This window comes from Herpailurus yagouaroundi, unplaced genomic scaffold (assembly GCF_014898765.1).
Source record: "Herpailurus yagouaroundi ecotype Mexico unplaced genomic scaffold, PumYag 186, whole genome shotgun sequence".
Classification (NCBI taxonomy): domain Eukaryota; kingdom Metazoa; phylum Chordata; class Mammalia; order Carnivora; family Felidae; genus Herpailurus; species Herpailurus yagouaroundi.
The window spans coordinates 44,997,042-45,069,130 of NW_024412417.1; the positions used below are offsets into that span (position 1 = coordinate 44,997,042).

The 72,089-nt window shown below is 47.6% G+C and overlaps 1 long non-coding RNA gene across 1 annotated transcript; it reads left to right on the forward strand.

The window, feature by feature from the left end:
- The first annotated feature begins 21,698 nt into the window (after positions 1-21,698).
- On the forward strand, positions 21,699-25,997 carry LOC121043238 (uncharacterized). Its single transcript, XR_005796755.1, has 4 exons — positions 21,699-21,984; positions 22,507-22,645; positions 23,533-23,627; positions 25,502-25,997. It is a non-coding gene; the product is annotated as an uncharacterized LOC121043238 (long non-coding RNA).
- Positions 25,998-72,089: the final 46,092 nt, after the last annotated feature.

The following is a 72,089-nucleotide window of genomic DNA, read 5'->3' on the forward strand; positions in this document are numbered from 1 at the left end:
TGGAGGTGGGTAAAAGCCCAGAGGACAGAGAAAGAGGTCTCCAAGTCTTAAAGCCTGTCAGCTCGGACAGATGAGAAAAATGCAGATTTGTGTTTTTTTTTCCACTAAGTGAAAGTGGGCAGTCCATGTCGGGCCAGAGAAGACAGGGAAGTTTCCCCAAACAGAAGGAATTTCGGCAGCTGCTTGGGAATATTCCTCAAAGTCTCCACCAGGAGGTAGACTAACCAGAGACAATTGGCTCCAATTATCATAGTAATTAACCCAGGAAATGAATGAGGGAGAAGCCCCCCATACAGCTAGAGTAACCTGAGTCTATTAGGAAGGAGGAACAGTGAGAGAAAGTGTCAGAGTCCCCTTCATTAGCGATGACCTGTGTTTCCTGCAGCAGCCTGGGTTTTTTTTTTTGAGGACACCTGTTTAAACACTCATCCAATATATCAGGAAGGGGTTTATTAGTGGCCAAACACATTCTTCAAGAGGCCTTCATGTCTGGATCCTGATTTAGGGCCATGAAAGCCTGGACATAGGATACCTCAGTCCATTTGCCCTATTTCTTGCAGAAGAGATCTGATAGATTGTATTAAAATTTAATGTTCCATTGTTCCTCATCTCCTAAGGAATATTGAGACCAGGCACTATTACAAAAGAAGAGGAATTATTTTTTCCCTTAGATCTTGCTATCTGAATGGATTCCAGTGGGTTAAAAAGCATCCCAAGGGAGAGTCCTTGGAAGCTGAAGAAGGTCCCACATTGACAGAAAAGTAGAGAAGGTCCATTACCAAAAAATCCACCCCCCGACTCCCAGATGGCATCCCACACAGGATATGTCAGAGGTTCCTGGTATCAAAAGCCACTGGAGGCGTCCCTCAAACAAAATCGCTCTGATCACCACCAACTAGCTGCTAAGGGCCCTGGAGAAGGGATGCTGGCATTCCTTCACCTCCCCATTACATCCTGGGCTACAAATGGGTGCCTGGCATATGGACCGAAATACTGGGTCGGGCCCTGCCTTGAAAGCCGTGCCGTATAAGGCTGTGCTGTAAAAGGCCATGCCTCAGTTTACCTTGTCTTGAGGAGCATGTCATGAAGGTCATGCCTTAGTTGAAGGCTGTGCTGTTTTCAACCCATGGAAAGCACTAGAAAAGTTTTACAAGAGGGAATTACCTAATTTTGTAATTTAAGTAGTTAGTGGAGGACATTGACAGAAAACGTTAAAGGTAGAAATTCATCATGATCCAAGCAACATTACAACACATTTAGTCTTTACGGCCAACTTCCTAGGAAATGGTCCTTGGTTGGGTTTTAATTCAATTGGATACTGGTTTCCGCTGGCTCCCAGTGGAGTTCTCATGGCCAGAAGTGACTAGACCAGGGGTGTGGAGGGGATCATATCGGACCAACGAGGAGGAAACTTCACACAGGAGTCTTTAAGATTGGCAGCCTTACTAGTCACTTAGGTGGCTGTCCTTAGCCCAAGACAGACAACTTATGTATAAGGACAGGAATAAAGAGAGGGCATCAAGTTTCTGGGTCTTATGACCATTCAGGCAAGGGTACTAACTTCCAACCAAATGGCAGGCTTTCTCCTCCCTGTGGAGTAGCCATGGGCGAGAGGATTGCAGCCTGAGCAATCACATGAAAGTGTTCCAGTAAGACTGCAGTCCTCAAAAAGCCCCTGAAATGACAGTAAAGGAAGAAAAGAGAAAGGACTCACCAAGTTGGCACCGAGGCTCAGAGTCCAGATGAAAAGACTCAAAGCTCTGCGTTCAGGCACCAGATAATGGAATTTGAAGTGGGGTTTGGGAGCAAATGGCAAAGAAAGAATTCTTGAGCCATATTTGGTGCAAAAAGGTGATTTTAAATTTTTTTTTTCAATGTTTATTTATTTTTGGGACAGAGAGAGACAGAGCATGAACGAGGGAGGGGCAGAGAGAGAGGGAGACACAGAATCGGAAACAGGCTCCAGGCTCCGAGCCATCAGCCCAGAGCCTGACGCGGGGCTCGAACTCACGGACCGCGAGATCATGACCTGGCTGAAGTCGGACGCTCAACCGACTGCGCCACCCAGGCGCCCCGCAAAAAGGTGATTTTATCGAAGCATGGGGACAGGGTGTGGGGGCAGAAAGAGCTGCACTGGGGTTGTGAGGAGTGACTGATTATGTACTTTTAGGTTTGGGAAGGTAGTGTAGAGATAAAGTTCGTTTTTAAGGAATTTCTGGATGCTGAAAGCAGGATCTCACAGGACCCTGAAGATTTAGCTATTGTCAAGCTAAGGTTGCCTTTCATTTTTAGGGAAGTGTAAACATTAAGGCATTAAGGCAGCCATAAAGGTTTTGGGGAGTGTTACAGGCTGCAGGCCTTTGACATCTATCATTGGGCTGCATGCAGGGTGTAAGGGAATTTAACTTAAACTACATTTTTCTTGCTCTTGCCTTGTTTTCCCTCATCACAAGGTCACACAGTCCCCAAGAATTAGAGTGTAGCAGTAAATCCTGGCAGACTCTTACTATTGCAGCTAAAATTAAACTAGAATGTTGAATAACGTACCACCAGCGACCTGGAGGGAGGTGTCCAGAGGTGGTGATCAGGCTCTATCCTCGGCTCTCTACCTTTCAAGATTTTTCATTCACTGATTCATTCACTCACTCGTTCACTTATTAACTCATTCAATCGTCCTCTACTATCGCTGTGCAATTCTAAGGATCTCCTGCATAACCTACATGAGAGAAATTAAACCTCAAAACCTCTATGTAGATCCTATTAGCTTCATTTATCAGTGAGGACATTGAGGCATGAAAGTCCAAGCAGCTCTGTGACAGTCTGAGAGCCAGTATGTCGCAAGCTGTGACTACAGTCCAGGACTCCTTCCGGACCATGACCTGTGGAGTCTGGATTCAAGCCCAGCCTCAGTGACCCCAAGCTCACAGAGCCAGGCTCTCCCACTGCAGCACCTTTGTCCCCCTGCCCTGTGGTCTTCCTCGCCCCTGGCTCCACCCCAGGGTCGTCGCATCCCGTGTCTTACCCACTGGCTTATGGCCCATTCCCGTTGCACGTTGGGTCCACAAAATTACCAACCGAACTCAGCCTCTCACACAACTACCTCCCAGTCTCCCTAGATTTTCATCTTCCTTTCCAGCCTCAGGAAGTACTTCCCCAAATATGTCCCCTGCTCTCAACTGGAGTCAGAGACTCAGCGGCAGATTCTGCACTGAAATAACATGAGTTGGTCTCTTTGGGCTGTTTTTAACGTCCCTGACCGCCGTTTCCACCTCTATGAGGAGGAGGTAAGGAGGGTACCAGTCTCCTAGGGGGCTTTTGAGAATTAAACTAGTGAAAGGAAGGAACCCAGTGTGTTGAGGGGCTCCACATAAGCATCTGTTTCACATTCGGCTTGACGGCTGTTGTCTTTATTGGGGCCACAGGCTGCCTCCTCGGCTTGGTGCACCTGCCCAGCCACCTCCACACTATCCTACATCGCTGCCAACCCCTGTTCATCTAAAACACTCAGGTGCTTATAGCGCCTAAAGCTTCCTTTAGCTAAGCACTGATCACCCTGCACTGTATGTCACTTAGCTCCACTGAGTTAAGTCTCTCCACCTACATGCATCCTTGCAGGGGCTAACTATGTGTTTGTTAAGTGAACCCGCATGATAGCCACATCTCTCACACTTCCAAGAGATGGCCAAGCTGTGTAGTAATTTATGTGGACCTAACTGGGTCATTCTTCCACAAGTACATTAAAAACTTGATTATCTTGGGGATTGGAAAGAGATTACATCTCCATTTTGAATGAACAGGAAGGCAAGTTGATCATTAGCATGATGCCTACGAAAATACAATCTATGACATTTAAAGGGCACTGGCAGGGTCCAGTCCTGACGTCAATGACTCCTGCAGGTGACATTATCAAGTTTGGAGGGTCACAGTGTCACGGAACTAAATGAAGCCTTGGAGGTGATTTCATTGTTCTATCCTGGATCACTTGAGGCCAAGGGGAGAGGAGACTTGGCCAAAAGAGCTTCAAAAGACTGTGCCTGGAGACTTGTTTCCTATAGCTGCCACCTAAAGGACAGGATTCAGCACTGTCCACAGCAACCTGAGCTCCAACTCAAAGCTCCTGCCCATACATAGCCCACAGCTGACGTCTTCTGTGCTGCGAGGCTTCTAGGCTGAGTTATGCTCCTGCCAGCGATGGGCTTTCACCCATAACCAAGACACGTGTTGCCATGCGTGGTCGTGAAAGAACCAGTCGCTGTCCAAGCAGCTTCACTGGGTGTGGACACCTGGGAGTGTGTGCCTGGTTTCGCCTGGACTCCTCTCCCTGTGCCTTTTTCATTTGCTGATTTTAGTCTGTCTCCTTTTCCTGTGATAAACTGTATCCATGACTCTAACAGCTTTTCTGAGTGCTGTGAGCCCTTCTAGTGAACCATTGAACATGACAGTGGTCTTGGGGACCCAGACACAGCCCTCACTCCATTTGCCAACATGTCACATGCCTGTTGAGGGGGCCCTATCAGGACAGAAGATGTGTGGTCTGGACCAGGTGTACTGACTGTGTCAGTTAGCCTTAAGCATATAATAACCCCAAAATTTGTGGCCTAAAACCACTATTTATATAGTCATGATTCCATAGGTTTCATTGTGGGTGGGGCTCAGCCAGGCCATTCTTCTGTTCTCGACGGGGCTCACTCATGTGGTCAATGACCAATCAGCTAACAGCTCTACTGCAAGATTTAGCTGAGTGCCAGACAGGGCAATGAGGGAGCCTGGACCATGTGTCTCCCTTCATCCAGGAGGCTAATGCTGGCTGGTCACACGATGGTGGGATCTCCAGAGCCACAAGAGAGCACGCCCCAGCATGCAAGCACTTTTCAAACCTTCGCTTAGCTTACATCGTGGTCCCTAATATCGACTGACCAAAACAAGTCACACAATCAACCAACCCAGATCCAAGGGGCAGAGAGACAGAGTCTGGAATGTCACATTTCCAGGGCGTACATACAGGGAGGGGAAGACTTGGCAGCCATTTTCATAATCTGCCACACTAGGACACCAGTGAACTTCCAGAAGCCTGGCATCACAAAACAGTACAGTGACAGAGGGCAGGCTTTGGGCTGGTAACCTGCAGATTTCATCACTCCAGTCCCTGCCTGGTGCAAACTGGCTCCAGCATCTGGGTCAATAAAAAAGATAAATACCCCAATACTCACCACAGATCAGCAAACCACAGCTTATTGTTTGGTCTAAAAAAAAAAAATCAATAGGGATGTTAAAATAAAAAACAAATGAAGACCAGCCTTGAAAATTCCTTGAGCAGACAAAACCACTTTAGTCATATAAGCAAAGCTTAATTTAGCTTATTTTGCAAAGCTAAGTTGACCTGGGTCATTTCTTAGTTATGTCTCCAGAAATCATAACCAAACCTACACTGTTTCCCAAGGTCGGGATGAGGTAACCACTGGCCAATTCCCTCTCATTTAGGAAAGTTCCAAAATCATAACCAATCACCATGAAGAATAGAGTGCGTGCTTTCTCACTAAGCTGCTTTATAAATTACACCCCGAGCCTCATTCTGTGTTTTGGTTTGCGTATTCCTGGTTTGCAAACTCTTTTGGTGGGTGCACAATAAACTTTTACTAGTGACTTCTTAGTTTTCCTTCCGTTACTTCTGAACTTTTGACAGGCACAATTATTCTAATACCATTAAACCCTATCAGAAGTGCCTAACAGTTAATGCTTTACAGAATCCCTTCCAGGGGTGCCTGGGTGGCCCAGCTGGTTAAGCCTCCAACTTCACCTCAGGTCATGATCTCCCGGTTCATGAGTTCAGTTCGAGCCCCACGTCGGGCTCTGTGCTGACAACTCCGAGCCTGGAGCCTGCTTCAGATTCTGTGTCTCCTTCACTCTTTGCCCCTCCCCTTCTCACACTCTGTCTGTCTCTCTCTCTCTCAAAGAATAAATAAACATTAAAAAAAATTAAAAAGAATACCTTTCAAATCTGTCATGCCCTGTGTCCTCAGGATAACTTTATGAATTAGGCCCTCTTATGCCCATTTTTCAGATGAGGAGGTCAAGGCATAGAGAAGTGGTCTAAGTGTCCCCCACCCACCCAGGATCATACTCTGTGTCTGATTCCAACACCACTTCTTCAGTGCTCTGCTGGCCGCCTTCCTTTTGGTAAAACAGACGCTGCTCCCTTGTTACTGATGGGGAGGTAGAGGCTCACAGCACCTGGTAAATCCATGACGCCTCTGAGAGTCGCCGCCTCTGTACATGGTCGCATTCATCAAACCTTCGTTACTTGAGCTGGTCAGAAGTGCAGGGTTTCTTTCAAGGGGTGCCGAGACGTTACAAGTAAACCTTTGCATGTTTTTGCTCTTTTGTTTGGGTTTAAGTAGCATCCAAGGATGCATGGATCTGGGCACAGAAAATCTTATTTCTAGTAGGTGATTCAGAATACGTGCAAACAAGAGGAACAATCTCACAGTTTGGAGGAAAGAAAGAAAGAAACAAATACAACCAGCTGGTCTGAGGGTGTGATTGCCATACTCACAACACTGGCCTCTTCCGTGGCGGTGCTGGGCTCTGGGACCAGGGGGATGAACATTCCCACCCCAGTTTCTGCCTCGAAGGGCAGCCAGGTGGCCAGCAGGCCAGACATTTGTTCTGGGGTGAGAGGTGTGGTACAGGGGAGCCAACAGTGGGCTTGGGGTCTTTCAGAAGCGGTTGCACTGTGTTTGCATGTTAGCACATCAGGAACTTGGCCATCGCTACTGGTTTTCCACTCCTTCCCTGTATCAGACTGACCACCCACTCTGCCATGCCACATGCCACCATGGCCCACGAGCCTGGGAGGAGCCTTGCCCAGATGTGGACTTTGACCAGGGGACTGTGGGGCTGTGAAGATCCATCCATTTCAACACGAAGTGTTAGGAGGTGTCCTGTCTCCTTGTCTGCTTTGTTCCTTTCATGCCCTCATCTCATGAAGCAGATGCAGCCTTGGGATGCTTCCAGCCTGGGGGCAGAGACATTGGAGCAAAGCCAAACCCACCCTCAGCCCTGCGCTTAAGAAACAGAAATCTTGGCTGCTGGAAACCATGGAGGTTTCGAGGTCGTTTATTAGGTAGACAGAAATGAACAAACAAAAGCTAATACCCCGATGTTTACAGCAGCACCATCAACAATAACCAAATTACACAAAGAGCCCAAATGTCTATCAACTGATGAATGGATAAAGAAGGTGTGGTTTATATATACAACGGAATGTTACTGGGCGATGAGAAAGAATGAAATCGTGCCATTTGCAACAACGTGGATAGAACTAGAGTGTATTCTACTAAGAGAAATAAGTCAGAGAAAGATAAATATCAAATGATTTCATTCATATGTAGAGTTTAAGAAATGTGACAGATGAGCATAGGGGAAGGGAAGGAAAAATCAGATAAAAATGGAGAGGGAGGCAAACCATAAGAGACTCTTAAGTACAAAGAACAAACTGAGGGTTGCTGCAGAAGAGGTGGGTGGAGAGGTGGGTTAAATGGGTGACGGGCATTCAGGAGGGCACTTGTTGGGATGAGCACTGGGGGTTACAGGTCAATGATGAATCACTGGTTCCTACTCCTGAAGCCAAGACTACTCTGTATGGTAACTAACTTGAATTTAAATAAATTTTTAAAAAGCTAATAAAGGCATGTGGTCTGCTAGCCAGAAGACCCCTGTTCTGTGCTCCATGTCAAGATTTGTGTCTCCCTCAACCTGGTCCATCCAGAGGACTGGTCTGTTTCTAGGGCTGGGCTCCAGTTTGCCTGGCACTAGTGTCGATAGGGGATCCATTCCAGGCATAGGAGAGGCTGGGAGAGGCTCATGCAGCCCCACTAGTATGTTCTAGTCGGTGCCGGGGTGAGGGTGCTCTGAGGGTGCCTGATGGCACCCACTGTGAAGTGGACATCATACTCGGGGTCCTCAGCTCTCCTGGCCTCCAGAACACGGGGTTCCCACCCCCTGCTCTGAACCAAATGCCAAATGAAATGATGGGGACTGAAGGCAGGAGCCAGAAGCTGGAACAGGCTGCCAGCGTCCGTGATGGACGTCCCCCTGGTGCCTGTCCCTCAGCTCACAGGACCAGCTACAGGCGGTTCCTTCTGACCAGCTGGTGGAGAAGGAAAGTGCCCAAGCTTGGTTTGTGGCTCAAACGGCTTAATATGTGGCTCCAAACCAACAACGGATCACCCTGTAAATGTAAAATGATTAGACCATTTAGTTCTTGGGGTGGTTACAAAGATTTGTTATGGTAACGTGTCAAGTCCTGCCACACAGAGGCGTCCAGCAGATGCAAGATGTTGATCTTCTTCCCTCTGGGGTCAGTAGCATCATGGGCACAGCAAGGGAAAGCTGAAGGCAAGGAGCTCAGGCCACCTGCAGTCGCCTTCTGTCATCTACCCCGGTCCCTGCTCTGTTACTAGCCCACTCCCTTCCCACGCCAGTCTTCTAATTGTGCAGCCCAGGGAACCCCAAGGGTGCCACGTGATCGCATATGTCCACTCTCGGTGCACATCACCCTCTCAAAGCCCCTCCCAGTGGTTCCTCCGCCAGGCACCCTCTGGGGCTGACCAAAAGGATAATTCAGCAGCCATTTGGGCACCAATAGTGAAGCTTTGGCAAATGTCGGGAAGAGCTAAAATCTCTTTGACTTGAGTCTGTGTCCCGACCTCCCAGGAGGCCACACACACGTGCACACACCTGCTCATAGCATTCTGGAAGGGCAAAAGCAGAAAACAGATGAGCCGCTGCCCACAGGCAGAGTGGACAAGTGGGAGTCATGGAGAGATCTGCTGGTCCCAAAGCTGACTCTTCTGCCTTAGGAGGGGCTGTTATAAAAGAATACCCTTCGGTGGCTTCAGCAACAAACACTTCTTTCCTTTTTTTTTAATGTTTATTTACTTGAGAGAGAGAGAGAGAGAGAGCATGAGTGGGGAAAGGGCAGAGAGAGAGGGAGACACAGAATCCGAAGCAGGCTCCAGGCTCTGAGCTGTCAGCACGGAGCCCAATGTGGGGCTCAAACTCATGAACCGTGAGACTGTGACCTGAGGTGAAGTCGGATGCTTAACCCACTGAGCCACCCAGATGCCCCAACAAAAACTTATTTCTCATGGGTCTGGAGGTTTTGCAGATCAGGGTACCAGTAAGGTTGGGTTCTTGGTGAGGACACCTTCCCAGTTGATAGATGGCCACTGTCTTGCTATGTCCTCACATGGCAGAGGAGAGAGAGAGCTAGTTTCCTTCCTCTTTATGCCCTAGTCCCTCCCAAGGGCCCTCCACTCCAAATACCATTGCATTGAGGGTTAAGGTTTCAATATATGAATGTGGGGGTAGGGGGACAGAGCATGCCATCCATAACACCATCTTAACAGAACTCATTTTTATCCTCTAGCACAGAAGTCGAAACCCGGCAGCCTGAAGGGCAAACTGGCCTCCCAGATCATGTCCCATTTGTTCTGGGTGTCTAAGGATAAATTGATTTAGTGGCCAATACTTAATAGTGAAAATATCTCTCATACGAATCCAGATTTCAAGTTCATCTTTAGAAGCGAGACTGTCTGGGAACACTTTGTACTTTCCCACTTGGCCACCATGGGCTGGGGCTGCTGTCTGCTGGAGAAGGGGCATATGAGCCCCAATGGCCACAGCCCTTTGCCCTCCCAGACCCGAGTGTTTGTCATTTGATACCTATAGCACCAGTAGTTAGGGTGGCTTCTCTCATATTTGGAACACAACCAACCTCTTTATCATTTGAATTTGTAGCCTGCACTTGAAGACAACCCTCTCTTTTAATAGATGAGAAAACCAAGACCCGGAAATCAGAAGGGAGCTGGGACTCGTGCATGGCACACAGCATGGAAAACACAATTTCTACAAGTTCTTCTTTTCCTTCAAGCCCAGCTCCACGTCCGTGCGATGTCTCCAGCAACATTCCAGCATGCAAAATTCTCCCCGTCCTCTGAACTTTGAACCACTGTGGTGATGAGGAAAGGCACAAAGATACAGAATGCCTTTGTCCTTTCTGTTCCTGTGCCCTTCTCTGTGTGGAATGGGTTTTGAAATGCTGTCCTGGTCAGGGGTCCAGGATGAACGTGCCCCCTGAGACAGTTCTGAGGCTGCTGATCTGATTCGGGCATTAGTGATTTGACAGCCATTCCCTGCCTAAGCTGGTGCCCTTGTCCCTCCTCTTTCCAGGACACTGAGTTCCTCTAGACTGAACCTGGCTCCCCAGAGGAATCCTGGGCAACAAATGTGGCAGTTAGACAGGAGTGTTTGCTAAGCCAACATTCATAGGAGGCCTGGGACTCCTTTTCATTGCAGAAGGTTAGAAAAATGGTTCTTTTTTACTCCTCTGCCAGGCCACTGGGGGAGAATTGGGAGAATTTATGCACAGACAATAAGCTCCCTATCAAAGGCGACTGATGCTCCCAGCTGTGAAGGCCTATTGTTGAATTCACCACTCTGGGCTCTGTTTATCCTTTCATTGTGATGTATAATCACTGTTCCTTAAGGAAGTCTGTGTATCTTAATCAGATTTGACTTTGCAAATCTTGCATTTTCCCCAAGGGAACATGCAAATGGTTGCCTTTGCTCGGTAGCAGATTAACCCCCATCTTGCTTCTTGCAAAAAGCCCAGGAAGTTGGCATGAAGACACTGAAACATTACCACAGAACTGCAGACAGAGTTAAGAAGCACAGAGACTCTGTCTCCCCCCTATGCAGCCCGTTCCCAGCACCCTAACCTCAGTTGACCTACCTTCGGCATGCGTGTCTCCCCCAGGGATGGGGTGCCCACTCCTCTCCCTGGAAGACCATCCTCTTGCTGAACAAGTGCAGCTGCAGAGATGGTTGTTGTTTGTCAAGGACTAGGTGTTTGTGCCTGTTCTACCCTCGTCCTTCTCCTCTCCTCTGAAGGGCATGTCTGCCACGCACTCTTCAGGATGGCCCTTCCTCTGTGAATAGAGACCTGCCCACTCCCAGTCCCCTCTCTGAGCAGCAACATAGCTTGTGACCTTGGGCAAGGCAATAAACCTCTCTGAGCTTCAATTTCTCCATCAGGAAAATTGGGATAATAATAATGCTCATCTGTGGAGTTTTGTGATGATTCACTTATATGACACATGTACAGGACCACCTGACTGGCTCAGTTAAGCCTTCAACTCTTGACTTCAGCCTAGGTCATGATCTCAGGGTTTGTGAGTTCAAGCCCCACGTTGGGCTCTATGCTGACAGTGCAGAGCCTGCTTGGGATTCTCTCTCTCTCTCTCTCTCTCTCTCTCTCTCTCTCTCTCTCTCTTTCTCTTTCTCTGCTCCCCCCACCCCGCTTTCTCTCTCTCTCAAAAAAAACATTTTTACAAAAGATAACACATGTACAGTAGAGTATGTATAAGAGCTCCTGGCATATAATGACTTCTCTGTAAGTGGTAGCTAATGATGTCAACATCGTCCTCGTCATTACCATTATCACCACCATGACTATCATCACCATCATTACCACCACCATCACCATGGTAACCATCATCATCACTACCACCACCATCATCATCACCATCATCATCACCATTTTCTTATAAATGGTAATAAACAACCCTGGATCCCTCTACATTTTCTCATATGATTTGGCACATGAAACCTTTATTGTCCTGGTTGCCTCATAGTGACAATGTTCCTAAGATCAGTCATCAACTGACCCTTAGTTCCCCTGTCTTTAAGTGGGAAACTAATGTGTCATACCCCCTTGCACAGGGGCTGACCCACAGTAGAGGCCATAATAGCATCAGTCTCCCTGTGGATACGTGTTCTTGTGTAGGATGTTGCTTGTTTGGTTTTCTCTTCCTTTGGGGAGCTCAGGGCACTGTCATGAACACTGAGAAGGACCAACAGTTGCTCTTGGAACTTGCTGTATTTTCATTCTGTCTCTGTATAGTAACAGTGATGACATCAGGGCAGGTATGATTGCTCCCACTGAGGGTGCCAGGAATTGGGAGGCCAAGGCATGCACTGGTTATCTCAAGGTTTACTTTTGCAAAGCTCCACCTCCCATTCTCAGCCACTAGACAGCAGATTCTAGGGTGGCATCCTTTGCCACCCCTGTGGTTCCAGTCAGTTGCTTAGACTCAGGAGACTTGGTTTCAGACACTACATAAATTACAGACATTTCCTGTCTGTCGGCCTCGGTTTTCTCGTCTTGTTAAAAGGGGGTCATAGCAGCACCTACATCATTGAGCTGTGAGTACTGAGTGAGACAATCCGTCACAAGTGCAAGCACAGTGAGTCTCAGTAGCAAACAATAAACTGGACATTTTTCATCTTAAAATGGTTATTTTCCATCTTAACAACTCTCACATCACAGCTGTCATGAAGAGAGCTTTACAATTATGGTCCAGAGCCTGGCATGGACCAAGTGCTCAGGGACTGTTCCTGCTTATATCATCTTTATTAGGATTTTGCTCCAAGGCTCCAGCCCTTCTGCCACTGCATCTGAGCTACCCACAGGTCATTGTACGTGTCCAGTCTAATGGGCAGAGTTGGCAGCTATATGGGCCATCCCTCACTCTGACATGCATCCAAAAAGTTTTCAAGCTGAGTTCCAGACACCAGCTCTGGACTGGCCACTCAGGGATCCATCCAGAGCCACATGCAGGCTGTCAGGCCTGGAAACCTTCTCACCTCCACCTGGTACTTCCAAGCTCCAAGGCCTGGGGGCTGAAGAGTGCTCAGGTGGTAGATAATTATCCCCTGTGCTGTTGCCCGCATTTAGATGAGACATTATTCAAATCCATCACCTCTTCAAAGAGCTTTGTCATCTTCCTGGGCCCCGGGACATGCAGCCACAGAGCCACCTACCTCCCTGGACAGCCTGGGAGTGGGCTGTCAGGAACACGTACAGTCAGTGTGGTTTGTTTTCTGCGATGTTTCCACCACATAGTGATCTCTGCTCCTACCTAGCCTTCTTCCTGGGATCTCTAACCTTTGTGTTGGTTCCTTTCAAGGAAGGGACAATGGGAGGGAGGGAGGAAAGAGCAAGAGTGGAAGGAAGGAGAAGGTAGACAGGAAGGGGGCAAAAGGGAGGAAGAGAGGAAGAAAGAAGGAAGGAATTACCTGCATGTGTCCAGATTTTCTGCTTGCACCCCTTCCCTATGTACGTCCACAGTGCATGGACAAGTGTGTAGTAGGGCCATGAATCCAGAGCAGTTGTGATAGGTCTTCCCTTCCTTTCCACAAAACATGTATCCTAGTCTCCAGGGACTGGGATGATCTGTGTCCTGTGGTTGCATGGGACTGTACCAGCTGAGCCTTCAGGGAGAAACTGCTGCCCAGCACCCAGCGCCAGGCAAGGCTCCAGCTCTCAGCCCCTCTGTTTGGTTTTCTGATGCATAAACACACCACCATTGATTTTTCCATTCTATTATGGATGGACGTCTCCCTTGCTTCCAATTTTGTGCTGCTATGAATAAAGCTGCATGAACATTCTTACACATTTCTTCTTACACGAACATACTCATTTATTTTTCTTATGTGTACACCTAGGAGTAATATTTTTAAATCATAGGGCTGGTACATAGTTAAATTTAATAGGTAATGCCATGGCGTTGTCCAAAATGATTTTACGAACTCACACTGCATCAGCAATGTATGAATGTTCCAGGTGTTTCAAATCCTCACCGACAACTGGCACTATCAGAATTTTTTCGAGTACATTTTAGATGATCTAGTTGGCCTTGTAGTTTTAACTTACATTTACCTGAAAAATAATGGTGTTATTTTGTGATCTTATCGGTCATTTGGAGACCCTGTTCTGTGAAATACTAATTCAAGTCTCTGCCTATTTTTCATTGCTGTCTTTCTTATTTATTTGTACCCATTATTTATTTGAAATACAAGCTTCCTGTCAGATACATGTACTATGAAAGTCTTCTCTTGATCTATGGCTTATCTTTTTCTCTCATTTAGAGATGTCTTTTGGTGAACAGAAGTTCTTAATTTTAATTACACTATATATGTGTATACACTATATACATATTGTAATGCCCCCGATTTCGAATCCGAGAGACCACCAAGGAGCTGATACCGATGCAAACGCACGAGGGTTTATTTGCAGGCTCAAGCTTGGGCCCAAGTATACCCGACACAGCGGAGCAGGGACTTGGACCCCTAAGTTAAGAGGCGTAGCAGTTTTATAGGGGTCAGTGGCCAATGAGATTGTAACACACACAGAAAGTTGCATAGTCATGTCAGTCCACACGCAGGTGGCCAATTGAATTACAATTTACCCTATAGTAACTGTTTGAACTAGCCTATCACTCTGGTCAGAATTGGTGCGCAAGTTTGGCGGGCAAAAGGCGGGGTTTACATTCTTTGGTGGTTAGGGGTTCCGCATTCCTATATGAGCTGGTTTCCAGTAAGGGTGTGCTCAGCGGCTTGACTAGGGTGGGGGAGTGTCTTAAGCAATAAGCGGGTCATGTGGGGGTTATACATGAGATGGTGGGTGTATCACAAAATGGAGTTAGTCTTGCTCTGCTTGTCCAGGGGTAGGGGATTTTTGTGAAATTCCTTGGGTCCCACAATATATATGCTTTATAGATACATATTTATAATTTTATTTTTGGTTAATGCCTTATTGCATCCTGCTCAAGAAACCCAAAAGTTATGAAGATATTGTCTCCTATTTTATTCTGAAAGCTTTAATGTTTTACATCTTACATGTAGGCTTATGATATATTTCAAATTATCTTCATGTATGGTGGGGGGTAAGAGTCCAGAGTTTCTATTTTCCATATGGACACCCAGTTGTTCCAGTATTATTTGCTGAAAGAAATAATTGTGTCCACCAAAATACTGGAGTGACTTTCTAGTAAGTCCTGGTTCTAACTCTAGACACTCCTTTCTTTTCCATTTGTATGTTTAATTATCCTTGTGCCAAGATCACACTGTCTTTACTACTATGGACTTAAAAGAAGCCTTTCAATAATGTAGAATAAGTCCCTCCACTGTATTGTCCTTCAAGCTTGTCTTGGTTTATAGTAAGTCCTTTGCATTTTCACATAACTTGTGATTTTGCCTGGTATTGCGTTGAATCTCTAGGTCAACCTGGAGATTGACAACACTGAGTTTTCCAATTGTGACTATGGTATATCTCTCATCTATTTAGATCTTCTTTTAGTCTCTCTCTTGGATTTTGTTGTTAAAAATTGCACGGGTCCACTTGTCCCCTGCCCCAGCTTCTGGAATGGGAGGAGTCCCAGAAGGCACTACAGTAAGGAGAAATGTGAGGCCAGACAGCAGGAGCTCTCCAGCCAACATGGCCCAAGGGAGAAATGGCTCCACCTGCAGAAGAGCCTGCCTGCACCAAATCCCTGCAACACTCATTCAGTAGTTGGCTGTGAGAGGCTCAAGGGAAATGTGGCCTCAGCACAAAGAAATGGATTCAGAACACAGCCAACGGCAATGTCAGGAAGTGCCAGACCCAGGATTTGACCCCAGGAGCCAGGCTCCAAAGTCCATTCAATTCTCTTCATACTATGCTCCATAATCTCATAGAGATATAACAAGAGTTAAAAAGTAGTAAGCTAGGAAGCACTGTGTCCATGCACATTGTATGTCCTCATCAACCATAGGTTGTTGTTGTTTTATGCCTCAGGGGAAGGTCTAGATGGGATTCCAAATAAAAGTACTTCAGCAGAGTTCGTTTCCACTCTACCACTGATACCCAAACCAGGATTTGTCATCTGGCCATCCTGTTTCAAGTTGCATTTAAGAAAAACAAAACAAAGCAATTCTAAATCAGCAATACAATTAGAGTTCTTCATCTAGCATCCAAGTTTCTCCAAAACCTACACCTCCCCCTGCTGCCCCTTCACATTCCCCATTCACTCCTGGTAAATACTAGCCTCCAGCAAACTCATTTCTGTTCCAACAACACACCCCTGCGAGTATGTGGATCACGCTCTTCAACTGCTCCAGGTGGAAATGGTTCCCCCATATGTGGCTTTCCAAATCCTCCCCAGCCATGCATCTTAGTGCTCCAGTCCCTTCCAGAACCTTCCCTGCAAGGCCCAGCCCACAAAGATCTCTCCAACTCCAGCTCCAACTCCAACATTGTCTGCATTGGCCACTTGGTAATTAATCACGCTTCGCAAATGCTCTTCACCTGACACTGAAACATACCTCTGTTATTTTATTTTGAGTGTTTCTGTGTTGTCCCCAAAATGGAACTGAAAGCTCATCCAGGAGGCACATCACTTCCAAAAAGCCATTCAATTCATCAAAATTCTTCCTAAGCCTTTTAAGCCACAAGAAAATTTACAAAGCAAGTTAGACTTGTCTTTTCCTTCCAAGAAACTGAGGTGAGCCCTGGACTAGAATACCCAGGATGAGGGTTCAAGGTTGAATTCTGCCACCGACAAACCATGTGATCTTACACAAATCACTTAACCTCTATGAACTCTTTGTCAAATGGAAATATTCTTTCTCAAGGTTTGCATTTTGAGATGAGGGTGGGAGAATTCCAAGTAGAGGCAACACGGTACGAAATGTCCCAAGTGCTACCTCAGGCATTGTGTTCCAGGCCTGACCCCTCTCATCATCGCGCCTTCTGCAGAAACAGGCTGAACCAAGTTCTAAAAGCTGATGAGGATTGGCCAGTGGGTTCAGATATTCCTTTGGGGTGCAAGACAAAGTCACTGAAAGTTTTGAGCAGGGGAGTACATGATAATATTATGAAGAAGTTCACTTGTTCACAGTAGATTTTATCAGAGTACAACATACATATAAAAAAGCGAACATTATCAAGCTCAACAAAGTTTTTTTTCAAACCAGACACTTACGTTACTAATAACCAAATAAAGAAATAGATCATTAGCAGAATCTAAATAAGCTTCATGCCCCCTTCCAATCACTGCTTATTCCCCAAGAGTGATCACATGGCTAATTTCAAACACCATATGTGAGTTTTGCATATTTTTAAAAATTTCATTCAAATAGAATTATAGAGTATGTCCTCTTTTGTATGTTTCCCCCCTCAAAATAGTTTGTGAAATTCACCCACAGTACTGTCTATAGTTGCAATTCATGCCTTCTCATTGTTAGTGTATTTACTAACTGAACATACCACCTTATTTATTTACCCTACTGTAGACAGACATCTGGGTGGTTTCCAGCTTTGGGTGATTATGAAATTGCTGCTCTGAACGTGCATGTTAGTATGAATTGATGAATATATGTGTGCAACTCTTTCAGGGAGATACAGGAGGATGGAATTGTGGAGTCTTAGAGCATGCTGGTGTAAAAAACCATTGAACTGATGAGTCCCCACAACAAAAATGTGTAAGTTCCATTGCTCAGCATCTTTACCAACACCTGGTATCGCCAGTGTTTATCAGTGTAGCCCTTAGTGGTTTCATAGTCCTTCATGTTTGGCATTATCTCATGGTGTCTCTGATTTTTATTTCCTTCATGACTATAAAGTTGACCATCTTCTCTTGTATTTATGGTACATTTGTGATGTCTCTGCTCAAGCCTTTGTTTGGGGTTTCTGTGAGATTCCAGATCTACTTTTATTGATTTTTAGGTATTTTTTTTAATATGCCAGATATGAGTCCTTTGTTAGATGAATGCTTTACAAATATCTTCTCCTATTCTATGGTTCGCCTTTTCAGTCCCTAATGGCGCTCCAGGCTCATGGGGTAGCCATTGATTTTGTGCCACTCTTTCCCCGGTCCCAGCAGGAAGGACACCTCAAATCACTTCTTTCTCATTTCAGGACACCTGTGTACGATTGCAATCTTGCCCAGGGCTCTATTAACCTTCTCCTCCCGAAAATATCAGAGTCTGAAGGGACCCAGATTGTTTGGACATTCCACATGATACCACATTGCTTTAACACATCAGTGGCATCTTGCTAATTGGGAGAGATGCACAAGATACAGCAAGAATGTTGAATAAGATCTCTGTAAGAAACCTGTGCTCCAGGGGCACCTCGGTGGCTCAGTCAGTTAAGCGTCCAACTTCGGCTCAGGTCATGATCTCGCGGTTCGTGGGTTCAAGCCCTGCGTCGGGCTCTGTGATGACACCTCAGAGCCTGCTTTGGATTCTGTGTCTCCCCCTCTCTCGGCCCCTCCCGTGCTCACACTCTGTCTCTCTCTGTCTCTCAATAATAAATAAACGTTAAAAAAAAAAAAAAAAAAAAAAAGAAACCTGTGCTCCAAAGGGTGGGAATAAACCATATTAAGATTTTAAGGATCCAGTGGTCTGGGGTATTCTGGGACTTTCCCACCAAAGAAAAATGCCCAATTATTGCATTCACACCTCCCTCCTCCCGGTAAGAAGGAGGCGCCATATCTGACAGCTTTCACCAGGTTCTAGAGGAAGTACATATTCTGCACATTGGAATTCTGTTCCAATTTATTTACTATGTGACGCAGAGGCTGCCAGCTTTGAGTGGGATCGGAACAAGGTTCAGGCTACGCTGCCAATACACTGCCACTTGAGCCCTGGGAAGTGACAGGCCCTAGGGTAGTAGAAGTGTCTGTGGTAGGAAAAGATGCCACAGGAGGGTTTTGGCAAGCCCTAATAAGGAGGATCCCAAAGTGGACCCGAGTATCTGGAGCAAGGCCATGCCAATAAATACCTGCCAGGGTGAAAGTTGGTCCTGGTTGAGAAGAAACACCTGATCACAGAGCATCAACTGACCATGTGGCCAGAATTTCCCATAAATGGAACCACGGTAACCATGGTAACCATGGTGGCAGGGATGGAAGGTAAAGCCTGGGTTCCTCTCATCAAGGGTGCCCTGGATTCTGCAGCCACAAATGTGCATCCTGTCAACAACCAAGATCAGCACTGAGCCTCTACTATGGAACCATTTTTCAGAGATCAACTACCTGCTCAGTGCCAAGTGAAGCTGTGCTGGACCCCTTCCTCCCTGGGGGGGGGGGGGGGCGCGGGAGGGGAGGAACAGATCATCACCATCGAAACTGACACACGTGGGGACTGGGGTGTCCTCAGCCAGAACCAGTCTCATGGGGCTCATGGGACATTTGCTCCTCCTCACACAGAGACAGCTGCCTACCCCAAGACATCCACCCTCCCCAGTGACTGGTTGGTGCTGGGGTCCAATGACCTGGCCCCAAACCTCTAACTGGAAGGACCATCCTGGCTGCCGCTCTGGGTTCTGCCAACCCACCTTCCCTCACCCCTGAAAGCAGGCTCCAGCCCCCCCTCCTGAGTGAGCACCCCCTCTCAATGTCTTCCTCGGGGAACAGGAACTGCCGCAGGTATTCTCTGCACTCAGAAAGACTTAAAGGAAGAGAGAAAACCAGCTCTGTGGACTCGGGAGAAGGGGTGCTTTGGGTGGAGGACACAGCAGGAGAGGGGACGGAGACACCCCCAGGGAGGCAGTGAGTCCAGCTTTATTCTGGGAACGAGAAGGAGGCTGGTGTAGCTGGAGCTAAACGAGCAAGGCTAGACAGCAGGAGACAGCAGGAGAGGAGGGGGTGTGGGGCAGCCTGAGGGAAAGAAAACCAGCTTCCACCGTGAGAGAGGCAAGACTCTCCAGGGGAGATCAGAAGTTACAGGATTCCAGATCTACATGTTATGAAAATTGCTCCAGCTGCCGGACGAGGTGCGGCAGGGGCCAGGAGGCGCTCTTGCAGGGATGCAGGAGACATGGTGGTCAAACGATGAGGATGTCCTGCCACCCACGGGGTCGCTCTTAACATCTTCCCTAATGTTGTAGACAAGGGACACTGGGAGTCAGGAGGCTTTAAGAACTGCTAGGGAAGAGCCTCTGTAAGAGGGAATCTGTTGGGCTGGCCTTCCTCCCATGGACCCCTTGTCCATCATGTGACTCAGCATAAACTGCTGGCCCCTCTCTTGGTCACCCCTGCACCTGCCATAGGCTGCAGTGGATGGTTTTTTCCCAAGCCTGCTTTGCCCCGGGTGGGGTGGGGGTCCTGGGAGCTGGAACTCCATAGTAGTTTTCCTTCCATCCTCTTCCCCCTGGGGCTCGGGGACCAAGGCAATGCTTGTGGAATGAACAAACTCATAAACTATCTGGTTTCTTCTCTGAGCTCTCTAAGGCAAGTCCGTTTCCCACCTTATGGAGGAGGAGGCTGAAGCTCAGGGAGGCTAAATATCTTGCAAAACTGCAAAGACATGATGTGGATCCAGACCCAAGTCCAAATCCCAACCTTGGTTTTGAATCGTGATGAAATGGGTAACAAACATCATACTTGAGGAAATACTATTGAAAGCAGTATTCTAACTCAGGTTATACATATGTTATTTTTACACACACACAGGTCATATATATATATATATATATATATATAGTTATTATTACACACATACACACACACAGGATAACTCAATCTTTACTTTTATATGCAAGGAGGAAATATGTCTTTATAGTGTATGTCCTTTATAGTGCGTGTCCTTTATAGTGTGTGAACGCATGCAGTAGCACCAGCTTCCATGCTAATGTTTCACGTATAACGTCTCATGAAATCCTACCAAATCTAGGATTGGCATCACCATTTTAAAAACAAGGACTGTGGGTTTGGCGAAGGTAACCATCCTAACCTGGCTTCTAGGGTCGCAAAGTTGACCTGACTTTTGACCATGACGTTTATTGCCACGTGTCTGTAGAATGCGTCTAGGTGCCGTGTGCCCTAAGGATAGGATGTACCCACGTGCGTTTTGTGCTCTTCATGGGTACGTTGGATATGAACCCATCACGTAGGTGTGTCGAGATGCTGTGCTACCAGCTGCGTGGAGGGCTTATGTTTTCATACCTGTTTACTGTGAAGGGATTGTCTGGGCTGAATGTCTGCGTCCCTCCAAAACTCCTATGTTGAAGCCCAAGCCCCCAGTGTGGTTGGATGGTATTTGGAGGTGGAGCCTTTGGGTGATCAGTACTTTTAGATGAGGCCATGGGAGCCCCATGATGGGATTAGTGCCTTTATAAGAAAAAGAAGAAAGAGCTCTTTCCATGAGCACACACTGAGGAAAGGCCACGTGAACATACAGCCAGAAGGCTGCTCTCTGTAAGCCAGGAAGGCAGCCCTCTCTACACCCCAAATCTGCCACCACCTTGACCTCAGAATCCCTACACTCTAGAGCTGTGAGAAACAAATATTTGTCGTGTGAGCTGCCCAGCCTGTGGTGTCCCAGCTACGGCAGCCCGAGCTAAGACAGGGGTCTCTGTGATACATACATATGCAGACAGGAAGATCGCTTTTGCTGCTTTAAGAGTAGAATTATTTTTCTGGTCTTTTGATATCCCTTTTCATAGCTTACCTGGCAAGACATTAATCATGGCAAGCTTAAAATAACTTTAAATTCAATTTTCTTTCCTCTTGAACGCCAGCCACACAGCCTGTTTACAGGGAGCACCAAACAAAAGTGGAGGACAAGGGGGAAAAAAGTTCAATCAATGTTCCCTCTTGTTAATTGGGGATTTATTACTGGTTCACTTGCTCACAATGGGAGGGAGCAGAGCCACCCTCCAGGTCCTGGGCCCTGGGCCGCTAATTGGAATCTGGGCTGATTCTCTGTGGACGCCTCACAAAGGAACACAGAGCTGAAGACAAAATGGAATTTTTATCTGTTTATGATTCTCTGCAGCCTGAGAGGCGTTTCCTAGAATGTGTGGGCTCGTCCCTCAGCACACCACACTTTGGCAGGGGGCAAGGGGGCTTCTCTCCACATGCATTTTTGGGAGCAATGTCCCCGTAGACTTGTGTTCTTTTATTCATTGACTCACACATTCATATCCGGATGGGCTTTTGCTGATGCCCCACTAAGCGCAAGCCCCGTGCTGGGCCCTGGACAAGACACCTCCAGCCCTCGGGCAGCTGACTCGGCCAGGGAGAAGCCGGCCCCACAGCCACCTGCCTGTTCCACTGAATGTGGGGACAGGAGCTCTGGGAGTGCAGAGAGGGGCAGGTCGGTTGTCCTGGGGGTTCAGAGAAGGTCAGTCCACTGAGTTCTGAAGAGCAAATAGAAGTTTGGAGGGTAAAGGAGAAGGCAAGGACATCCAGAGGAGAGCCTGGGAGCCTGGATGGGACGTTCCCATGGCTGCAGCACCTGCTGTCCCTCCTAAGTGGCCTCCAGTCGCCACAGACAGAGTTGTTAAGTGTTGGGTATCTGGGGCAGACAGAGCCTACAAGGTCCTGAGGAGACAGGTCAGAGAGACCCCAAAGGGTTTTTAAAGCCATTTCCGGGGATGGGTTGAGGAGGAAAGGGAGACACAGGGGGCTTGGAAAAGCCCGAGCCATGCGGTCAAAATGTGGATGCATGTGGGGAGGGGAGGAAGGGGGGAAACGCACTTCTGGATGGATTGCGGGAGGTCTGGCCCCGCAGGGCTGAGGGAACTTGGGTGGGCATCAGCGGGACCTCACCTGCTGCCACTCAGGAGACTAACGGCTCCAGTGCTGGCTCCCTGACAGCATGACCTCTGCCCCCAAGCTTACAGAACACGCTCCCACGCAGAACCCCACTGAGCCTCACACAGCCTGGGACACACGCGGTGCCGTCATCACACACAGAGACTGTGTCTCCTGCTCAGCAACCCCCAGCTTCAGGGAGCACTCGCTGGACGCACCAGGTCAGCCCCCCCCCCCCCCGCATGCATGTGTTCCGGCCCCAGCCGGCCCGACGCACCTGCCTCCCTCTGCTTTTCCTCCTCACCGATCTGCTCGGCCCCAGTGGAGTCCAAATGCTCCAGCCTGGTTTCCAATCCCTTCATCTTTCTGGCCCGGGGTCTTTCTGGCTCTGGCTCCCACTGCCTGGACCAGCAACCCACCAGCCCCTAACCTGACTCACCCCTACACATAGCTCGCGTAGCTCAGGTCTTCCGTGGGGGAAATGTCCCCCTGTCTAAAATAACCACCCCATTCTCCACCTCCATACTTTATTTATTTTTTTAACTAAATCTCCTTTATTTATTTATTTATTTAATTTTTTGAGAGCGAGAAGGGAAGGGACAGGAATGGGGGGAGGACAGAGAGGGGTGAGGAGAGAGGAGCCGAAGCAGGCTCGGCACTAACAGCAGATAGCCCGATGTGGGGCTTCAACTCAGCAGCCGTGACATCGTGACCTGGGCTGAAGTCGGACACTTAACCGACTGAGCCACCCGAGAGCCCCTCCACCTCCATAACTGAGATCAAATTCAGTAACGGATCCCATGTGATTAGTGCTCCACCTGCCCTCATAGGCTTAGGGCTGTGGGGTTATTCTTATTCCCCCTCAGAACGTACCACAGAATTCAGCCTAGAATAGCTGATCCAATAATGTTTTAGATGAAAATATGAATTTATGAGAGATAATGGGGGCAGAGGAAAGAACTGAAAACAAGCTCCTGGCTCCAATGGTGCCTTTGTGATGACATCATGCCAGCTTCACCGGTAGTGGGAAGGGTTTGCATTCAGTGGACCACCTGGTTGGTTTGTTTGTTTTTTTTTTTTTTTTTTTTTTTCACCTGCCCGTCAGCAGCCTGTGAAAGGCCGCCCCCTGGCGGTCCGCCACTGACACCAGCACCTCAGAGTCCATAAACTACAAGGTCAAGGTGAACCGGCCACACAGCACAGGTATTTCCCACAGCACCATGGGTTTCCGTGACCATAAGCCGCCAGCCTGTTGGCCAGCATCTTCTGTAGGCTGCTCTGGTAAGGCAAGCTCATCCCTTTGTCCATAAACGGGTCTAGAAGTCTGAGCTGGAAGGGAGTTCATGGACTGAGCCTGTAGTTCAGGGACCGCCAACGGGTAGCACTGGTGTCACCCTCCCCTGCTGCACACTGACAGGCATCACTAATAGATCACAGCACTCTCCCTGCTGGGGAAACACCCAAATCCTTCAAAACACCCCACTGCAGGCAGCCACTGGCAATCAATCTGAATCCACCTGTCAGATGAAAGCTGAGGCAGTCAGGTGCCCGGCAGAAAAGAGATGTCCCCCTCAGCCAGGAATGTCGCAGAGACTAGGAACAAAGGGACTCTTGCTGGAAGGGACCCTAACAAAGGATCAGTAGCAGTCGGGACCAGTTGGGACCAGTAGCAGTCGGTGGGGGAGACATGGCCACCCCTAGAGAAGAGGAAAGGGGAAGACTTGGTGTTAGGAGCTGGGTTCAAAGCCGGAGCCCTGCAGAGATGGGTACAGGTCATGACTGGGCAGCGAGGCAGGGCAGGAGCAGACGAGCAGATACCCCAACCTCTCTCTCCTCTACCCCTCACCTCAAGCCAGCCATTGGCCAAACAGCCTGGAAGACAGGAGGCAGTGACACTTTATGACATATTTCACTGTTACCAGCCAGCATCCCAGGACACACATCAGGACAGAGAAAGGCTGGTGGTAATCCTGAACATGGCATGGACAGGGGTCTGGGTTTTGGAGAATATCTTAGGTCAGGCCCTGAGAGCAGAGCCTGAGACAGGGGTGGGATTCACCTGACTCATTGAGGGGGTGACCCACAGGAAGTAAGGGAGGCAGAGCAGGGGAGGGGCCTCCGTTGAGCCAGATCACAGGTGGGAAGGGTCTCCACAGAGCTGCTTCCCTGCTCTGGCAGGCAGGGGGGCTGGCCATCTGTGCTCCTTTATCGGCCAGTCATTGGCTGCAGGCTGTCCCCAGGGAGGGAGCACGCTTTCTGAGGCAAGGACAAATGTTAGAAGGGGACGCTGAGGAGCCGTTGTGGAGGCTGGGGGCACCTGCCACATGAAGGAGACCTGAACCAAGCACCAGCCCCACCCCTCACAGAGGAGACGAGACAACAGACTGCCACTTCCTTAGCCGAGTGACAACAGACAAAACTTTGACTTCTCTGAGCCTCCATGTGGGTGTCTGTGAGTAGCTGTCAGTCCCAGTAAAGTTGAGCCCCACAACAGTCCAGACTGGCAGTTTCTCTCCTCCTTAGCCATGTCCTGTGATCTGCAGCCTGAAATGTAGGGTCACAGGGGCCTGACCCTTGGGGAGACCCTTGGGGAAGGGGAGGGAGGGTGGTGGGCAGCCATAGGTGGCTCTTTCAGCAGGCAGAAGCCCAGTGGTTGGCACTAGGCCACTCCAGGCCCCCTTGAGTTACACAGTATATGCATTATTTTTTGTGTGTCTGTGTTTCCCTATCCAACTAGACTATTTGGCCTTGAGATTAGAAGTGAGTTTGGGCTCCTACATACAACCAGGGCCTAGGAATTAGCAGGTGATCACCAAATATTTGCTGAATTGGGATAAAGCAGTCAAGGCCAGCCATAGCCCAAAGGCACTCACGGCAGAATGGATCCAGCCTCATAGAAAGGGAGGGTGGACGGTGAAGGAAACTTCACAAATGCCCCAGCAAGTCAACAGCAGACACTACATAAGAACCCAGAAGTGGAGTCCCAGCCTGGGGATGTGGGCCAGGCTTAAAGGCCAGCAGTACTCACTGGGTACAAGAATGTGCTTGGAAATAATGGAAAACCATTCACCACTTAGGTGACAATGGGACTGAAAGTGTCTAAGGAATAAGAACGTACCCCCAAGAAGTCTTCGAGAAAGGCCAGCGGTGTGAATCTGCCTCTTCTTCTCGGTCTGCATTTCCCTACCTCATCTTGTGGAAAGAGGGGCAATTGAAAATGCTAAGTGGTGTTGGCATCCACTGTTCCCTTGTCACTGGTCCTTGAAGACTTGGTGTGTCTAGGGTGTGAGTAAGCACGTGTGCATTTGGAGGACTGTCACTGCTTTTCTCACGTCACTCAAATCCCTGTATGGTTAATTAAAAGCCATGGCATCATCTCTACTGTGACATGGGATGATCCCTGCTCTACGATCCGTCATCCTAATTAGCAAGGAGAGAAGGGATTTGTCTGCTTTCAATGTGTATGTTTTAAAGCTGGCGAAACTCAGAGGAGATGGGCCTGAGCGAATCCAGCATGAAATTCTATTCAGAAAATCGTTTGTGAATTTTGAAACATGATCTTGGGCTTGTTCAGATCCAGGTCCCTTGTATTATTTCAACTGATAAATAAGTAATAAAGCAACAGTAACAATTATGAAAAGTATACTGACAGCTGATACCCATTTTATTGCTTTCCAAAGGCTTTGTCAGTGTTTCCCAAAGTGGGTTCCAAGAACCATAGACCTTCAAGATGCTCCTTGACAAAATGACCCGGTACATTTGGCATTTGGGGCTCACATAGACTTCTTTTGGAGACTTACGATATCCAGTGGACTATGAGAAACTCTGACAAGTTCTGCAGTTTAAGAAAGAGTAATTGAAGTCCAGACTTCTTTGAAATTTTTTTAATTACTTCTTTGCATAACAGTTTGAGTCAACATGGTCTGTAGCCGTAAAAATACCGAGCTAGGTAACCCCTGCATCACAGATGAAAATATTAGGCTCAGGAATGAGTCCCTAGAAACTGAATCCACATCCATTTGGCTCTAAAGTCTATGCTCCTCAGTCTCCATGACCCCAGGCTAGCAGCGTGGACTAGCGTCTATGCTTGCATAGACAGTTCAAGTATATGCCTCACTCTCACTGTGTGGAGGCTGTTCACCAGGCCAGAGCAGCCAGTGACACCAGGAGGGGACGGGAAAAGGGCATGTCCTGAGCATCCCTGAGTGCCCACCACTGTACTGGGCCCGGAGAATGTAGAGATGCTAAGATGGCAGCCCCTAGTCTGAGGGTGCTCCCCCTCTAGAAGCAGAAAGAAATGAATGACCAGCTTGTTAGGAAAGCAAAGTCTTCAGAGCCAGAAAGCTCTGATTTCCATTAAACGTCTGCTCTGTGCCCTGCAGTGTTCCGAGAACACCATTCCGAGTTTCCAAGGAGTTCTGACGAGCTTGGAAAATTCCAAGCCTGGTGCTTCTAGAAATAGTATTTGTGAGGGCTCTGAATGCGAGCTGTAGTCTGCAGTGCGGAAGCCCTGATGCCAGGTGTCCCAGGTATTCTTGGAGCTCCCCCAGAGCTGCTCGGCCAACCTCTCTTCTGTCCAAGGAGAAGGAATTGTTCTCTGTTGACTTGCCGCCAGCACCAGGCCAGGCCACCTGCCCGCTTCAGGAGAGAGCAGAGGGAAGTTTTGGGGAGGGCCTCAGGTGACAGCCGGGCCCAGGGAGGGAGCCTGTGCCGTGCCGTGGGCACCTGGGGCTCCTTGGTCAAGCTCCAGCGGGCTCTGTGAGCAGGGGGAAGGCCAGGTGCCACCATATTAATCAAGGATGTCACTTTAATGGAAGCAATGAAGTTATTACTTTATTAATTGATTAACTCATTCACGCTTTCTTTCTTGTTGCCTTGTGCCCATTTAGCTTTGTTCTTTTTCCATTCAAAATAGGGGCGATAAGACATATCTTGATGGGTTGTTGTCATGATAATTGGCAAGGATAGTGAGGGCTTGCATCAAGTTCCGGCACCAGGAAGGGCTCAACAGACTCCACGTTCTGGACAGTTTATGATCCGTTAGCTCTCTAATCATCTCTGCATCTCTGTCTTCTGCTGTCACTAAGCAAACTGAGTTTTCTGCCACACTCCATTCTCTTTGCCGGAGGGAGTGATCAGGAAAATAAAGAACACCAGGTTGCCAGCATTCAGGATGACAGATGGTCCTGATTTGCCCAGGATGGAGGGGATTACCCAGGAAGTGAGACTTGTAGTTCTTTTTTTTTTTTCTATGTTTATTCATTATTTTTGAGAGAGAAAGAGAGAGTGAAAGCAGGGGAGGGGCAGAGAGAGAGAGGGAGACAGAGAATCTGAAGCAGGCTGCAGGTTCTGAGCTGTCAGCACAGAGCCCGACGCGGGGCTTGAACTCACAAACCGTGAGATCATGACCTGAGCTGAAGTCGGACGCTCAACCGACGGAGACACCCAGGCGCTCCAAGGCTTGTAGTTCTAAATAGGAGAAGTCTCACCGAGATGAGTTGGTCACCCTACCTCAGTCAGCAAAAGGGCTGTTGGAGAACCAATAATGGAAGAGCAACGAAGATACTCAAAGTCCCATCTACATATGGAGAACACATTGATTTTTCTTGATTTGCCAAGGTCTAGATCTCTCAACACTATCCTATTAAACACTGTCAAGCAGGACCCTCTCTCTGGAGTCCAGTCCTGGTTCAGCCACCTCCAATCCACTTGGACAGAGTACTTAGCTTTTCTCTGCACAACTTCCTTGTCTAGATTCAGTTTGCTAATATCTTGGTTAGGATTTTTGGATCTATATTTCTTGTAAATCACCCTTACTTGGTTTGGGTATTGATGTTACATTCCGATGCCTCACAAATGAGCCGGGGATGAGTTGTGTTCTCTGGAAGCATTTGTATCAAAATGGAATTATATATATTTGTATGTGTTTGTATATAAATTATATATAGTTTTCATTTTGTCTATATTTATCGACATACTGCGTTTGACACAGACAGTTATCTTTAATGTTTGACATTTGTAGTTATGTTCAATTTTCATTCCTATCGTTAATGTTTGCTGGTTATTATTTTTTCTTGGTCAGCATTATTAGATGTCCAAATTACTGACACCTCGAAGAAGCAAATATTGCCCTGTTCTATTTTTGCTTTCTAAGTCACTACATTCTCGTCTTATATGTAGATTTTTGCTATATATTAAGAGGAAGCAGGGGAGAGTTGTCTTGGCCTTTTCCCAAACTGCCTGAAGCTTAACTCCCCAGCTGTAAGGCTGTCTTTTTCCCCAACATAAAACACCATGGTTTGGTACGCAATAATTTCATTATTATCAATGTACAGAGTATTGACGATTGTTCACTCCAATTTCCCCTTCGAATGAGTTGTTTAGAACTTCACATCATTTCAAATTCTTTTGAGGACGTGAAAGATGTGAGCTTTTCCCCTCCAGGCCTGTTCTCCATCCCTCTTCCATTCTGCGCTCTGTCCAACAAACCCACGGATGTGAACTGAGCCACTGGCTCCATGGCCCCTGGCTTCGCGGGAAGGAGACAAAAGGAGCAAGGAGAACCAGGTGAGGTATGCATTCCTGGGCTATTGTCCGTTCACTTCACTCAGAGCACATGTCACACCCTGGAGCTGTGCTGTTCACACCTGCTTACCTACCCCTGCGTATTCTGTCTCCCCGTTGATACGGTAAGTTCCAGGGTGGAGGTTTCCCGGCATCGAGCCCAGGGCCTGGCATGGATTGAGATCCCCTCTGCTACCAGGGCACCTGGGTGACTCAGTCAGTTGAGCGTCCGACTTCAGCTCAGATCATGATCTCATGGTTCATGAGTTCGAGCCCCACATCAGGCTCACTGCTGTCCATGCAGAGCCCGCTTCAGACCCTCTGTCCTCCTCTCTCTCTCAAAAATAAATAAACACACAAAACAAAACAGAACAAAAAAGATCCTCTCTGGCACCTGGTCCTGAAAGGAAGAGTTGGAGGGAGGTTTATAGATCGCAGAGCTCCGCTCCGTCCTGCTACATCTATGAAGCTGAGGCCAAAGAGGCAAGAAGATGCATGGATTGTCAGGAATCTCATAAGAGGCACAGCCAGGCTGACACTCAGCTCCCGGGGCTCCCGCAGGTACAGCGTGAGTGCTCTGGGAGGGACAAGGGAAGGGACGTGAGGCATCACACCTGCACATGGTGTGGAGATGTTATCGATCCATCAACAAAGGAGGTGGAAACACCCGCCAACCTGAGTCACTCCTTCCATTTCTTCTCCTAAGCCGCCCAGCCCCTGATGTCTGTGCCTCGTGTATCAAGCCTGCACAGACGGTCAGTTAATTAAATGAGGCCACAAAGAGCCAAATGGCCTGGAAGGTGTCTGTTCCCACTGCCAAAACTGTAACTTCTTTATGGCTGGGATTTTGAAAATAGAATAAACAAAAGTTTCCCAAGAAGCGGAGAGAAAACTACTCTCTTGAGATCAGACCAAGTAAGCAGTGACTGCCAAGGGACGGATGCCCAGGTCGCCATCTCAGAGCAGCCGGTCCCCACACGTGGTTTCAGTGCCCAGGCTGCCCACATCTCATTTACCTTCCTCCCCCACTGATCTGGGGCCAGTAACCACAGCACAAAAGGGAAACACAGACATTTTGAAAGAAACCACTGTGGGGCCATAAGAGGGAAGGAAGGCCAGCAAACATTGTTGAAAATTTTGATTCCGTGTGCTTTTAAAAATATTTAAGACTTTCCAAAGAGGACCTTGCTCATACGTAGATGTTTAAAAACTCATAATTAGTTTTATAATGGTTACCTTTAAAGGAATGGGAGCACTTGCCCTTGGGTCAGAAGTGGGACCAAAATACCACCTCCCTGTATTCCCGTGAGCATGATTCCAATGGTGCGTTCATCCCCTGGGGGGAGGGGCACCTGTTTGGGCCCAGACACTCACAGCCTGCTCTCAGAATGAACCCTTCTGGTAAGTTCCACCTTTCGGTTTTTATAAAACCCTTTCATGGGCTGATTTCTCATCATCATTCCGTGAGCCTGGCAATTACCAGTCTTATTTAAAGAGGGAAAAAAATTGAGGCTCGTGTAGGTTGAATTAACCTGCTCAGTCCATCCAGCACTAAGTGACAGCCTCCGAATTTGAACCTTACCTGTCCTGTGTATCGCCCTGGGACATATCATCACGTGTGTTGTTAGTTGAGTGTGTGTGTATTTCTTGGGATAATGTCTCTAAGTTTCTTGGGATAACATCTCATCTACTTTGCTATTGGCCAATTCAGTCACTGGATTACAGTGAACAGGGGCCTCGTGGTCACATGTTTAAAATGTTTGCCTGCACGTTTGAATGAATGAATGAACGGAAGTTCACCTGGATAAGTAACCTGAACAATAACAACCCCATCCTTGGCTCTGCTGTGTGACTTTGGACAACTCACTTTTGCTTTCTGGTCCTTGGATTTTCCACCTGTGACAAGAGTTCTTTAAATCCAATAATCTCCCACTTCCCTTTTTGTGCCACAGGTCTTGGCATGAATCAGCACAGCCAAATAGAAAGTGAGATCTCTTCCCATACTTTTTAAAAAAATTTTTAAGGTTTTATTTATTTTCGAGAGATAGAGACAGAGAACAAGTGGGGGAGTGGTAGAGAGAGAGGGGGACACAGAATCCGAAGAAGGCTCCAGGCTCTGAGCTGTCATCACAGAGCCCAACGCGGGGCTCAAACCCACAAATTGCGAGATTATGACCTGAACTGAAGTCAGATGCTTAACTGACTGAGCCACCCAGGCACCCCTCTTCCCATACTCTTAAAACCAAATCAAAGACACCAGTAGAGAAAAGACAAACTTTTTGGCATGAGGCTCTCAAAGTGACCAGGCAGCAGGAATGACTACATAATTTGGGGGACCCGATCAAAATGAAAATGCAGGTCCCTTACTGAAAATGCTTAAAATTCTTTTGTGTGTTTATTGATTTTTGAGAGACAGAGAGTCAGAATGTGAGCTGGGGAGGAGCAGAGAGAGAGGGAGACACAGAATCGGAAGCAGGCTCCAGGCTCCGAGCTGTTGGCACAGAGACCGATGCGGGGCTCGAACCCACGAACCGTGAGATCATGGCCTGAGTTAAAGTTGGATGCTCAACCGACTGAGCCCCCCAGGTGCCCCAAAAATGTTTAAACAGATGACAGCAGAAGAACTTTAAGCCCTCGAGAGCCCTTTTGAGCACGGTGCCCTGTGTGAATGTGTCGCCTGCACACATGTGAAGCTGGCCCTGCAAACAGCAACCCATGAAAACACGTGCTTCTGGCTGATGCCACCTTATGGAAGCACTTCCCCTCCAGGAACCAGGGCACACAGCTCAGAGCTGGGCTCTGGGTGATAGCCCCCAGGGCTACGCCCCCCACCCTGTTGGGCTTGAATCTGCCTTTTGGATCACAAAACCGCCTGACGGTAGTTGATTTGGGAAATGGTGTTTGACAAGAGGGCACCGTTACCCGCTGGGGGACGTTGGACAACATCTGCAGACGTATTTGGTTGTCACGGCTTGGGGAGGAGGTACCGCTGGCACATGGTGGGTTGAAGCCAGGGGAGCTGGTAAACACCCTGCAAAGTACAGGACGGTCCTCTGTGACAAAGTCTTATCTGGACCCAGGGGCACCTGCGGGGCTCAGTCGGGTGAACATCTGACTCTCGATTTCGGCTCGGGTCATGATCTCAGAGTTGTGGGATCGAGCCTGAGCCCTGCATCAGCCCTGGGTCCGTGCTGAACATGGATCCTGCTTGGGATTCTCTCTTTCCCTCGCTCTCTCTCTCTCTCTCTCTCTCTCTGCCCCTCCCTGGCTTGTTCGTTCTCTCTCTCTCTCCCTCTCTCTCTCTCAAATAGAAAAATTAAAAAATGAAAAGGCTTGCTGGCCCTAAATGTGATGGTCTCACAGTGAAAACCCTTGATTTAGGGCATACACTGCACCCCAAATTCAACTAACGGAGCAGGGCCCTCGACAGTCATTGACTTAACACCGACAGAGTGCACGCACCAAGGTCTCCAACATACTTCTTACTCACCCGTCCAGTTGGTCTGATGTCATCGATATCTGATTGGGGGGGATTTCCAAACGGTCCAGGTCCCTTCAGACTCCACTGCAGCAAGGGACGTAGAAGTAACACGGCTTTGGGGCAAGCATGTAAATGGACGCCACTATCCGTGCCGTGTGAATGCCAACTGTATACATGATCCTACTTTCTGATTCAAGTGTAAGAAAAGGTGGACTCTGCCATATTAATGGCCTCCTCGAGGATACGCATGAAACACATTGATGCGGCTTCTTCCAGTGGCGGGGAAGGGAATGGACTGTGAATTATGAATGAATGAGTCAGCAGTCCGTACGTAAAAGACAAGAGAGAGTTCTTGTACGCACCAGTGATGGTAGTGATTTAGCTAGTGTTTCGTGAACTTGAGGGAAAGACCAACCCAGCCCCGTGTCAGTCTTCTCGGGCTGACGTAACAGAACATCACAGAATGGAAATCAAGGCCAGACTGCTACTTCCCTTCACGAGATGCGAACATCGCTTGATGGGGGTTGGCAGTGCTAATGAGCGGAAATTCTCCAAACTCTGGCCTCCAGGTCAGCCTGCAGGCATCCCAGCCTCTACCCTCAGGCCCTCTCCCCACCAGCCACGAGGGCTCCCCAGACACCTGCCGGTGCAGGCACCGCAGGGGATGCCTCTTACCTGCTGAGTGGCTGTCTCCTCTGAATCACCCCTGCAGGATTCTGGAGCTTCGGGAGGAGCTTTTTCTAGACCTGGGGAGCCCTGGGGTCTGGGCTAGATATTGTCACACCAGGGCTAGTGCCTAATGAGTGGTTATACCTCACGAGGGTAAATGACCAAACTGGAAATTGATGCGGGGCCAAAACCCCCTAGGAGCTAACTCTCGTTCCCTAAAGCACAGAATGAATGCCTGGCCTCTTCTCCGCAAGTCCCGAGAGGGGCTCACACGGGCTTCGGTTGCCCGTTTGCAAAGAAACAAATTGTGCGCCTCATTCCGCACAACCGGAAGATCCTGCTGTCACAACGTTCCGTGAAGAGATGTCCTCGTGAGTGGGCAGACAGCCCTCCCCAAGGAGCCCCCTGCCCTTAGCTCGTGCAGGAGACCCCACAGTGTGTCTGTTTGCTACCCATTCGCCCGCCCCTCTACCTCTTTGTGGAGGCCCTACATGACCTGGGGAGGGAATGGGCACAGCTGAAATGACCTCTCCAGGTCCTCACGGTGGGGGGGGGGGGGGGGTGGCTGTGTGACTCAGTTCTGGCCAGCTCCACTTGGGGAAACCTCACATGAGGGGAGAAGGCCACATGGGAAGAAATCCTCCTTTGCCTTTGCCTTTTCTGACTACCTAAAAAGCAGAAGCCATCTGCAAACGTAAAAATAAAAGCTAAAAGGAAAGAAATATTCTGGGTCCCTGACGAGTAGGCTGCACTGGCCCCGGACAACCTGCCTCCAGTAAGAACACGCCCGCGTTTGTTCACACCAGCCTTTTGCCGGGGTTACCATAGATGTGCCGCAGGCTGGGGCTTACACAACAGGAACGTGTGTTCCCAGAGTTCCGGAGGCTGCAAGGCTGAGGTCAAGGTGTGCCCAGGGCTGGTCCTCTTGAGGCCTCTCTCCTGGCATGTAGATGGCGTCTCCTGCCCGTGTCCTCAGATGGTCCCTTGTGTGTGTTTGGGTACTTCTCTCTCTCTCTCTCTCTCTCTTTTTTTAGTGTGTATATATTTGAGAAAAAAGCGAGAGAGAGCCCAAGTGGGAAAGGGGCAGAGAGAGACGGGGACAGAAGATCCGAAGCAGGCTCTGTGCTGACAGCAGACAGCCCCATGCAGGGCTCAAACTCACAAGCTGTGAGATCAAGACCTGAGCCGAAGTCGGACGCTCCACCGACTGAGCCACCCAGGAGCCCCTGTTCTGCTCTCTTCTAAGGACATCCGTTGTACTGGATCAGGGCTCACCCCAGTGAACTCGTCTTACCTTAATCATCTCTTTTAAGACCCCATCTGTAAACACAGTCACATTGTGAGGTAGTAACGGTTAGGACTTCACATATGACCTTGGGGGTGGGGGGTGGGGAGCCCAGGTCATCCTCCAACACCACCTCCCATTGTTGGGTTTTCTGTAATTTGCTGCGATCCACGCAGCTGTTTGCCATGTTGGGTAAACAGAGGCACCAAAGTTTGAGGGGTTGTTTGGTCCAGGACAGGGCCTCAAGGCCAGGTGGCCACCCTGGGAGGCACAGGTGTGTGCGCAGGGCGCAAACGCAGCCTATGGGGGAAGGGGCCCGGGTTGAGAAGGTGAGCAGCAGACAGCAGGTGGCAGGGCCACAGGGGTGACCGCGTTCCAGGGCCAGCACCCACTGGCCCCGTCTGTCTCGTATGAAGTTTGAGCGTGCCCAGCACATACCTCGGCACCGCGCAGGCCTGCTATCTGGCACAAATGGAAAGGAGCTGGGACAGTGACACACACTAACCCTTTACCAGGTCCCGGGACTCTCTCCCAGGGCTCTGACGGAAGCCGAGCGATGCGGGGAAGGAATAGAGAGGGGCCAGCGCACAGGCCCTTGAGCCAAACCCGGGCTCCGCAACCCACTTGTTCCGTGACCTTCAGCAATCGAACGCCCTCTCTGTGCCTGTCTCCTCATCCCTAAACAGGAACGTTCACCAAACTCTCCTCAGTGGCTTACCTTGAGGAATAAACAATTAACACCTTTGAACCTTAGGAGAGCGCATAGCACACGGTTCTCCTTAAGTGTTCAGGATTGTGGGTGTTTGAAAATGTTTATTCTAGTCCCAATATTTAATCCAATACCGTGGGCCCAGCGGCCAACCACTACCCTATTCTCAGTTCCGGATTCCTCCTGGCAAATATTCAGTCGGCGAGGGCATTCCTGATATTCATTAAGTGCCGACCGTGTACAGAGCACCAAGGTCAGCACCGTGGGCTGAAGGCTGTGGGCGGATGGAATATAATTGCGGTTGATAAACTGCATGCTGCTGTGTAGGGTTTAAGACTCACTAACACTACCGTCCAGTGTGCACCGGATGCTTGGGTGGGCAGCAGGGGGGAGGACGGCCCAGAACAGCGCGGGGCTGAGAGGGACCAGACGTCAGAAGAGATCTCACTGGGAGCTGCCACGGACAGGTACCCACTGTGGGCAGGCACTGGGCGCTAGGCCCTTTGCAGGCATGTTTTGTTGTGGGCCGGGGAACACAGGGCTCAGGCGGGCCCAGGCGGCTGCTCCTTCCTGGGCCCTGGGGGAGATGCGCAGTGACTATGTCTGTCTGGCAGGCTGTGGGGGGAAATGAGGCCGCTTGCAGGTGGAGACGCGGGCGAGCAGATACGGCTCCTGCCACGGCTGTTTCCCTGCTGCCGGGAACTTCAAGCTGCGTGTTCAGGATGGAAGGTCTAAAACACGAAGGAGGACGGCCTCACCCACATCAGGTGTCACGTGGGCCATAAGCACACCTACACTCCTTGATTAAGCACCGAAGTGTCTGGGTTGTTAATTTATAGCCTCCCAACTGCCCCCACCCCCACCTCGTGCCCACTGATCCCCGCAGACTGTTCTCGACACCGCGGGAAGAGCAATCCTGTTGCCATGTGGATCCATAGCTCACAGCTTCCAGTGCTTTCCCTAACTTGCGCTTGGAGTGAAGTCCTCACCCCAGATGCCTCCAGCCCACCGCCCCCCCCCCGCCCTCTGCCTCCCCCCTCCTCCCGGGGCTCTCTGCCCCCTGGGCCTTCTGCCCATCTTGCACCACTCGGCTCCCGACTCCTGCAGACCCCGGCTCCTGGCTGTTCCTTCCGCCAACAGGCTGCTCCTCGGAGCCTCCCCGGGCACCACTTCCTTGACCCTGAGGCTCTTCCCCAGATACAGTGCCTCTAGCTCTCGCCACTCCTTTGGGTCTTTGCTCCATGGGACTTTCTTAGCAAGGTCTCTCTTCAGCAGCCACTGAAAATGCGTCCCACCTGGGAGTCCTGTCCAGTCCTTGGAAGCCGGGAGCTCCATGCCTGTCCCTCAGCCACTGCTCCTCCCTGTAAGGCCAGGCCAGGATCAGTGGGAACCTGCAGACAGGCTTTCTCTCCCCTAAAGACAACGACAAGGGCTCTTGGAGGCTGGCTTGCAAAACCCTCTTCATTATCCCCTTGACTTGTAAGCAGGCACCGTTTGAAATTCCCCCAGTGGCTGAGGCAAGATGGTGTCAGGTTGAGAAACGGAACAACGGCTCAAAAGGAGGCTTGCAAGCTCCTTCTTCTGCCCCGAATCCTCCAGAAAACACTGGCCTGGCTCCAAACTGGAATTGGAATGGAGAGGCGGGTGGGCTTGCGTAGAGTTGGGGGTCTCCTCTGTCCCTTCGTGTGAGCCTGGCCGCGTTTGCTCCCCTCTCTGACCATGTTTCCTCATCCGAGACGCAGGGGTGCGGGGACCCAGTGTTGCTCCTGTTCTCCCCGGGGAGGCCCGAGGGCTGTGGCTGGCATCTCTCCCCGTTGTTCTGTGCAGCATCAGGTGGTGCCGCGGTTTGACAGCATCCCTGGGAGCCGTGACAAGGACAGAACAAGGCAACCTATAGCGAGCCCCTTTCACAGAACCTGACACAGACCCGCTGGGTCAAAGATGAACAACTAATTGTGGGTGGCTAACGACATCGTCCCCAACAAGGATCCGTGCACCTGTCAGATGGCAATCAGAGCGGCCTTTAGGTATCAAGGGTGTTCCCTTTAATAATGAAACTGGAGGCAGGTGGGTGGGAAGGGAACTCTCTTAAAGATAGCCTCACCTGAATAAAGGACTTTCTGCTAATGAAACTACACCCAGATTCCAATACAGGCTTTTCTAAAAACTTGCTGTGTGATCTGGGCTAATTGCTCAACTCTCTGTTTTTCATCTCAGAGATGATACGGTTAGAGTAGATAGCATCTAAGAGCTAGAAGGAGTGTTTGAAAACATCTAGTCCAATTTCTGACCATACAGATGAGGAAGGTAAGTTTCAGAGAGGAGACAGGACTTCTGATTCCAGAAATCTTTGGACTCTAAGTTCTAGGCAACTCACGCAATACTGCAGAGAACCAATATTAGACGCACAGAGACAGCCCCACCCAGCAGGTTCAGATTCTTCCTCAGATGCGCCCACCAGTAATGATGATGGAGGCTTCAGAAGCCTGTTCATTTCCATTGAACGCATGTCTGTCAGGCCGTGCAGGGTGAAAAGGAAAGATAATGGAGTTGCATCCAACTCTCGACCCAGCTGATAAAGAAGACGCTGGTGGCAGAGATCAGCAGCCAGCAGGGCAGGGGGAAGGGTAGAAAGGGTTTTCCATTTTCTTAAGCCAGACAGCTCTGTGACTACTGAGTGATGAGCCGCATTCATTCTGGATTATTCATTAAAGGCAGCTTTGATTCTACCTCTTAAAAGGGCTGTGGGGAGGTGTGGGGGAGGGAAGACAGGAAGAGCAAATAAGGGTCAAGAGAGAGCATCCCCTTAGCAGGAACCTGGGGTTCATCAGACAAAGAGAATTGTGGATCGGGGAGGAACAGGAATGTCCGTGTAGCCTCCAACTCCTATGTACAGAAAAATACCTTAATACATACTTTGGGGGGGGGGCATCAAACTAATGTTTTCAGTCTCATTCATAAGTTATCCTTGCTTTACCTGACCCTTCAGTCTTGAGGTCCCGCAGGCCTCCAAACTTTTCATTCTTATCTCCCATTCGTGGGTCATGAATCCCTGTTGGAGGACCTTATGAAAGTTGCTGACTCCTTCACCAAGAAAGGTCCCATAAACAAGTATGTGGAAATACAGACCGCAATTTCAGGGAGTTCAGAACCCTTGGTCTATATATACTGGTGAGTTTCATTTACTCATCTAGCCTCTATACCCTATGTGCCTACAAATTCATACCTTTAACCCAGAATTTTTCTCAAACATCATCTATATGAACCCAAATGCTCTGTGCCATCAATACAGTGGGGAGGATTCCTACACCACCTGTACACCCCATGGGCTTTTGGTATGAAATGAGACGCCCCAGGAAAACGGCTCTGCGTGCTGCACAGTGAGATGATACACAACATCTTGGAGAAGCCTGATCATGCTTTTCACTTATGGAGAAGACCAGGCACATAGAAGAGTTGTCTTTGTCATTTTCATCCAAAAGGGCAGAGGAAGGAAGGAACTTTGTATGTCACCGTATCTCGGGTGGATGGGAAGGAGAATTTCCTCATAATTCGAGCCGTCCCAAAGCAGAAGTTCACAACATGGGAAGACCCAAGCTGCTTCTTGGCTCCTTGGGTGTGTTTTAGAGGAGCACTCTAGGTTTTTGATAGCATATTTCCAAACTGAGTCTTACAGGTGTGCATTTGGAAATAGGCTTCCCTCGCTTCCTGCAGTCTTTAGTGAAGCATGTCCCCAGCGTGTGTGCTGTTTCAGAACACCATCGAGCTGAGCCTCGAATACCCCACTCAGCCGATGGGACGGGGAATCCACCCTACAAAAGGGCTCTTGAGATGATTTGCTCATGGTGCCAGCGCTTGGTTCTTCCAGAGACTTTACCTGTCTCCCACTCTAGACAGAACAGAGGTCTGGGTAGGAGCCGAAGGCTTGGGGTTGAAGAGATCTGAATCTTTACATATCGGTTTAATTTGAAATCACTTTCAAGAACTCTGTTTTTCCTGCCACTGTTTGTTCTGTAAACCCTTCATTAACTTCCATGGAAGCATCACCAAAACATGCTCCCTGATCGAGGACTGAGATGAATTTTCAATGTGGCCTTGAGGCCTATGAAGATGATAGCGATGGAGGAACAGAGACTTACTGAGTGTGTTGTGACAGAGAAAGGAGATATTTTATCTTGACAGTGACGTTCACAGACCATCATCGACTTTCTACAGAATGGGCGTGCTAATTACCACTGGTGATACCTGTTTGTTTGTTATAATTTTTAAAGATCTTTGGAGGAGTTCAATTTGATTAACTTTTTAATCTGCCCGTGATGGCTGTGATGCCCTATTTGCTGGAAATTAATGAAAATAGTAAGCAATGGAAAAGTTTGAGGGATTTGGAGGCGTCCTTTAATATAGGTTAGGACCCTTGGCGTCGGGGAAAGAGAAAACTGGGTTTAAAACTTCAAAGTCATTTAAACTTCTTAACTTTCAATTTTTGCATCTATAAAATTATATCCACAAGAGTCCATTTTAAAATTATTTATTTGGTGGGGGAGCACCTGGGTGGCTTAGCTGATTAAGTGTCCAACTCTTGATTTTGTCTCAGGTCATGCTCTCGCAGTCATGAGATCGAGTCCTGTGTCAGGCTCTGCACGGGGTCTCTGTGTCAGAGACTGCTTGGGGTTCTCTCTCTCTCTATCTCTCTCTCTGCCCCTCCCCTGTTCATGTGCTCGCTCACTCTCACGAAATAACTAAATAAATTGAGGTATAATTAACATGCAATGTGAGATTAGTTTCAGATGTGCAACATACCGATTCAACAATTCCATACATATTTCTTATCACAATGAATGTGGCCACCATTTGTCACCATAGGACATTATTACAACATTATTGACTCTATTCCCTGTGCTGCACTTTTCACCTCTGCGACTTGTTTATTGTATAGCTGGAAGTTTGTACTTCTCAACCCCTTTATCTATTCTTTTGGATTGTGTTGAAGACTGAATGTGTTCACATATTTCAAGTGCTTGACATACTGCTCAACACATGGTAATACGTCCAATGGATGCTGGCCATCCATATTTGGCGCTACTGGGTTTCTTGTTAATATGAGACACATTGTATCTAAAATAAATAGGAATGCAAAGGACTTCCAATAGGCAGAATGACCCTGAAGAAGGAAACTCTGAAGCACTCATACAACTTGGTATCGAGACTTAATAGAAACCTACAGGATCCAGAGAGTGTGGTATTGGTAATATTGTCACAAAGAGATGAATGGATCGAAGGCATAGACCAAGTCATATACGTAATTTGTTGTGTAGCATTTCGCTGCAGAGAAGAATACGTTTTTAACAAAGGGGGAAGGACGAACTGGATAAATGTAGGAAAAATATCACACAGCTGGAATATGGTGCAGCCAAGATCTAATGATGAGTTTTTACCTTCAAAGTCTGTGTTTACATATTTCCCTCTACTGTCATCCAGCACAAAGATCTGCAAAGCATCCTAATTAAACATCCAGTCATCTTCGTCAAGCTGTTTCTCAAGTCATTCTTTACAAGGAAAGGCAGGATAAGTTGAGATTATTTACAACGTGGCTTTAGACTTGAAGAATCTGTCCCTAAATGACAGAGCAAGGATTGGACCCCAGACCTTCCTGGGCACAGCTCACGCTACCCCAACCTGCTTCTCAGCAGCCGCCTCTGCCCTGCAGGAAGCGAATGAGGGCTGCCTCGGGGACCTCAGGAGCCCTTGTCATTGCAGAATAGAGACAGATCCAGAAATATCTCAAGGGCTTGGCAATGCATTTAATTTAATCTTTCGCCTTGCCCCTGAAATCAATTAGACTTGTTTTTTTAAACTCCAGGAGTGTGTGCAGGCTACCGCCTTTCTCCAAAGTCACCAGAACATATAAGAAATGATTCCATGATATGCCGACTCCCAGGCATCCCCAGCTTGGTTGATCTGCCTCCCTAAGGAGAACTGCCCTTGTTTATCTTTCTACAGCAAGTACCATAGGCAAACCCCTGATGCCAACATCTGTAATCCCCTGGCTTTTGGATGACGTCCCATATTATACAGGTCTATAAAGTGCTCACCAAAGGGATTGGCCTGGCAAGGGCTGCCCCCTGACCCTGCATATAAGCCACAAAAGGTGGGAGCTCAATCTGATGGGAGGAAACAATTAATTATGGTGGTGATAGGCAAGTGACTGCACTAGAAACCAGGCATCCCGGCCCAGGAGAGGTGAAAGTAGTGGGCATTCTACAAGGGGATGACATCCGGATAGGTGTCAAGACATGTGTCGACATGAGGTCCAGGGCTGAGGCTGATGATGGGGAAGGGGAGGGATGGAAGGTTCCAGCAGAGTCCAGGAATCAAAGGGCACGTCTTTAGGAAGATGGGTACCAGAGCATGACCTGGGGAAGGCGAGCTGGGATTTGAAGGACTGGCATGAGCTAAAGATGGAAGAAGAGGAAAAGAAGGGTCACTAAGGGACAGGAATGGCATATGCGGGACCCTGATGCTGGGATGGACCATGGTGTTTCAAAGGGAATGAGAAGATGCCAGGGAGGCTGCAGAAGGGGGGAGGGACCGGGGGGCAGAGCGAGATGAGGCTGGGGGGCTGAGGTCTGGGGCTTCCTTCGTCCCAAATCATGGGAAGACACTGGAGGCATTAAGTGAGGGTAGCAGTGATGTGCTCTGTGTTGGGAAATGAGAAAGAAATCTGACTCTCAAGACAGAAAATCAACGATGCTTGTTGGATGTATAAACACATACACATGGTATAAGCACCCAAACTTGTAAGAAGCAGATAGCAAACTGATTAGAACAGTCATCTCAGTGAGATGGAATTTCAAGAGGATTTTGCTTTTCCTAGGGTACCTTTCTGTATGTCACAAATATCTTGCACTGGTACATTTTGCCTTTTCTGAAAAGAAAATAAAGTTTGTTTTGTTTTCCTTCTTTAAAAAGCAAAATCTCTGCAGACAATGGTTTCTTTAGACAATAGGAATAGATCGCAAAGGAAATTGCCCTAATGTGACCCAGTCTGGGACCAGGCATGCTTTAAACATAAATAGAAAGGTCTTTTGATGATGTCATTTTGAAAGTGTCCTTGACATTCTTAAAGGTTTTAGCAAGCCCAAAGAAAAGGAAAAAAGTAGCATCATGTTGCTGAAAAGGACCTTACAGTTCAAACAACCCAACATGCATATTTTACCACTGCAGGAAACGATGCTCTGAAAGACGTTTACTTCGAAGAGAAATCCACTCAATAATCAAGAGCATTTCTAAACAACAATAATAACCAAGTAGACATCTACGTGTTTAAATGGTTTCAATCATCAATAGCAACAAAACAGGTCGACTAAGAGAAAATCTGACCACATGTGTGCAAGTTCATCACAAAGACTGTAAGGAAAAAAGATTTAAAATTAAAAAAAAAAAAAAAAAGGCCTGCAGAAATGAAGACCTATACACCTTGGTCAAGAGCGGGAAGATTTACTATCGGGACCTGCAGAATGGGCCACCATATAGCAGATGCCCCATATATCCAGGCTGGAGTGAATTCTTTGGAAAGAAGTCAGTCCTCCCCACAGGGTAAGCACACGGTCATTAGCGCCCCAGGAAAAATCCTGACAAGGTTGGTTGGTTGGCTGGCTTTTCTTTTTAAATCGGTGTTTTGTGCTGTAATTTCCATGAAACAGAATGCATTTATTTCCAAGCGTACGATGAATTTGTACAAACATCTACATCGGCGCGATCACGACACCACTAGAGGTTCAGATACTCCCGAAATCATTGTTGCACAATATGCTAACTAACTTGGGTGTACATTTTTAAAAATAAAGAAAATAAATAAAAATAAAAGAACATCTCCATGACCCTGAAACGTCTCACGGGGGCTTTTCAGGAACTTGGCAGACTGATCTGTAAATACACACTGTATGGCAAAAGGTCAAGGAGAGTGTAGACAGTGATAGGGAACAACAGCAAGTGTGGGGAGGGGGTTGATCTAACAGATACAAGATTAGTTTTAAAACCATAGTAATGAAGACACGAACAGTCCAAACGCATAGTTATGGATTCCAGAAATAGACACACTCAGATAAGAGGTCTCTCCACATTTCCCAAACTATATATGCCCCAAATAGCATCTCAGGTCAGTGTCACTGGAAGACGGCCACTCCAGCTCACCGGTGGGTTGTCCACGACTGTTCAATTCTACGTATAGATTACATTTTGGCTCTTCATTCCTTCTCTCATTTCTTTACTTTTATATGGGATCATTTTCTCTGCCTTTGATGTTTAGTGCAGCTATGTTGATATTCAAGTTAATCTCTTATTTCCTTCTAAAGTGTTTTTACTTTGCCTTCATTTTTGGAGCTGCTTTTGCTCAATATGGAGCTCGAGGATGGTGTTAGTTTCCTTTCAGCACCCTGGTGTCCCCCTATGCATCCCTGACTTATTACAAATGAAACACGGATTATTACTTTTATCAATTCTCTCACAATGCGAGGACCCTGCAATAGTCAAATTCTAATGATTACCTTCATTTTTTTTCTGTTATTTTAGACTACAAGAGATTAAGGACCCACATTCTAATCACTGGGTAACCACTAAAAGAATAAAAAAGTAACAGATGTAACACAAAATTAATTTAATGGACGGACACAGGGAACAACAATATATTGCAAAGAAGGCCAAAAAAAAAGAGAACAGAAATAGAAACATACAATAAATGGATGTGTCAAGAAGAGAACAAATAGTAAAAAGGTAGACAGAACCCTACATCTATTAGTCTTATTTTAATTGTAAATAGATACTCTTTCGATGAAAACGTTGAGATCATCGAAGCAGATACAAAAGCAAATGCAGCAATATTTTTGCATGTAGGAGTTGTATCTTTATTACAAAAACATAGAAATATACAAAGCAAAGGGTGAAATGTGTGTATCATGCAAATACTAACCAAAGGGAGATAAAATTGGCTTAGCTATATTAATGTCAGCTATATTAATGTCATGTGAATTCAGGCAAAATAGACTTTAAGGCAAAAAACATTACTAAAGAAAAACCACCTTTCCTTCATGAAAAAGGGGCCAAACCATCACGAGGAAATAACAGTTCTGAACCAGTGTAACTTCAAAACCTATAGAGCAACACCCAACCAAAACAAAAGGGGAACTGAAGAAATTCACAATGATCCTGGAAGTTCTATGACACTTGCCACAGTAGGCGATAGGTCATCCGAGGAAAAACTCCATACAGAGAAAGAAAATCAAAAGAAAACACCAAATTTAAATTATTTGACACATATGGAACACTGTGCCCACACTCACCATGTATACATTCTCCGCAAGGATACATGACCGCTTCCCAAAGTTGATCATGTAACAGATTGCAAAGCAAGCCTTAGCATTCAAAGGACTGCAATTATGCAGGTTAAATGTTCTGATCGCAGTGAAATTAGGCTGGAAATATACATCAAAAGATAATTCAAAAATCACCAAATTATTTGTAAGTTAAGCAATACACTTTAAAATAATGTATCATTCAAACAAACAAAAAAATCACAACACAAAGTAGAAACGTGTTGAACTGAACATTAAGGATGCGACTGAGCAAAACGTTTGTGATACAGCCAAAGCAGTTCCTAGAGAGAAATGCATACCCTCAAGTCCGTATGTTAGAAAGGGAGAGAAGATAAAAAGTATGGACCCAATTCTATCTCACAAAACTAGGGAGGAAAGGGGATTAAATGGAAGCAAAGAAAAGGAAATAAAATAATAAAAAAAAAAAAAACAGAATTTGATGGATTAGGAAAAAATGTAACATAGAGAAAATCATCAAAGCCACAAATTTATTCTTTGAAAATATTTATAATGTTGGTAACCCCCTAGCAATGCTATTCAAAAAAGAGTATGGGAATAAACATGTATTACCAACACTGGGCAAAAAAAAAAAAAAAAAAAAAGGTTGGGGGGCGAATCACTATACAACCTCATACATCACTGATACGGGAGTAAGTCGAGAAAACCACTGTGTAGCCCACGTCAGTGGTGTGCACAAAGTTTGATGATCCTGTAATTCTGCATGGAGGGATGTGGCTTCAGGTGGTGGTTCTAGAGTCTGTATGTACATTAGAACGCCTGGCAAGCTAAAAATCAAAGCAAAACCCAACTGACAGATTAACGACATTGGAATATCCGGGCCTGGAGAGCACATGTATTCTGCCATTTTAAAAATTCTCTCGTTTTTAAATTCTCCTTAACGTATCACCAGATACGTATCACCCTTGAGAACCACTTCCCAAGGGAAACATATGTAAATATTCATAAGGAGATAAGGATATTCTTTGTAGCGTCTGCAAGGAAATTAAGAAGGAAACTATAAACGTTCATCAACAGAAACATAAATAATGAATCTGGAAATTTTCAGTATTGGAATACTATTCAATTCGTTTTCAGACAAATGAATGAATGCCCCAATAGGTTGATATGGAGGCAGCTCACAAAGTAGGAAGAACAAGTCCAGTATGATACCAGTTTTATAAAGTTTCGAAAGATCCCCAAAATCTACCCCATGTTTTATTTATTTTATATATTTTTTATTTTTTATAATTAAAAAAATTTAATGTTTATTTTTGAGACAGAGAGAGTGTGAGTGGGGGAGGGGCAGAGAGAGAGGGAGACCCAGAATCCGAAGCATGCTCCAGGCTCCGAGCTGTCAGCACAGAGCCCGACACGAGGCTTGAACTCACAAACCATGAGATCATGACGTGAGCTGGTCAGAGACTTAACCAACAGAGCCAGGCAGGCGCCCCTCTACTCCATGTTTTTTTTTTAATTTTTTTTAACGTTTATTTATTTTTATTTATTTTTCATTATTTTTTTTAACGTTTATTTATTTTTTAGACAGAGAGAGACAGAGCATGAACGGGGGAAGGGCAGAGAGAGAGAGGGAGACACAGAATCGGAAGCAGGTTCCAGGCTCTGAGCCATCAGCCCAGAGCCCGACGCGGGGCTCCAACTCATGGACCGCAAGATCATGACCTGAGCCGAAGTCAGCCGCTTAACGGACTGAGCCACCTAGGCGCCCCTCTACTCCATGTTTTAAAGTCAGCAGAGCGCAGTAGGTGAGAACTCAGATACTGGCTTCCCTCCCAACAAGTAATCATGTGATTTCTGTGCACCTCGCTGCTCCCCCATATAAAATGAGGGCCACCTCAGAAGACTGCGGTGAGGACAGGATGAGCTGACAGATGTGAAGTGATCTGGGACCATCCAATGTTACCACTGTTATAGCTCAGGCCTCCACCGTATCTATGCTTCTTAGTACCAAGCATGGAGGGTTGGTAGAACTGGGTGGTGAGTGTTGTTTTGGTTTTTTTTCCAACATATTTAAAATATTTTGCAAGGAAAACAATTTAAGGGTTAGAGACCATGCTCACAGCTCAAGTCCTCTACCTGGACCCACTGCCTGTGTCACTCAACTGTTCACTGTAGACAGCAGTCAACCCAAGGTTCTGAATCCACATTGAGGGGAGTCTGAAAATCCCAAAGCCTTCTTGCCCCAGAGATCTTGCAACTAATTTAGCAATTGTGATATAAGAAATTAAATTCATTATGTGCATAGGAGTCATTTCTATTCCAACTGCTACAAAACTGGTCTGCAGAAGCCACAGTTTCAAAAGTCCTTTGTGAGATGCTCCTGGGTGGCTCAGTTGGTTAACCATCCAACTTTGGCTCAGGTCATGATCTCACGGTTCGTGAGTTCAAGCCCCGCATTGGGCTCTGTGCTGACAGCTCAGAGCCTGGACTTGCTTCCGATTCTGTGTCTCCCTCTCTCTGCCCCTTCCCTGCCCACACTCTTTCAAAAAATAAATAAACATTAAAAAAAATTTTTTAAGTCCTTTGTGACCCTTTAATTGGCTTCTTGTTGTGTTGGGTTGTTTTTCCTTTGCTCACCTCTCCTTCACTGACTTACGACCAGAAAACTCAATGGGAAAACACTTCCTGGAATTCCCACCTCACTCATTATTACCACCAGACTTCATGCTGGCCGCTGAACACGTTTCTCTCCTGATCTCCTGCCCCCTTCCCTGTTCCCCACTGTCCTGGCCACACTCTAGTTTGGGTTCTGGTTTTTCCTTTTCAAACCTGCCAAGCATCCTCTCATCTCAGAGTCCTGGTACTCACTCTGCCTGGGTCTCTCCCTACAGATCACTCTGTGGCTCACTCCTCCCTTCCCCTGGGTCTCCTCTCAGACAGCAACACCCTTCCTGGCCATCGCGTCTAAAATAGCCACTCCCCTCTATTACTCTCTGCCCAGCCTGGTTTCTTTCTCCTCCTGGCTCGCATGCAGGCCAGCCTCCAACATGCACAAGACCCAGAGCGAGGATGCAAACAGAGGCCCACATATCTGATTATTTACGAGTTACGAGTCAAGCTGGCAAGTTGCGAATAAGATGTTTTCTGTTCTCCTACATTGACAAATAAGCAGTCGTAACCACCTACCAGGCTAAGTTTAAATTTAGGATTTTCAGATTCCTCTGAATTTTGTACCAGAAAGCAGGGAGAGTGGGGCAGGCTCTGGTTCCCAGACTGGCTCTTACTCCCTTCTATCCCAGCCCGGCTTACAGACCAAGGGAACAGGCCCCACTGTGGGGCATCAACCACCTCGTGTCTTAGATCATGCACATTCCCATGGAAGGGGCTCTGATTTTGTCTGGGCAGAGCCTTTCAAGTGATCGGACACTGCCACCCAGTAGATGGCTCAGGGATGGTCACGGGCAGAGATGACTACACAAAAAGAAGATGTCACACAGGCAGAGACACATTCCTGGTACAGGTCTGTGGCTCAGGATGTGAAAGAACCAGTCAAAGTCAGACAGGCAGGATGGATTATGGGCTCTTAGTGGCACTGGGTGGCTCAGTCGGTTGAGCATCTGACTTCAGGTCATGATCTCACAGTTCGTGAGTTCGAGCCCCACATCATGCTCTGTGCTGACATCTCAGAGTCTGGAGCCTGCTTCACGTTCTGTGTCTCCCTCTCTCTCTCTGCCCCTCCCCCTCTCATGCTCTGTCTCTCTGTCTCTCAAAAAAATAATAATAAATAAACATAAAAAAATATATATGGGCTCTTAGATCACCCGGCTAGTGTTCAAATCCTGGCTCTGTCACTTACCAGCTTTGTGACTTTGAACAAGTTATGTAACTGGCCTTTGGCTGCTCCAGAGGGTGTTTGAGGTGATTTCTCGAGTTAATCCAAGTGAGTAGAACAGGGTCAGGCAGTTATTAAACTCTGGTAGGTGTTAGGCAGTAGAGTAATGTAGCCTTGAAAGTCCTCACTCTTCCCTTCACCAAATCCTGTGATTTGTAATAGAATCAAGGGCTGATATACAAATTAAATGTCCCCTTAAAAATAAATTCTGAATTGTAGACTTTTCATTTCATAAGATTTTACAAGAAGGAGAGGAGAGTAGGCCCTGGAGCCACCCAGAAAATCTTCCAAGAGGAGCCCAGAGGAGGGGCATCAGGCTGGAAAAGGCCCCTTCATTGGAATAAGGGTTGAGTGTCCAAAGGGCAGTGCTTTGAAGGATACAGCGAATTTGGGTATTTATGCAGTAGTTTAAAGAACAATCACATTACGCTATAGTTGTAACTTTTAATGAACCGCTTCTCTGACGAGGGAGGAGACAGATCTTCTCAATCATTCTACTTCCTGCCCCTTGACAAGGCTTTCTTTCCACCATAAGGCAGCCTCCTCTTCCAAGTGGTCGTTTGTGGGTGCTTCTGTGAGCAGCCTTATTAGGAACCCTGCCCAGAAAGCCAAGTCAAGCTTGTCCACAGAGCCACTCAGCTGCCTTGTCTAATTGGAGTTTGCTAACAACAGGCTGACGGACAATGGTCTCTGCACAGATGCCATATTGATTTCAGTCCATCCCCAAAGCCTTGCCCACCTCATGCCCAGTTATGTTCTCAGCTAATTAAACCCTGGTGTCCTTGGGATCAGACCAAGCTAGATGCAGGGGGATCTCTCTGCCCCTCTACTTCTCCCCTCGTTTCCTGAAGACTGACCTAGAGGGCAATCCAGGACTTGTGTTTGGAAAAGGCTGCTTAAGAACATGGTGAACACGCTGGATTTATGATCTCAGAACTGATCTCAGGAATAAGAGCCAATGTTCAGTTATGGTGTGTGTGTGTGTGTGTGTGTGTGTGTGCGCGCGCGCGCACACACACACACACACTACATGCTGCCTCTGGCTGTGGCATGGAGCGCTCTCTGCAGCAGTGCTCAGCACATCAGCTCTTTCCTAGCTGTCTTCTCATGGCTGTTGCCATTGGAAAGGGCCTCAGACCTCTAAGAAAATACGGTCCTCCCCCTCAATCCCCACCCTCCCCCCCCCCCTCCATGTTCTGGCTTTTCTGTGCTTGGTCTGCCAGGTCAGTGCTGGTCATTCCCATGCTTTTGTCTTTTGTTGGCTGCCTTTTTCACCCTCATGCTCCCCAGGGCATGGGCATGGTGCCCATAGTTTTACATGCTGCCTTTAAGCCCGTGTTCCTGAACTCCGGCCTGAATGACACTTTTTGGGGACTATCTTGAGCGTTGTATGAAACTTGGCCACATTCTTGGCCTCTACCCACTGGATGCCAGTGGTGTACCAGCCCCCACGGTTGTGACAACCCCAAATGTTTCTAGACACCAGCAAGAGTCCTCTGAGGGCACGACTGTCACTGGTTGGGCACCCCTGGTGGAAGCTGGTGCCTCTCCACTCTGTGCTTGCAGAAACTAAGAACCTGAGTCTGGGAGATGATAGCTGAGCACAGCCTAGAAATCTCCATGTGGAGCCACTGTGGGTACCCACCCCCTGCACACAAACATACACAATTCATCTGGGTCCCAGCATCCTCTCCTTGAGCCTCTTTCTGACTCACTGACCTCACTGATCCTCCATTCTTCTGTTTTCCTCAGTGGCCCCTCAACCTGCTTAAGTTTTTCTCATACCCACCCTGTGCTCTCCATTTCAATCACCACTGTTCTGGGGCAGGACCTTGTCTTCTCTTGTCTTAGTGACAGCCTCCCTCTTCTTCCTCTATCTTCCACAGGCAGCTAGCTTAGTCTATTTGAAATCCAAATCCATGAAAAAACAATTTTAAAAAATCCAGTTGGGTCACTTCTCAGCCTACAATTTCAAAAGGGACCAAGAGCTCCCTATGCTCAGCCTCATAAAGTCCAGGTTCCTAAGTCCGGACTACTAAGCCATCCCTGCCTATCTTTCCAGAGACTCCCCAGTTCTTCTGTTCTATTAATGCCCAAATGTCTGCAGTTCTACCCATAAGCCATGCACTTCTGTCTCTGGGCCTCTGTTATCATTCTTTGTACTGTTGGGAATGTTTTTTCCTCTCCTCAACACTCGGCTACATTCTAGACCTTTTCCAAATTTGCCCAGATATCTTTTCTCCCAGGAGGGTGAGAGAAGACCTGGAACCCAGGCCAGGTTCCCCTTCTAGGCTCCCAAAGCACCTTGTAATCACCCCCACCAGACCCTTGCCACATGCCACCTTCTCCCCACATCATGACCTGTTCTCAGCACACCCAGCTCTCCAGCAGTGCCTGGCCCAGGGTGGTCTTCAGTACCTGTTTACTACCTAACCCAGCTTCAGCCCCTGGCTAATTATGTCTCATCCTGCAGCACTCAACTTGGGCATCATCTCCTTCAGACCTCAACGCCTCACTCCCCACCATGGGGTTGAGTGCCCTTCCCCTCTGCTTTCCAAAGTCTCCTCTCTGTAGGCCTCCCATGATGTCTGTCACAGACTCTGCATGGCTGCCTTTCTCCTTCTGTCTCACCAACCATACTTAAGCTCCAGGACAGCAGAGTCTGTTGTGGGTTGAATTGTGTCTTCCCCAAAGTTATATTGAACTCCTTGCCCCTAGTAGCTAGGAATGTGATCTTACTTGGAAATTAGGGTCTTTGCAGATAAAGTCAGGTTACAGTGAGGTCATTAGGATGGGTCTGAACACAATAACTCATGTCCTTCTAAGAAGAGGAAAAGAGACACAGACACAGAGACACACAGGGAGAACACGGGACACATGACTGACAGAGGCAGAGACTGGAGTTGTGCATCAAGTACTGCCCATCACTGTTGCAGCCACCAGAAGCTATGAGGGAGGCATGGAACAGAACTTAGAACACTTTAAAAGAAGCAAACTTGGCTTGAACTTTGGACTTTTGCATCCAGAAGAATGAGGATAGATCCCTGTTGTTGTAAGCCACCCATTTGTAGTTCTTTGTTGCCCAGCCCTAGGAGTCTAGCACGGGACACGCAAGCTATTCATCTTCAACACCTGCGGGGGCGTCAGGGATCCAAGGGCATTCACTGCCAACCTTGCATCCACCAGCCCTGTTTTGAGGGGCCTCTTTGAGGGCACCTGGGTGGCTCAGTCGGTTAAGCATCTGACTCCAGCTCAGGCCATCATCTCACAGTTCATGAGTTTGAGCCTGCGTCTGGCTCTGTGCTGACAGCTCAGAGCCCAGAGCCTGCTTCAGATTCTGTGTCTCCCTCTTCCTCTGCCCCTCCCCTGCTCATGCTCTGTCTCTTTCTGTGTCTCAAAAGTAAATAAACATTAAAAATTTTTTAAATCTTAAAAAAAAAATAGAGGGGCCTCTTTGCATGTCTGCCTTCCTTTTATTTTTTTATGACTATTTCAACTAAATGTTAAGTTGTTCCTGGATGAAAACTTCTTCTATCAAGCGGGACCATTAATGTAAACTTCTCACCTACCCTGAGCTTACCAGTAATACCCCAAAGCCTCTGAAGGGAAAGAGCATCTAACTCAAGTGAGGACAAAAGCTTCCAGAATTTCCCCCAAAGTCCTTGCCTCATCAATCCCAACCGTCTACATGGTCATTGTTCTTTCTGAGAATAGATTCTCTTTGACATAATTAATTCCCCAGGCCTGTCTCTTGCCTCAGCATTTATTCATTCATCCATTCAACAAATATTTATCAAGAGATACTGTATTCCAGACATTTTTCTAAATGCTAAAACCACTAGGGATAGAGCAGTAGACAAAAATAATCAACAATCCCAGGCCTCCTAGGATGTACATTCTGGAAAGTAAAGCCAAACAGCAAACAAGCCAAAAGTTAGGAAAATATATAGTATATTTTGTATAATATTATATAATAATATATACTATATTATGTATATGATATCATATAGGTTCGTGGAGAATACTAAATCAGAAATGGCGAATAGGAGGTGCACATGGGTGGCTCCATTGGTTAAGTGTCCGACTTCAACTTAGGTCATGATCTTGCAGATTGTGAGTTCGAGCCCCACGTTGGGCTCTGTGCTGACAGCTCAGAGACTGGAGCTGCTTCAGATTCTGTGTCTCCCTCTCTCTCTCTGCCCCTCCCCTGCTCATGCTCTATCTCTCTCTCAAAAATAAATAAACATTAGAAAGAAAGAGAGAAAGAAAGAAAGGAAAGAAGGAAGGAAGGAAGGAAGGAAGGAAGGAAGGAAGGAAGGAAGGAAAGAGAAAAGAAAGAAAAAGAAAAAGAAGGAAGGAAGAAAGGAAGGAAGGAAGGATGGAAGGAAGGGCAGGTAGGAAGTTTTGAATGGAGAGGCTGTGTCCACCTGACTGCCTTAGCCACTTTTCCATAGAGTGATAACCAACTGCCGGGTCTCATTGGCTTGTGAGAGCGGCCACTGCTTTCTCTTTGATGGGCCTCTAGGCCAGCCAGTTGCTATTCTGGGCCTACTTGGACTTAGCTGGGTTCCGTTGGTCTCCTCAGGTCAGGACCCAGAGTGGGGGGCAGAGTCTAGGATGGCCCCCAATGACCTCAGCATCTCGTCTCGATATTTACACCCTGGGGTAACCTGGCCTCGACTTAGCGACTCGCTTCTGATGGATGAACAGGGCAAAAGCAATGGGAGGGTACTTCTGAGAGTAGGTTACAAAAGACTGCCTCTTCTGTCTTGCTTGTCCTTTCTTATTCTTTCTCTGCATCCTCCCTCTGAAGGAAGCAGCTGCCATGCTATGAGCTGTCCCACAGAGAGGCCCACATGGCAAGGAACTGGTGTCCCTGGCCAACAACCAGTGAGATTCTGAATGTCTGACTCAGGATGAGTCAGTAAATGAGTGCTCTGTGCTCAACAGGCCAGTGGATGACGTGAGAGGGGCCGACAGTGCCTCTCGATGGGAACGAAAGCACAGACACCTTCCAGAAGGTGGCATCGTACTAGGGTGGAGGGACACAGAAACATGTATTTTTCACAAATTTATTCTAGGCAAATCAGGTGCTGTTTTATTTCTTTTTTGGAAAGAGTGAAGTACGATCAAGACAGGAGATTCTTTTTAAAAAGATTCCCCACTAAGGAGCTGTTTTTATTTTGAGTTCCTTTGCTAATGTGTACTGATCAGATACCTTGGGTGTCTTTTTCACCACGGTTTTATTATTGTTTTTCTTTCATGTGGAACTTCAAATATAACACTTGCTACTTTGCAAAAAAAAAAAAAAGTCTAGTTTTTATGATACTCAGGCACAAAGCTTAAGATAAATCTCTCAGGATGGTTTCAGGGCCAGTGTGGGTGGGGGCAGGGCAGCCCCTGAAAGGCACTGGGACCAAGCTTGGCACGGGCAGGTAGACTTGAGGTGCAGGACCCCTGCTGGGGGACCTGCTGCAGTTGCTCCCACAAACTGAAACTCGGGATTTCTAGTACGAGAACCCGTGTTCAGGTCCCAGCTCTGCTGCCTCGCCTCTGTGTGGGCTTTGGCAAACCCCTTCATCTCTCTGGTTAATTCTGCTGACCCCAAAATGGATAAGCATGACGGTACTGTTTGCATCTCCAGGTTCTGATAGATTTCAAATCACATGGAGTATAAAAAGAACCTCAGATGTGGCCCTCGAACCGAACACGACAATGCAATGGTTATTAAGTAGGAAAAGATAGGCAGAGGTTGCTAGGACAACGAAGACGTTGCACAGACATTGGGCCCTGCTGGTATTAGAACCCCAGGAGAGGGTTGGTTGCCCCTTCCCAGGGGGCACAATGCTGTTGAGTGGGCACTGCGAGTTCTGACCCCTGAAGGGAAGAATCAGAGTCGACCCTTTTGAAACATGACAGAGAGTGTCTTCCAGCCTCGCTGGGTTCCTGGACCATTCCTAGCCCTGTTCGCCATTTTATCTTTCTCCTTCCTCCGCTTCCTTATTTCTTTCTCATTTATCGTCCTTCTTCCCTGTGGCCGTCGAGGAGGTGACGGCTTGGGGGGACTTGCCCATCCACTGCGAGGGCCACTGTCTCCTGGCAGCCGCCAGCTGTAGCTCCTTTGGATGGCAGCGACGGAGCAGGGCAGTGAGTGGGGTCTGCCATGTTCACCCAATGGGGCTCATCTTTGCTCCAGCCCTCTGCGTGGACTGGTGGAGCCTCCGGTTCAGACTTGCCTTGCAGACGGAGATGTTCTCTGCTCGGCTCTGCATCCTCTGCTTTCCTGTCTCAGGTGTCAGACCTGGACTGGGGTCTGAGTGCTTTCCTCCCCAATCCCATTTGGCCCCATTGACCTTGCACGCGTTCCCCTCCCCACCCCCACCCCAGATAAGCATCTCCTGTGCCTAACCCCATGTCAGTGTGTGCATACCGAACTGACCCATTTTCCTTCTGCACCTGCTCCCCTTCCTTCTTTCGTTGGACATCAGCTATGGTGCTCCACACAGGTGTAGGTCGTGCACCCCCAGCAGGCAGATCAGTGACACCATCTGGTGACGGGAGGGCTGGCCAGCTGGGACCTCAGGAGCCGCAGAGAGGTCATCTCAGGATTGAAAACGCCAAGCTGGTGGTCATGTTCTGAGCAGTTAGAGGTTGCTGCCGGCACCCCTTTGCCAACGCCATTCGCCTTTCAAGGTGGTGATGGCACCCCAGGCCCAAGGGTCATTCCCCCAGAATCTATTCTGGACGATAGGGGTCTCTGGGACTGACATGATCAGGGAGTCAGGAGGGCGGTGTGGAACTTTGGCTACAGTATAGTCACATCTCCTCTTCCTGAGTTTTCCCCGAGTCCCCACTGGTGCCTTAAGCGTTCACAGAGTGAGTTCGCTCCCCAGTACTTAGTGTCTTTTGGTCCCACCTCCCCTCAAACCAGCCCCAGAGAGAGTCTGATTGGCACAGTGGTGGCTAAGATGGAAAACCTTCCAAAGGTTTCAGGAATTTTTGAGTGACAACTGATCTCACCCAGAGGGTATGCGCATGTTAACAAGGGTGAAAGACAAGGTCTGAAACCAAAGGAAGGAATTTCAAACAGCCTGAGCCCAGATCCTGCGGGACCACTGGGATTGGTGTGTTCTGCCTGGTGCTTCTCAGGTCACGATTTCTCTTCACTGTTTTCTCCCTGCCTCTCAGGAGGGCAAGAGACCCGCACTTGTGGACGACCGGCTCTGTGTGCATGCAGCACGCCTCTGAGCTGCTAAGCATGATCTTACTCAAACTTTGCAAGGATCCTCTGAGGCAAGTATTAAGAAATCTTGGGAGGTTGTTTTGGGTTTTTTGGTTTTGTTTCAGGTGAGAAGAGAGCGTTGTGGTCAAGTGACTTGCCAGGGGTGACAAGGCAGTGGCAAAACTGGACTGGGGACCCAGGTCTGGCTGACATCCACCTCAGGGTCTCTCCCCAGGGGACTTTCACAGACCTTCCTGAATACAAGGACCACCTGAGGTGCATACCCAAAATGGAGCTTCCGAGGGCCCCTCCAGGCATTCGGAAGCAAGTCTGGGAATCATGCACCCCAGGGTGGTGGCCCCAGGCCCAGGTCCCCAGCAACAGGTTCGGAGGCAGAAATACAGGGCAGGACACTCACTGGGAAGGGCTCTCGGGATCCTCACATGTAGGAAAGGATTCAGGTCAGGCTGTAAAAGTCTTCAGTGGGGGAACCTGCTGGAAACTCTGAGGCTGGGATAACCCATCAGAACTGGCCTGAGCTGGTCAGAGGGGCCAGACTTTCCACCCTTGCCTGAGCAATCAATCACCAGTGAGTTGGCCTGGGTGTGCCCGGGGACGGGCAGCGCTGTTCAGCCGAAGCAGTCCCCAAAATGTCAAGAGTGGAGAACTGGTAACCAACACCTCCCCAGCAGCTGGCAAAATAGATCCTTTAGTGCTGAAGGGGAATTTGAGCAGGGCCAGAGCGTCCACCACAGGAACGACTGTATAAAATCCACAGAAATCGTGATACGAAGTCCCAACGGTTAACGTACAGCAAGTGTATAGATTTTCTTGTCCTCACGGGTAGTTTGAGGCCAGTAGGGGGCAGCAAAGAGCTGGCCAGGGGCTGCTACACAAGTGTTGCCTGGATGGCTTTAGGAAACTTCCTCTGCCTGCCTGGAGGATGCAGGCAGTGGGGCTGTAGAAGACAGGATGCCTTATTAAGGGGCTCGCCTCCTTGCAGCCATGCAACGAGTTCCTTAGCCTCATTATCCACATCTGAAAAACTGTGGGATGTGGTAGTACCCACCATACAGTGTTCTCACGTCAAAGAGTTGAAAGATGTACAATGCTTAGCACGATGCCTGATAAATAATGCCTTGTCACTGAACCTCATTAGACTTGTTGTTTTCACCATACTTCAGAGATATTTGTCATTCAGTTGGGAGGCTATGGTGACAGGTTGTACACATGGCGAAGAAGATGGTGGGGCCATTTGTAGAGACCAGGTGGGGAAGGGGAGGAGCAGGTGTGCAGGGAGAGGAGGAGGTCAGCCCAGAAGGTAGACATTCTGGAGTCAGTGTTCAGGTAAGGATGGAGATATTAGGGATCTGAGAGTCGATGGCATATTGGAAATAATTATGCCAAAAGGATGTATGAGGTCATCCAGAGGCATGACTGATCAAATAATTAAGCATGCAGTCAGAATAGAGTTTCAGAAGAGAAAAAGGCTGAAGAAGGAACCAGGGGGATACTGACATTTTAAGAGTGTTGAGAGAGGGGAAGAGCAGCCCATGGTTGAGAATGAAGAGGAAGCCAGGCAGGTGTGAGGACAGGTGAGGGTCAGGCAGGTGTGAGGAAGGCAGGTGAGGGTAGTGGTCCAGTAGCCAGGAGAGGAAGGTTTTCACTAAGGAGAGGTAGCCTGAAAAGTAAAGCAGGCACAGATGTCAGGCCGAATGGGGCTGGAGAGAAGTTATGGGCAACTTTCCCAAGAACAAACTTAGTGAGGGCAGAGGCCCAACTGTACAGGTCCAGGAGCCAGTGAAGGAGAACTGGTGGATGCATTCAAGGGAGGCATGCAGGTGAGAAGCCTGAAGATTGTATTAAGTAGGCAGTGGGGAGGGAGAGACAGATGGATGGATGGGTGGGTGGGGGTGGACGATTAGATAGATGGACAGACAGGCTGCCTATGGTTTAAATATCATTTGTCAAGTTGTTCTTCTAAGCACTGACCTGTGTTATGAAACTTAACTGTATGAGATGTATACTATTAGTCTATTTTCCTATTCTTATGCTAATAGAACTCTGTTCTGATTGTCTCATCTTTGTAATAAGATTTCATATCTGACTTCTTTGGGCCTTTTCTCTCCATATAGGTTTTAGAATAAACTTAAGTTCCAAGAGAAAAAAAAAAAGGTAGGCGATTTGGCATTAAATTTTTAGATTAAACATAATCAGAATCTTAGAGTGAATCTACTCATCCATGAACATAGTATATATCACCATCTTTGCATTTCTGGGAGAAGATGTTCTCATTCAAAATTGATTTAAAAAAAATTAAAACAAATTACCCTAACCTATTTTAACATAGGGCTATGTCAAGAGCCTTTCTTTATAAGTGTTTTCTAAAAGATATCACTTGTCTTCAGGAAAAAAACCACATAGCCAATCATCTCCTTCCCCTATTTAAAATCTTTCAGTGGCTCTCTGTTGCCTACTAAAGACAAGATCCTTTGATGTACATGCATGGTTCTTCAGGACATGATCCTTAAATTGCAAATTCTCTGCTCATCTCTGGCCCCTTTTCTTTGTTCGTTGTGTCTAACCTGTCATCAATGCCTTAAGATATATTTATTATATTAAATAATACTTGATATTTATTTTATTTATTATATATAGACTATATATAACTATATATGTGTGTGTGTGTAGAGTTGACCCCAAGAATCTTTCATCCAGATGATCACAATGGGCTCCTGAACAGTTACCAAAATGATACTGTAAAATACAATTCAGTTTATGTCACTCCCAAATCCTTCAATTGGCCCAGTGGTATGCTGCAGTCTGTTCATACTGGCTTCTGAGTGAATTGTTAATACTCAGAAGTCTCACAAGCCAATTGTTAAGCTGTTGTTTGCTTGAAAATGATCCTGGCGGGACTAGTTACTCTAGAAAATAAAAGGGCAAATTCTACAAATCAGTGAATTTTGTGTTTGAAGCCAGGTTTCCAGCACATCGCTGAATATACCCTTTACCCATGAGATAAAGACCACAGCCCATAATCAAGTTTCTACCTATGTCCTAGCCAAACCATAGCTCCGAAAGCTTTTATACTTATTTGATTTTGCACGATCTTCCTTCTGACTGTAATGTATTTCCTTTTCCCAGCTTATATGCACCGCTGCCTAGACTCAGTTCAGTGTTTATCCCCTAAGGAAGCACAGGATCCCTCTTGCCTGTACCTGTACAAAAAGCACTTCTAACATGACGCCTAGTCATTGGTCTCTGTGTCTGTGTTCTCCTTAATCTGCAAGCTTCTGGAAGGCAGGCCCTCTTTGTTGTTCATCTATTTATTCCTGTGGTTAGTCCAAGCATCCTTCAGAGCTGTTACAAGTTTGGTTTCAGACTCCTGCAATAAAGTGAATATTGCAATAAAGTGAGTCAAATGAAAATTTTCCCCAGTGCATCTAAAAGTTATGTTTATCCTCTACTCTAGTCTATTAAGTATGCAATAACATTGTGCCTAAAAAATGTACAAAGTTTAATTAAAAAATACCTTATTGCTAAAAAATGGTAACCATCATCTGAGCTTTCAGCAAGTTGCAATCACTGGTCACAGATCGCCATGACAAAAATAATAATGAAAAAGCCTAAACTAGTGGAAGAATTACCAAAATGTGACACAAAGACCCCACATGAGCGGACACAGTTAGAGAAATGGCATTAATAGACTTGTTCAACAGAGTTACCACAAACCTTCAATTGTAAAACACGCAGCATCTGGGAAGCGCCATAGAGTGAAACGTAATAAAGTGAGGTATGTCTTCACGTTGTCTAGCACGTGACAGGTGGTACGTAAACGTTGGCCAGCTAGGAAAGGAGTTAATAAAAGATCTTCCCCGCCTTTTTTTAAGTGCCCACATTTCCTTCATGCTCGCCTCCCTTCCCAGACTTTGTTCCTTCTGTGTCCTCCAGATCTGCCCTGTAGAGAGGAGTACGGCATAGCACTGCCCCCAATCCCACACTTAGCCATAAAGCAGGACCGGTGAATCAACCCTAAGTCCAGACAGAAAGCAAACTGAATGGGAATTCTGTCTTCCCATCTTACTGGAAAGTACTGGAAATAATTGCTGGGGCAAAATTGTTGAAAGAGGCTGTTCTGGTTATCTATTGCTGAATCATGAGCTACCCCCAAATTTGGTGGTTTGAAAGAGCCATTTTGGGGGCACCTGGGCGGCTCAGTCGGTTAAGCATCTGACTCTTGATTTTGGCCCAGGTCATGACCTCATAGTCATGAGATTGAGCGCCGAGTCAGGCTCTGCACTGGCAGCGTGGAGCCTGCTTGGGATTCTCTCTCTCTCCCTGTCTCTCCCTCTCTCTCTCTCTCTCTCTGCTCTTCCTCCCCATGCTCTCTTTCTCTCTCTCTCAAAATAAATACCTAAACTTAAAAAAAAAAGAGAGAGAGACATTTTTTTTTTCTCACAACTGTGTGGGTCAGTAATTCAGGAAGGCCTGGACTCTGCAGGTTGACTCTTACCCATGTGGCCTCCAGTGGTGTGGCGGTGGGGTGGAGGGTGGGGGAGGCCTCATTTGCTTCCAGGTTGGCATCTTCACTCACATATTCAGCATCTCTGTGTTCTCTGGCCTCTCTGTCTCCACATGACATTTCATCTTCCAGGGCTTCTCCATGTGGCTTGGGCTTCTCACAGCATGGGGATCTCAGGATAGTTGTCCTTATATGGCGGCTGCCTTCCAGAAGAACAAGGCAGAAGCTGCCAATCTTCTTAAAAAGTGGCCCCAGTGACCATTGGGCCACCTCTCATGCACTCTATTGGCAAAAGCAGTACTGGGCCAGACGGGCTCAAGAAGATGGAAATAGACCCCATTTTCTTTTCTTTTAATCATTTTTTAATGTTCATTTATTTTTGAGAGAGAGAGAGAGAGAGAGAGAGAGAGAGAGCATGAGCAGGGGAGGGGCAGAGAGAGAGAGAGAGGGGGAGACACAGAATCTGAAGCAGGCTCCAGGCTCCGAGCTGTCAGTACAGAGGCTGACGCGGGGCTCAAACCCACGAACCGTGAGATCATGACCTGAACCGAAGTCGGACGCTCAACTGACTAAGCCACACAGGCACCCCAATGCCATTTTCAATGAGAAGGGTATAAAACACTTCATGTCTCTCTTTAATCTTCCACAGAGGTGACTCACTTTTGTCTCTCTCTGATGGAAACTGGATAGCAAGGCTACACTGAAAGGAAAACATGAAGCCCGGAGCACCCTCTGTGGAATCAGTTACTATTTCCAACCAGGTGGAGTGAAACCTGGCACCAGACATTTAATCAAATCCCAAAAGAAAGTGCTGAACTCAGTTTTTTCTAACATTGACCTGCAATCCATCTCAGATGACTTAACCTCCAGTAATTCCATAAGTCACAAAAGTAGGCAGAATCTGTTCTCTGAGTGTCAGAGAAAAAGTGTTGCCTCTCTTGAGGTGACCAGGGAGTCCAGGAGCCATCCTCGCTGTGTCAGAGAAAACAGAAAGAATCGAGCCATCTAGAAGAGATCGGGATGAGAAGACGTGGCATGCAAACCATTCACACAAACTGCTGAAAGGGGAAGGCAGCAGAAATAAGCACACAGAACAGACAAAAGCCATTTTTTCCAGACATTGGATGTCAAGGCTTTAATGTGTTTCCTTGAGGAATATAAACTTTAATCACTAAAGGATTTTTATGCTTAGAGATCGCTGTATTAGTCAAGGTTAAACAGGAAACACGGAGACTCAGTTCAAAGGGATGAATGATAATTGTGGAGAAAGTAGCCTGTTAACAAAGATGAAGGAAGCATTGTGCAAAATCACAGGAGATGGTGAGACAGGAAGGTACAACAATGGAAAGAAGTCATTGTGACCCTATGGATGGGGGTAGGAAAGGAAGACACTAATGCTGGAAGACAACAAGACCAGAAGCTGTAGGGAAGGGCCGCCTGATGGAGCTACTGCGTAGGAACAGGGCTTCAACCAAGACCCAACTGTGGTCCAGCAGGGATTCTCCCGCCCCAGGTGAGCTGTCAGTGACTGCAGCCACCTGAGCAAACTCAGGCCGAACCAGCAGAAGACTGGCCAGTTGAGCCCATTGCAAATTGCTGACCTACAGAATCTTATATTCCCAGAAAATTTGGTGAAATTTCTAGGGGCCAGTAGTGTGAGGCACATTGATATATTCCTTCCAAGGTGAGCTACGCATTTCTCTCTGGCCCCCCTACCCATGAGAAGGCACAATACCTAGTGGGTCTCCTTGGGTCTTAGAGGCAACATATACTGTATTTGGTCAAGCTGCTCTGACCCGTTTTCCAAGTAACATAAAGGGTGCCCATTTTGATTAACGAGCAGAGAAAGAAAGGCACTGGATCTGGTCAGGGCTGTCATTCAAGCTGCCGTAGCCCTTAGGCCAAATAACCAGCAAATCTGATGGTGTTTAAAGTGCCTGTGGTAGATACTGATGCTTTGTGGAACCCTAAGCAGGTCTCATAGAAGAATCCCAGCATAAACTTTGAAGAATTTAGAGTGAAGCTCATCCTCTCCAGATACTATTCTGTTGACAGTTCCTGGCTTGGACAGGCCCTAGTGGACCACAAATGCCCATCCATAATTCTCCAAATGACTAGGCAACCCCAGGTGTCCACCACAAACTGGATGTTGTCTGATCCAACACGTTACAATATTTGGCGTGCCCTGTAGCACTCCATCATCAAGTGGGAATGGTAGATACAAGATTGGCTTCCCAGGGTCTGAACTCAAGTGAATCTCATGGACAAGTGGCTCCAATTCCCATAACTCCTACGCTTGCTGTATTCCCTCCTCTCCCTCAGGTGAGCACCCATTGCTTCATGGGCAATTCCCTATGACCAATCAGCTGAGGAAGAAAAAATTCCAGCCTTGTTTACAGAGAGTTCTGCACAAGGTTCTGGCACTATCCAAGAATGGGAAGCAACAACATCTCTGCCACATTGAGGAGCTGACCCAGAGGACAGTAAAGGCATTAAAGAAGTCCTCACAATGGCCAGAACTGCCGGTAATGCACCTGTGGCCCTTCCATTTGCCTGAAAGAAGAGATTGTCGGAGATCTTGTGAACACTGGCTCATGAACACTGACTAAGTCTGGCTGGACCTGAAAGTAAGATGGTTGGAAAATTTCTGACAAGAAGGTCTGTGGGAGAGGAATGTACATAGACCTCTCTGAATGTTTACAACCGTGAGGATGTTTGTCTCATGTGTGAGTGCTCACTAAAGAGCAATCAACGATAGATCTGAACGATCAGGTGGATGAAATGACTAATTCTAGGATGTCAGTTCATCTCATTCCAAAGCCACCCTGTTTAAGCAATGGGCTCCTGAACAGAGGGCATGGTGGCAGGGATGGAGATTCTGCTCAGGCTCAGCAACATGGACTTACATTCATCAAAGCCAATCTGGCTGCTGTCACTGCTGAATGCCCAACCTGCCGACAGGAAGACCAACAATAGGCCCCTAATTTGGCTCCTTTCTCCTAAGGGGACCAGATTGCCACTTGGTGGCAGGTTGATTAATAGAACCACTTCCATCATGAAAGAAGCAGCACTTTGTTCTCTCTGAAAGAAAGACTTCCCTGGATGTGGATTTGCCCTTTCTGTCCACAGTGCTTCTGCCCAAACCAGCATCTTTGGACTCATTAGCTACCTTATTGACCATCATGGTAATCCATACTTCATTATTTCTGACCAAGCAAGATCTCGTAGCAAATGGAGGTTAGCAATGGGCTCAAGTGCGTGTAAGTTACCAGTGTTACCATGGTCCCATGGATCAGCTCGCTGTACAGAATGGTGATATGGTCTTTGAAAGTCTCCGTTTGGTATCGGGGCAGTGGGCAACACTCGGAAGGGATGAGGTATATACTCAGAATCAGCAAATGATATCCAGTAGTTTCTTCCTTGCCAGGACTTCCAGGTCTGGATACAAGGTGGAAATAGGAGTAGTTCTTCATATTTTCCCTTAATGATCCACTAGCCATGTTTTTGTAACCCATCCCTGCAACTTTCCACTTTCCTGCTTAAAGAGTCTTTAGTTCCCAAGGGGCGTCTGGGTGGCTCCATCAGTTGAGCATCCAACTTTGCCTCAGGTCATGATCTCACAGTTCGTGGGTTTGAGCCCCACGTTGGGCTCTGTGCTCACAGCTCAGAGCCTGGATCCAGCTTTGGATTCTGTGTCTCCCCCTCTCTCTCTGCCCCTCCCCTGCTCATGCTCTCTCTCAAAAATGAATAAACATTAATTTTTTTTTTAAAAAGAGTTTAGTTCCCAAGGGAGGGATGCTTCTATCAAGGGACACAGTAACCATTCCATTGACCTGGAAATTTGGTTGGACACTGAATGAGAAGGCAAATATAGGGCTGTTGTGTGGGCTGGGCTGCTTGACCCTGACTATCAAGGGGACTGGGGGCTGCTACCAAACAACAGGGGCAAGGAGAAATATGTCTGGAATGCAAGAGATCTGGGTACCTCTTAACATTCCTTTATCCCTTAAGGAAGGTTGATAAAATATTGCAAAACACAATACTGACAAAACTGAAAACAGTATAGCCATTTCAAGAATTAGGTTTGGAGCATCCCACCAATTAAGGAACCATAAGCATCTGAGGTCCTTGCTGAGGGGAAAGGGAAAATTCACAGGCTGTAGATGATGGAAGTTTGTAAGTGCTAGCAACAACTCATGGCCAATGTGAAAAATGAAGATTGCTAAAGTTTTCGGTCTTTCTTTCTTGCTCTTATATAAGCAAATTTGTGTAATATTAACCAGATCTCTCTCTCTGTCTCTCCCTCTCTCTGTCTCTCTTCCATTTTCCAACTATTTAGCATAAGATATATTCTTAGCAGTCAACCTTGTCTCGCAGGAAGTGAGATACAGGCTATCAAAGGGGAGTATGACTCAGCTAAAATGGCATTGGATACCATCAGATGGATAACTTGAACACATAGAACTTTGAATTCTCCTTTGGAGAGAGAGTTAGCATGTTTTCACTTGCACAAGGTTAGGTGCTTCATTTTAGGAAGAAGCAGGATTTTGCTTGTCTTTTCACTTGGAGAGTAAATGTGTTAAAGAGGCTGTCAAGGAATGGACAGTGTTGAAGTAGACCGTGCTGATTTTGCTGAGCCGGGGATTGGATTCCCCATAATTTTCTCCTCTGAATGATTCCAGGTTAGAGTTGTCCTAAAGAAGAACATACTCAAGGTCTGGAAGGAGAAGTGCCTGAGCCGCCATAACTCTCTGGAGGGGTTGTGGATGTGACAGAAAGATGCAAAGATGCCCTCTGGGCTCCAGGCCATTCACACTCTCCTCCACCCTGTCCAGCTCTTCCTCCCTCTCTGCTGACCCACAGCAATTCTGGGGCCCCCAGGAGAAGCCCAGTTGTGGTCACGCACAGACTGCTCTATGGGCTCTGCCCTTCAGCACCACTTTGGAAGCAGGACAAACAAGTCTCAGATTGACTGGTTAGTGCCTCCTTTTCTGACTTCTGGACTCACATTCTGCACCTGCTCCAACAAATGACGAGGTCTAATTCTGATAATGAAGTCTTTATTCCCTTGTCTCAGAGTGACTCTGCTCCCTTGAATGAATTCTGGCTTCTGGATGGGGTCAGCCAATGGAGAGCAGCAGACAAGACCAGAAGAAGGAAGGAAAAGTGGGTCAGGGAATACATTTCCTGGTCCCCCCACCCTGTGCTGCTGAGTCACTCTGGATCAACCAACCTAAGGTACAGCTCCCATGGGTCAGTCTGTCCTCAGAACGCCTCTGTGTTCCACTCCCTGCAATTGTTCTGCAGGTCTTGGGATGGGCCAGACTTCATCTATAGCCCTGAGCCCCGAGGCTCTGCACCGCCCCTGCTGGTTTTGCTTCACCCTGACCACACCTTTGTAAACATTGCTGCAGCAAATTCTCCTGAATTTTAGGTATGCTTCATTGACCTAAATGAAAAGTGTGCAACTACACAAGTCTTAAAGAGACTCCTAAGAGCCAACCTTTGTGGCCTTGGGTCAGGCGATGGATGGTTCCTTGGAGGTGATAACAAAAGTACAGTTGGACTCCAAAATGTAAGACTTTTGTGCTTCAAAAGACATCATTAAAAAGTAAAAACACAACTCATGGAATGGAAGAAAACATTTGAACATCATATATCTGACAAAGGTCTAGTATCCAGAACACATATATCTTAAAAAATATTATTACTCAACAATAAAAAGACAAGCAACCTAGTTAAAAACAGGCAAAGCACTTGACTCGATATTCCTCTCATACAGTTACATAGATTGTCAATAAACACAGGAAAAGATGCTCAGTGCCATTAGTCATCAGGGAAATGAAAAACAAAAACACTCTGGAATACTACGTCATGTTCCCTAGGGTAGATGAAGTAAAACATAAGGATAATAACAAGTATTGACGACGAGGTGGAGAAATCGGAGCTCTTCTACACCTGCCGTGGGGGGAGTGATACAAAGCCCTTCTTCCTCCAAAGGTCAACCCTGAGTTGCCGTATGACCCCGCAGCTCTACTCCTCAGCTTATACCAGGGAAAATGGGAATGCACTGCTGCACCAAAGCCTGTACATTGGTGTTCATAGCAACATTATTCGTAAAAATCAAAAAGTGCAAACGATTCAAACGTACAGCACCTGATGGGTAGATGAGCAGAATGGGACGTGTTCATACCGCAGGATATTGGCGATAAGAGGCAGGGGACGTCTGGGTGGCTCAGTTGGTTAAGTGTCTGACTCTTGATTACCCCTCAGGTCATGATCTCACAGTTGTAAGGTGGAGACCTGCATCGGGCTCTGGGCCGGGCATGGAGCCTGCTTGAGATTCTCTCTCTCTGCACTCTCTCTCTCTCTCTCTCTCTCACTCAAAAAAGAAAAGAAGAGAAAAGAAAAGAAAAGAAAAGAAAAGAAAAGAAAAGAAAAGAAAAGAAAAGAAAGAAAAGAAGAAACAGTAAAGTACAGATACACACTACAACATAGACCAACTTGTAAACCAGTGGACTATGTGAAGAATCCAGTCAGAAAAGACCACAGATGATAGGATTTCATTTACATGAAATCTCCAGACAGATCACTACATAAAGTGCTTGCCAGGGACTGGAGGGAGGGGAAATGCAAAATGATTGCTCATGGGTGCGGGATCTCTTTTTGGAGTGATACAAATGTTCCAAAATTAAATAGTAGTGATGGTTGGACAACTGTGCGAATGTACTAAAACCTGCCGAATTAAACACTTCAGAAGGGTGAATTTTATGGGATGTAAGTTACATCGAGATAAACCAGCTATTTAAAGAAATTAAGTGTACCACCTTTTTCCTGTTGGGACCCTGACTGCCAATGGTTGAAATAACAGACATGCTATTTTATTATAAAAGCTGGTTTCACCCATGTGACTGAACCTGACATCATACCTACATCGTGAACGTCAGGAAAACAAAAAAGATGTTTTAGAGAGTAAACTCGAACTTCTCAACTGTGCTGTACAAGGCACACTTTCATAGTTTAACAATGACCAAAAATAAGTTTTCATAATATTACCTGGCCATGCAGAAATATCACATCTAGAATTCCTGAATATCAGCCCTGGAAAGAAACAGCACTCTCGATAGTGAACCAGGATACATTGCCCCGTCGTGGTTTCGTGGGGAAAATAGATCCTGAATGAGAAGCTGCTATTCCCAGGACACAGGAATTGGGTCCAAACGCTATTGATGAGAAACTATGTGATTTTATGGAGACGATCATGAGCGAGGACTTAAGAGTTTGTGGTTCTTCTCGCCACAAACAAAACTTGAGCCACTACATGCATAACAGGGGAGGGGTGGGAGGAGGTTGAAGGAGTCAAGAGCCTGGACCTTGGGGGGCAGTGCCTAACACTGGCTGGGCTCCCTCACAGGGACCAGCTGGGACCTCCTCACACGGTGAGGGGCTACCCTGCCATCTCGCAGGTGGGGGCTCTGTAGACGGTGGCGGGAAGCCCATACAACAATGCCCTGTGGGGTCCTGGAAGGCAGCCGGGCCATGTGTTCATCACTCATTAGCTGTGCAAACTTGGGCAAGTCTCTGATCCTCCCAGAACCTCAGTACCCTTGTCTGTCAACTACAGTAAATAAAGTCACCATTGCAGGGCCATCCCGGGAAGAGTAAGTAAGATAGAACATATGTGATGTGCATGGCACAGTGTGGGTGGTGCTGTGCTTGGGATGTGATTCCAGGCAGATGTCCCCGCCCCGCTTCCCGGTCTCTCAAATGAGGATGTTGAACGAGGTCAGTGACAACTAAACTGGACATCCACCCATTTAATCAAGGAACTTGTTTACAATGGAGACCCCTGGGGCCAAGCCCAGGTCTCCTGGCCTGGAATGTGCAGGGGCAGGAACTGGGAGCCTGTATTTGCAAACGAGCACCCCAGGGAAGTCTAATCCTCAGATGGCTCCAGGACGAGGTTGGGAGCTACAGGGCAAGATGCCCTCTACGCCCGGGGCCTGCGAGCCCGGGCTCTGGGCCGTGTGATGGTCCGGAGGTCACCTCTGCAGACTAGCTATTTTCAGATCCACCTCCCAGGCCTCTGGCAGTGTCTGTGCAGATTACACTGGGCGCCTGCTCTCTGCTTCTCTCTGCTTCCTAATCTAATTATCACAACAACCAGATGTGACAGGCTCCCTCTCAGACCCATTTAATAGCCTCCAAAGGCACCTCTCCGTGTTCAAGCTCTCTCTGATTTTCCCCTCCCTCCTCGAGCTGGACACCTTGGCTCCTGGCACCTTCCCTATGCCAATTAGCAGTGAAGTATCCTTCTGCCAAAATAATCCGATTATTGGGCGCTGAATAGCAACCACAGACTGTCACAATCAAATCCTCGTCCCCAGATCTCCAGGGAAAAGAAAATCAGCATTCTCCAGGGTCAGCCTCCTGAAACAGGACAGCATCTATTTTGGAGAGCCATACTTCTGAGCACTGTTGTGAGACCGTGCCTCTCCGTACCTTTGAAAATGCGGTGGATGTAAAAATCTCCTTCCCAGAAAAGACGCACATGTGCGCCTTGATTCAATTCCAGTTTCCAGAGCTCATGGCCCCTTGGAGACCATCCTGGACCCTGGCCGTCCGTTGTCTCCTCTGTGGCTGACGTGAACAGTCCAGGCCCAATCTGTGGCCCAGAAACTCACCACGCATGGTTTCTGTATTCCCTTCCCTACCTTTCCCTATTCCCGAATTTCCCTTCCTTTCCAGAACAGTAAGTGGGAAATTCCCGTTCCTGGCCTGGCCTCAACGTGTTCTTTACACTTTGCAATACGCCTGCCGGTCTTCCTATGTCCGGAAGGTGCCTCTGTTATTTGTAATGCCGTGCCCGTGCCATGGCGTGGGTTTTTCTTCACCACGGATGGACGTTTAAATTCCTCCCTTCCTCTTTAAGGCAAATCGTGCACCCTTAGAGCGCAGAGAATTAAGAAATCAGCATAAACAATATTGATCAAGGGAGAGAAAGCATTATTTTAAAACACTGCAGGCCACAAATCGAATCGTGGTGTAACCGACAGGTCCGCCCAAGGCCTCACTGGCCAGCAGACGGAGCGCACACTCCCCAGAAGGGCCTGGTTAAGGGCACCCCCGCCCACCCAGATGTGCGCCCTGAATCCCAGGGCCAGTGCTCCTGCCTGTGCACCCTCCCGGGTTATTTCTGATTTCTTGAGCAAGCCGTGACTTTCCTGCACCCATTACTGAGCTCAGACTCCCTCAGGGAGCTCCACCGCGCACATTTACATATTAAAGGCTTGAAGCCGAGCTAAGGGAAAGGGAGAGAGACTTCCATTCACATTCTGCACCTCCTCCTGTCACATCCTTCCACACCAGCCTCACTGGTGCCAGTGTCAGGTGCAGGACAGGAACAGGCAGGCCTGGCTCCCCACTTCCTGGGACCAGCAAGCCGCCCTTCAGCCGGACCGGCCTCTCGTGCAAAGTACATGAACAAGGGACTGTCGTTTTGTGGCTGCTGCAGGGCTCGTACTGGGCCGTGGATTCCCTCAGGTCTGTGGTGTCCTGGGCTTCAACAGTGACCCATTTTGATGTGTCCAGCAAGCCCAACGATCCTTTTCTGCGCACACACCTGGCCTCCCTCCCGCTACCAGCAGCCGGACAGGTGGGGCTTATCAGGGCTTATTACCTTACAGCCTGAAAAGGGGTGTGACGGAGGACAGGTCACATGACCCAAGTGGCCCATCATTCATCCCTGGGTCCGCACCCCTGCGTGCTGGAGGGAGGGGCTGACTGGTAGAGGGGCGGGTGCGGCCACAAGCCACTTGCACAGAGAAGCAGAAGGTCTGGAAGTGGACGGAGAGAAGGGTCAGGTGAGTGTGAGGTCCTCAGCTCAAGTCCTTGGGGCTGCTTCCTGAGGTCCTGCCTTGGCTCCCTGAGCTGCCCCAGACAGCTTTCCAGAAAGTAGAACAGTAAATTCCTCTTCAAAAAAATTTAAGTCTCTTTGATGTGGGGCCCTGACCCATGAAAATAAATGCATGACACACATATAAAGAGTTTAGCAGCTAGATTTGTCTTTTGTGTTGAGTTAAAGGCTCTGTGCCCTGGGCCCCTCCACCTCTCTGAGCTCACCCCTGTTCACGCAAATCCAAGGCAACCATTTCTTTCCTGCTGCTGCAAATGCACTTAAGGAGTATTGTGGGCATTTCCCGTTCAGCTAAGATCTCTGTGCCCAGCTCTTCCCTCCGCCAGCTTCGCAGCTGTGCCTCCAACATCTAGAAGAGTGCCAGGCATAAATGGCGTGCGGTCACATGACTGAATGAGCCACCTAACAAACGAAGGAAGTCCTAGAGAGCAAAGGGCTCAGAGGCTGAACCAGTGACCTAAAATTGCATATAAACTCTACCACTTAAAAGCTTAGCTTCCTTGAAAAAAAAAAGTAGGTAATTTTCTGAGACTCTGTATTGCTACTCACAATGCAGAAAATATCCATGCCCAATATAGGTTTTTGTATTTGACTTTTTTGGTCAGGGTTCTTCCAAAAACCTATGGTCTTAATCAGTGTTCTATAAATGGGTATAACCTTGAGCCCTTTCCTTCCTAAGACTCAGATAACTTTTTCGAACATGAGGATAATAAGCCTATTGATTTATTTTTTACCTCCTACGAGACCAGAGTGCATGAGCGTTCCATGTTAACTGGGAAATGTTGGCCAAATGATGAGGATAATGATGCTAACTGCGGTTAACAATTATGCAGTACGTATTGTATTCTAGACATTGTGCTAATAGCTTTATTCTGTGAACTCACCAGGACCCTTAGTCAGGTATTAATCTGCCTGCATTAACGAGAAGGTGCAGCTGAGGCTGGGGGGGTGGGGTGGCCGGAGGTATGCATAGCATCCTATGGTCAGCTGGCAGGACTGCCCTGCTATTTGGATCACTCACAGGCTACAGAAACATGCTGAGCAGGGAGGGCCACGCGGCCAGTGGGATGGTGGGACTAAGGAACCGAGAGGAACTTTTGGGGCTCCCAGATTCCGTGAATGTCATTGCCAACCAGCTTCCACTTATGATCTGTTCCCCAGTGCTGCTGTGCTTCCTCTGGGCTGCCACTTGATCAACTCCTCACTCAGTGTGGACCCAAGACACCCCCGATCATGGACCTTTGGGTGAGTTCAAAACAAAGGACACACCATTGTTAGAAGAGGGGTGTGGGCCCCACCTACTGGCTCTGTACCCAGAAAGCCTGAATGTGAACAAGGTGTGCCTCTAACGAGCTGCGTGACCCTAGGTGGGTTATTAATCGCTCTTTGCCTCAGTTTCCCCAGGACAAAAGGGGGCATAGTGAGAGTCTGTCCTCACAGAGTGTCTGGGAGCATTACATGAGTCAATGTAACTAAAGCACTTGAACCCGTGTCTGGCCCATAGTGAGCATTCCATCAGCACTGGCTATAAAAAATAGGGCTCTGTAGAAATGGGAAGAAAGCAAGTCAGAATTAGCAATTCTGAATTCCACGATGAGAAAAGAACATCAAAGTAATCTCAGGGCCAACTCCCAGCGTACAATATCCTTTGGAATCCTTGAATCTCTTTTATAGCATTCATCTAGTCGCACATTCATTCAAAAACCAAACAAAAAGCCTTACTGAGCTTGGTTAACGCTCCTGCCTCCCCCCACCCCTCCACTCTTCCCACCTGAGACTCATGCAGTTATTAGCCTGCTGAACCAAGATGGAAGTGTAGTCAGCAGAATTCACTCAGTAAGAGTGTGCAGCCCTGCGTGGAGTCAGGAGAAATCCAAGGTGAGCCGCCTGGGGATGGGGCGGGGAGGGGGCACGAGTCTCTGAAGGTCCCTGGAAACTGCCTTCTAGGAAGGGGGTGCGCTGCTGAGACGTGGCCCCTTTGTTTGCAGAGCGCTGGTGGAAGCCGGGGACACACGCTCATCTCTGACTAATGGAAGAGGGCGCCTTTGGCAATGGAATCAGAGGTGGGATCTA